Here is a 71,841-nt window from a genome sequence, read left to right as displayed (position 1 = left end):
TATATCTTACATATAACCCAGAATATGAACAAGAGTCATAGATAAGCCGGCTATCAATTATATCTTTGAAATATAACCATAACATCATACTTGTGATCCTTTGATTTATGCTGTCGGTTTATGTGACCCGAACAGTAAGGGTGACAACCCAATCTTGTAGAAGCTGGTACTTCCACTCATATGATTATTGTTATATACTGGCGACTTATTGACTAAGGCCAAGCCGGGCTAAATAGAAGCCACTCATTAGATGCTTCCAATAGGATCAAAAAGAAGTCTCAAGTCAAAAACTTGAAAAGAAATTGTTTGCATAAACATCAAAATAAACAAAATTTTGAGGCTTTTGATTCAAATACGATCAGTGAACCATTCCAAAGGGGTTAAGCTAGGGTTCGTATACGACCATGTAGCCCCCAGTGGCTTTGGCGTTGCCGATCAAGAGGGTACCGACAGCTATGTTCTCTTTGGTTCGAATACGACCTATGTTTGAACGGGAGGCCCCCAAATGACCTTGAGAGTTGTTTAATGACGCTGATTCGAATACGATCCACGTCAGACCCAAAGGGGTTGAGCTATGATTCGGATACGATCAAGAAGCCCCCTAGTAGGTTTGGCAGCGTGCCAATCAAAAGGGTATCGACAGTTATGTTCTCTTTGGTTCGAATATGACCTATGTTTGAACAGGAAGCCCCCTAGTGATCATGATATTTTAACGGCTAGATTCCAATACAATCATGAGCCGGACCAAAAGGAAAGCCAGATTCAAATATGATCAGTTCCCTGTCGGTTGTTTTAAAGATATAATAATGAGGACATATAAACTTTTGAGGATGAAAAGGATAGAGGTCCTGCTTTATTACTTTTCATAATATATACATCGTCAAAATATGTACATCATGAGAGCCGGCGGCTCAAGTGTAGTAAGGCCGAAGATGAGCAATATTCCATGGTCGACGGGTCTCTTCCTCCGACTTACGTGAGTCTTTGTGCTCTCGAACATCGATGAGGTAATATGACCCGTTGTGTAAATTCTTACTGACCACAAAGGGCCCTTCCCAAGGCGGGGATAACTTGTGCGCATCAGACTGATCCTGGATGAGCCGGAGCACTAGGTCACCTTCTTGAAAGGTTCTGGACTTAACCCGGCGGCTGTGATAACGACGCAGGTCCTGTTGGTAAATCGCCGAGCGGGATGCTGCTAAGTCACGCTTCTCGTCCAACAAGTCAAGTGCATCCTGACGGGCTTGTTCGTTATTAGCTTCAATGTAAGCCTCCACACGGGGTGAGTCATGACAAATGTCGCTTGGTAGAACTGCCTCTGCTCCATAAACCATGAAGAAAGGCGTACAACCCGTAGACCTGTTAGGTGTAGTATTGATGCTCCATAGCACAGAAGGCAACTCCTCCACCCAACAACCCGGCGCCTGCTGTAAAGGGACCATGAGCCGGGGCTTAATGCCTTTCAAGATCTCCTGATTAGCTCTTTCAGCTTGACCATTGGATTGAGGATGAGCTACTGATGAAACATCGAGCCGGATATGCTCACGTTGACAGAACTCTTCCATGGCACCTTTGGACAGATTAGTACCATTGTCAGTTATGATGCTGTGTGGAAAGCCAAAACGAAAAATCACCTTTTTCATGAATTGAACCGCCGTGGCTACATCACACTTACTGACCGGCTCTGCCTCAACCCACTTCGTGAATTTATCAACCGCCACCAGCAGGTGTGTCTTTTTATCCTTGGACCTTTTGTAAGGCCCAACCATGTCAACCCCCAGACTGCAAACGGCCAAGTAATTGGAATCATCCTCAATTCTTGAGCCGGCACATGAGATCGTCGTGAGAATTTCTGGCAACCATCACATTTACTGACCAGATCCTCCGCATCAGCATGAGCCGTCAGCCAATAAAAACCATGAAGGAAAGCCTTGGCCACAAGAGATTTAGAACCGGCATGATGACCACAATCGCCTTCATGGATCTCACGAAGGATTTCTTGACCCTCCACAAGTGAAACACAACGTTGAAACACCCCAGTAACACTACGATGATGCAACTCACCATTAACAATTGTCATCGACTTAGACCGCCGGGCGATTTGTCTAGCCAAGGTCTCGTCCTCAGGCAACTCGCCCCGGGTCATGTAAGCCAAATATGGCACTGTCCAATCTAGGATGACGTGAAGAGCCGCCACCAATTGCGCTTCTGGGTCTGGGACAGCTAAGTCTTCCTCTGTGGGTAACTTAACAGAAGGGTTATGCAGAATATCTAAGAAAGTGTTAGGTGGCACCAGCTTACACTGAGATCCCAGCCGGCTTAAAGCATCAGCCGCCTCATTCTTTCTTCGATCAATATGCTCCACTTGATAACCTTTGAAGTGTCCAGCGATAGCATCAACTTCACGGCGATAAGCCGCCATGAGAGGATCCTTAGAATCCCACTTGCCTGACACCTGTTGAGCCACCAAATCTAAGTCGCCGAAGCACCTTACCCGGCTTAAGTTCATCTCCTTAGTCATCCGAAGACCATGGAGCAAGGCCTCATACTTAGCTGCATTGTTAGTACAAGGAAACATCAACCGGAGCACATAACAAAATTTGTCACCTTGAGGGGAAGCTAAAACAACTCCAGCCCCCGAGCCCTCCAATTGCCTGGATCCATCAAAGTGAATAGTCCAATATGTGTTGTCCGGCTTTTCCTCAGGCGTCTGCAGCTCTGTCCAATCGTTGATGAAGTCCACTAGTGCTTGAGACTTAATTGCAGTGTGTGGCACATACTTTAAGCCATGAGGCCCAAGTTCAATGGCCCACTTAGCGACTCGTCATGTGGCCTCTCTATTTTGAATGATGTCTCCCAAAGGAGCAGAACTTACCACAGTGATGGGATGACCCTGGAAGTATTGCTTAAGCTTCCGGCTCGCCATGAACACCCCATAAATGAGCTTCTGCCAATGTGGATATCTTTGCTTAGACTCAATAAGCACCTCACTGATGTAGTAAACCGGCCGTTGAACCGGATGCTCCTTGCCAGCCTCTTTGCGCTCCACCACAATTGCAACACTGACAGCACGTGAGTTAGCAGCCACATACAACAATAAGGGTTCCTTATCAATGGGAGCCGCAAGGACCGGCAGCTCAGATAATTGTCTCTTTAAATCTTCAAAGGCAGCGTTAGCGGCATCACTCCAGACAAAGTTGTCTGTTTTCTTCATCATCTGATACAGCGTTATGGCCTTCTCACCTAACCGTCTTATGAAACGGCTTAAAGCAGTTAAAAGACCCGCCAGTCGCTGAACATCATTGACGCACGCCGGCTTAGCCAAAGAGGTGATTGCCTTGATCTTCTCCGGGTTAGCCTCAATGCCCCTATTAGAAACCAGAAAACCCAAAAGCTTGCCTGCTGGCACGCCAAACACACATTTGGCCGGGTTAAGCATCATTTTGTAGACCCAGAGATTATCAAAGGTTTCCTTCAGATCATCTATCTGTTGGAAATATGCCCTAGAGGCAATAATAAATGGTTATTATTATATTTCTTTGTTCATGATAATTGTCTATTGTTCATGCTATAATTGTATTGTCCGGAAATCGTAATACATGTGTGAATACATAGACCACAACGTGTCCCTAGTAAGCCTCTAGTTGACTAGCTCGTTGATCAACAGATAGTCATGGTTTCCTGACTATGGACATTGGATGTCATTGATAATGGGATCACATCATTAGGAGAATGATGTGATGGACAAGACCCAATCCTAAGCATAGCATAAAAGATCGTGTAGTTTCGTTTGCTAGAGCTTTTCCAATGTCAAGTATCTTTTCCTTAGACCATGAGATCGTACAACTCCCGGATACCGTAGGAGTGCTTTGGGTGTGCCAAACGTCACAACGTAACTGGGTGACTATAAAGGTGCACTACGGGTATCTCCGAAAGTATCTGTTGGGTTGGCACGGATCGAGACTGGGATTTGTCACTCCGTATGACGGAGAGGTATCTCTGGGCCCACTCGGTAATGCATCATCATAATGAGCTCAATGTGACTAAGGCGTTAGTCACGGGATCATGCATTGCGGTACGAGTAAAGAGACTTGCCGGTAACGAGATTGAACAAGGTATTGGGATACCGACGATCGAATCTTGGGCAAGTAACATACCGATTGACAAAGGGCATTGCATACGGGATTGATTGAATCCTCGACACCGTGGTTCATCCGATGAGATCATCGTGGAACATGTGGGAGCCAACATGGGTATCCAGATCCCGCTGTTGGTTATTGACCGGAGAGGCGTCTCGGTCATGTCTGCATGTCTCCCGAACCCGTAGGGTCTACACACTTAAGGTTCGGTGACGCTAGGGTTGTAGAGATATGTGTATGCGGAAACCCGAAAGTTGTTCGGAGTCCTGGATGAGATCCCGGACGTCACGAGAGGTTCCGGAATGGTCCGGAGGTGAAGAATTATATATAGGAAGTCAAGTTTCGGCCACCGGGAAAGTTTCGGGGGTTACCGGTATTGTACCGGGACCACCGGAAGGGTCCCGGGGGTCCATCGGGTGGGGCCACCTATCCCGGAGGGCCCCATGGGCTGAAGTGGAAAGGGAACCAGCCCCTAGTGGGCTGGGCGCCCCCCCATGGGCCTTTCCCCATGCGCCTAGGGTTGGGAACCCTAGGGTGGGGGGGGGGGCTTCCCACTTGCCTTGGGGGGCAAGGCACCCCCTTTCCCCCTTTGGCCGTCGCCCCCCCTTGAGATCCCATCTCCAGGGCCGGCGCCCCCCCAGGGGGCCTATATAAAGGGGGGGAGGGAGGGCAGCAACCTACAGCCTTGGGCACCTCCCTCTCCCCCTGCAACACCTCTCTCTCTCGTATATGCTCGGCGAAGCCCTGCCGGCATCCCGCTACATCCACCACCACGCCGTCGTGCTGCTGGATCTCCGTCAACCTCTCCTTCCCCCTTGCTGGATCAAGAAGGAGGAGACGTCGCTGCACCGTACGTGTGTTGAACGCGGAGGTGCCGTCCGTTCGGCACTCGGTCATCGGTGATTTGGATCACGGCGAGTACGACTCCGTCATCCACGTTCATTGGAACGCTTCCGCTCGCGATCTACAAGGGTATGTAGATGCACTCCTTTCCCCTCGTTGCTAGTATACTCCATAGATGCATCTTGGTGAGCGTAGGAAAATTTTAAAATTATGCTACGATTCCCACACTATCAAGGTCTCCTTCTCTCTGGACTTCACCACAATATCATCCACATAAGCATGAACATTACGCCCAATCTGATTATGGAGACAGTTCTGCACACATCGTTGATAAGTCGCCTGGGCACTTTTAAGCCCAAAAGGCATAGAGACATAACAGAAGGCTCCAAACGGAGTGATGAAAGCCGTCTTCTCCTGGTCCTTAACTGCCATCTTGATCTGATGATAACCAGAATAAGCATCCAAGAAACTCAAACGCTCACAACCCGCCGTAGCATCAATGATCTGATCTATACGGGGGAGAGCGAAAGGATCAGCCGGACAAGCCTTGTTTAAGTCCGTGTAATCCACACACATACGCCAGGTGCCGTTCTTTTAAAGTACAAGCACCGGGTTAGCCAACCACTCCGGGTGAAAAACTTCAACAATAAACCCGGCCGCCAAGAGCCGGGCCACCTCCTCACCGATAGCTTTGCGCCTCTCCTCGTTAAACCGCCGAAGAAACTGCCTGACCGGCTTAAACTTTGGATCAATATTGAGAGTGTGCTCAGCGAGTTCTCTCGATACACCCGGCATGTCAGAAGGTTTCCATGCAAAGATGTCCCGGTTCTCACGGATGAACTCGATGAGCGCGCTTTCCTATTTGGGATCCAGATTGGCACTAATACTGAATTGCTTAGATGAGTCGCCTGGAACAAAATCAACAAGCTTGGTGTCATCGGCCGACTTAAATTTCATCACCGGCTCGTGTTCCGTGGTTGGCTTCTTCAGAGACGTCATGTCTGCCGGGTCAACATTATCCTTATAAAACTTCAACTCCTCTGCCGCACAAACAGATTCAGCATAAGCAGCATCACCTTCCTCACATTCTAGGGCTATCTTCCGACTCCCATGTACCGTGATGGTGCCCTTGTGACCCGGCATCTTGAGCTGCAAGTAAACATAACACGGCCGCGCCATGAACTTGGCATAAGCCGGCAGTCCAAATAGAGCGTGATATGGGCTCTTGATCTTGACCACTTCAAAGGTTAACTTCTCAGCCCTAGAGTCATGCTCATCTCCGAAGGCTACCTCCAGTTCAATCTTACCCACTGGGTATGCCGACTTACCAGGCACCACTCCATGAAAAACAGTGTTGGATGTCTTAAGATTTTTATCAGTCAGCCCCATACGACGGAAGGTTTCATAATAGAGGATGTTGATGTTGTTGCCTCCATCCATGAGTACTTTAGTGAATTTATATCCACCAACTTGAGGTGCCACCACCAAAGCCAACTGCCCCGGATTGTCAACCCGGGGAGGGTGATCTTCCCTGCTCCATACAATGGGCTGCTCTGACCACCTCAAATAACGAGGGACTGCCGGCTCAACAACGTTCACAGCCCTTTTGTGAAGCTTCTGGTCTCGTTTGCACAGACTAGTGGTGAACACATGATACTGTCCACTATTCAGCTGCTTTGGATTGCTCTGATAACCCGATTGCTGCTGTTGCTAACCTCCTTGGCCAGACTATTGATTATAACCACCTTGATTTCCTTGAAAGTCGGAACTTGAGCCGCCTCCCGAGCCATGAAAACCGCCTCCACCTGAGCCACCGCCAGGCCCATGGTTGCCGTCGAACATGTTAGAATTTTTGAAAGCCTTCATGATCGCGCAATCTTTCCATAGGTGAGTGGCTGGCCTTTCCCGGGTGCCGTGTTTTGGACAGGGCTCATTGAGCAATTTCTCAAGAGTAGGACCTGACCCGCCAGACCGAGGGGGCGGCCTCCCCTTGCGTCATTGATTGTTACCCTGTGAATTGGTGTTAGCCACAAACTCCGGGTTACCGTCGGCCTTACGTTTATTGCCTCCCTGATTCGCCGGGTTATGCTGCTGACCCTTTCCATTGTCGTTCTTCTTTCCCTTCCCTGTCTTCTCTTCATCAGACGCGGGTTCCTTGGTACTATCAGAATTGGCGTATTTGACTAGAGCCGCCATCGGCTAGCCCATGTCATTACAATCATGCTTAAGCCGCCCCAGCTTATGTTTCAGAGGTTCGAATCGGCAATTTTTCTCCAACATTAAGACCGCAGAGTCGGCATCCATCTTATCAGATGAATGTACTATCTCCTTGACCCGGCGCACCCAATGGGTCGTGGACTCACCTTCCTCTTGCTTGCAATTAGTTAAATCTACAATTGACATGGGTTGCTTGCATGTGTCCTTGAAGTTCTGAATAAACCGGGCTTTTAACTCTGCCCATGAACCAATGGAGTTAGGCGGAAGCCCCTTCAGCCAAGTGCGGGCCGTTCCATCCAACATCATGGTGAAGTACTTGGCCATTGCCACATCACTGACCTCCAACAATTCCATGGCCATCTCATAGCTTTCAATCCACGCCCCAGGCTGTAAATCGGCTGTGTAATTCGGCACCTTTCGGGGTCCCTTGAAATCCTTGGGCAAACGCTCATTACGCAGAGCCGGTATCAAACAAGGAACACCGCCGGTTCTCGTGGCCACACCTGCCTCAATAGAAGTCATTGGATAATCCGGGAAGGTTTGATGAGCCGCCTGCTCAGGCGCCTGCTGAGCCGCCCGCTCAGCCTCTTGACGTATCCTGCACCGGATTATGCCCACCTGGCTGGTTACGGCGTTGGGCGCTGCTTGATACGGCCGCCGAATCCATATGTCTGCTGTAACTCGGGCTCCGGCTTGGGCGAGGAGTCGAATGAATCCTGTCTCGACTATAAGAATAAGCCTCCTGCTGCACCAGAGCCGTCTGAAGAAGTTCTCTGACCCTTCGCGTCTCAACGGCTGTTGGAGAGTCGCCATCCACCGCGAGAGCCGCCAAACGCGCCGACGCAGCGATCAGGTTCTCCAAAGGGTTGGAAAAATGACCCGGTGGTGTTGGTACGTAGCGAGGTGGGGCAGTATTCATGTGAGGAGGTTCCATCACTCGGGGCTGAACCGGCGCCCCCGCTCCGGGTGTTATAAACCGGTTTGCCTCCAGCGGGTTACTAGGGCTGGCTCCGGGTGTGCTGAAGAGATTCAGAGGATCATAAACCGGAGGCAGACAGGATTGAGCCTTCTGGTGCCTCCTCCTCATCACCTCATTAGACGCGTTCAGACTCATCGTAAGCTGGAAAGCCTCTGACTGGATCTGCTGAGCTCGAGCATCCAAAGCCGCCCGTTCTGCGGCCAATCTGGTGTCCTCAGCTACTAGGGCTTCTTTGGCTCAGGCTACCTCCTCACGTACCCATGCTACCTCTGCATCATGCTCAGCTTGATCCGCCGGAATAACTATGGCGGTTAACAGGGCCGTCAATCTGTCCATGAGATCAATCAGCACCTGAGCTAGCGGGCGCACAGGGCCTCCTGCCCCGGCCGCTCCTGACCCGGAAGTTATTGCTGCTGTAGCCGTAGAGTTTTGACCGGGCTGAGTGCCAGCCATGAAGATCCCTACTCTGCTCGGCGGCTCAAAGGGGTCCGGAATACTGCTGCCATCGGAACAGCCCCCAAGCCCACCGTCTTGTAATTGGTACAACGAATCCGTCTCACCAGTGGATGACTCACCATCAGAGTAGACGGCCGTCTCACCACCATCCACGGATCCTTCAGAAAATTCCCCTCCGTGGATGCAACCCACGAAGGCACGCTTCATGTCGGGCTGAGCCCGGGCGGGTCTCGCACGCTGAGCCGTCTCGATGATGTCGGTGCAGGTGTCCGGCTCAGGGCCCGGCTCGCCAATCCTGCGGATGAAGACGTGGATTCCGCCGAAGGGGACCCGGTACCCATACTCAATTGAGCCGGCGTCGGGGCCCCAGCCGGCGTCGTCGATGTAGAGCTTGCCGCGACGACTCTTGGTCATCCGGCCCACAGCGTATCCCTTGAGCCCTTCGAAGCTGCCCTTCAAGAACTCAAATCCATCGTGCGCTGGCCCCACGGTGGGCGCCAACTGTCGTGGAATTGTCACGGCAGATGTCCTCGTGAAAGGACTTAGTCGTGGAGCCATCGCAACTAGGAAGCTTAAAGGGGTTAAAGCGGGACAAAGGATACAAGGGTTATACTGGTCCGGCCCCTTGCGGTGAAGGTAAAAGCCTAATCCAGTTGAGGTGGAATTGCTAGGGTTTCGATGACCAGGGAGCGAATCCGCTATGCCTGGCTCTCGATTTGTGTTACTCGCCTTAAGCCGCCGGCGGGTCATCCCCTTATATACACGGGTTGACGCCCCGCGGCCTACAGAGTCCCAGCCGGCTCATAAACAGGGTCCGGCTCGGTGACTAGTTAATCTTGCCTTACAATGTAAGTCATGCTATTATAGCGGTTTATCACTACGGGCCTTAAGTCGCCTTTGGGCTTGGGGCCCTTAACTGAAACGCCATCTTCAAGCTTGATATTGGGCTTCATATGATGAATCGGTATATCCTGGGCGGGTTACACTAGTAGTTATATCCCCAACAGGTTGGCCAAGCCACAGGTGGCGCCCCGGACCCCTTCTAAGAGAGAATCTGGCTACACTATGTACTTCATAATTAACAGCACGACGCTTAAAAGAAAAAATACATTGAAAAAGAGTAGCTCGAAGATTTTTCTCGGACACAATGGCACCATATTGCCCTCTGCTGCCAGATTTGATATCCGAGACAACTTGCTTGCAATCCGAGGCAACTATGAAGTTGTTGATGAGAAGATCCTCTACCAGACACATTGCCTCCCTGCATGCCATCGCTTCCAGAGAAGCTGGATCATCCATGCCTTCCACCACTAGAGCTGAGCTCCCAAGATAATTTCCGCTTGAGTCACGACATACCGCAGCTGCTGAACCACCTCTCCCTGGCCAGACTGCAGCATCAACATGTATTTTCGCAAAACCCGCCGGAGGTGCCTTAGGTCGCTGCAGGACTGCTTTGATAGCAGATGCGACCGTCCGCACCACATTAGGTCGGATCATGTTAAGCTCATCACAGTATCTTCTTATGAAATTTTGAACTGCCTGGGGACTCTGAAATATTCTCTCGTGGATCGCCTTGCGCCTCGCGTACCATATTGACCACAGAGTTAACTGATCCTGAGTGAGGGACTCAATTAGTGAAAACAGCCATTGCTTTGCTTTCAATTCTGTAGATGCCATCATTTTATGTGTGAGATCCTCGTCCACCAACACCCATACACATCTGTACATTGTGCACTGCAACATCGAGTGTTTCCACGAATCCGGCATTCCGCATAGGCCGCAACTGCTAGAAGTCGTCATATGGCGGCGAGCCCGCACATCTTTAGTGGGTAGGGAGTGTTTTGAAAGTCTCCACAGAAACATCCGAACTTTTCTTGGTACATCGGTTTTCCAAAGTTTCTTCCACATCCCTTCCTCTGAATGTACCGTTGACGTTCCTGTTACCCCATCAAGCCATGCCTCGCGACGTTGCTTGGTTTCGGATAGCATTTTGTATGCGGACTTTACTGAGAAAGTACCTTTGCTCTCAAAATTCCAGCACCAAAAGTCATTTGTATTGCGTGTGCAGAGAGGAATGCCCAATATTCTTTTTTAAATGAAAGGTAGGTGGGGTTCTACCTTATATATTTCAAAACAGGCGCAAGCCTGAGGACCAAAAGGTCAAGTACATGAGGCTCATATTCAGCACCATGGTGCCCTGGCTATAAGCGGCCAGATTTGAATGAGAAAGTAAGTAGAGAGAAAAAAAAGAAAGAGGAAGGCATCAGGGAGGCAAAGGTAGCAGGCTAGCATAAGCATGGGACAACCATTGTATCCAAGCCGCTAGAGCATTTGATCAGCTGTTTTCTGTGCTCTATTCTTCCACAAAGTTAGCAACTGCACATCATATAGTTTGATGTAGGTAGGAGACCATTGCTTGTTGTTGAAAACACGATCATTCCTTGAGTGCCAGAGGGTGACAGCAGCCGCAGCAAACATCAACGAAAATCTGCTAGAGGGAGGACAGGCATGCAGCGCCTCCTGCATGAAGCCGATGAGCAGATCTGTGGAACAGTTGGCAAGATTTGTCATGTGCAGCGAGTCCCATAGTATCGAAGCTGGAGAACAGCGGAGGACAATATGATCAATAGATTCACAAGCAGGGCAAATATCACAATCCTGGTGCGCGGTAATGGATGTCCAGTGCTTCTTGACCATGTTGTCACGTGAGTTTAGTCGCCCTTGAAAAGCCAGCCACAAGAAGATGCGGTGCTTCAAAGGGATGACGGGGTCCTAGATCCAAGGACTAATAATAGAAGAAATCCCTTTGAAGGTGAGTAGCATGTATATGTATGATGTAGTGACTGCCTTATTTTGAAGAGCAGACGAGCGTACATCGACATGGCTAGAGGATGGCATGAGAGCGGCCAACAGATCGCATAGGAAGCGCAGCTCTTGGACAGCCGTAGCAGATAGGTTTGGGTGTAGCAGGATGCGCCATCTACCCTGATGGAACTGAGAGGTGACAGTGCAGCAGCCATGAGCAAAGCTGAAGAGGGTGGGCAAAACAAAGCAAAGCCGGCCTACAGGCAGCCAACAATCATGCCAGAAGGATATCGTCGTGCCAGATCCCAAGGAGCACCGAGAGGAGGCTAAGATTAGCGGAATAAACTGCTTGAAGCCTTTCCAAATGGCAGAGTCCTGATTCCAGCTCTTCAAGGGCATGTTGTTCTGACAGTATTGACGAGCTAACCATTGGTAGCAAGGGACATCAGAGAACTGCAGAACTCTTGCAACAAACTTAGACGGCATCGCTTGATTGTGTGCGGCCAAATCCCAGACTCCCAGACCAGACGTCCTTGGCAAAGTAACAGACTGCCATGCTACGAGGCACTGACCTCCTTTAGCCGAGATCTTACCCAGCCAGAAGAACCCCCTGATCAAGCTTTCAAGTTTGGCAATGGATTCCATTGGCCAAGGGAAGCAAGCCATGTAATAACTGGGGATGCTGGCAAGCCCAGAGTTAATTAAAGTGAGTCGTCCCCCCGAAGACAAAAAGGTAGCTAGCCAACTCGATAACCTCTTGTCCACCCTGTGAATTACTGGCAGAAGCAGACCATGCTTGATCTTGTGCAGAGACAGAGGGAGGCCAAGGTAAGTGCATGGAAAACTGGAGATCGGGCAACCAAACAGCTCTGCAATCTGAGAGGTAGTACTGCCATCCACACAGATCGAAATCAATGTGCTCTTGTGGTAATTTATGTGCAAGCCCGAGAACGCCGAAAAGGATGACAGAATATGCTTAATTATGGCGGCTTGTTGAATGCTACCCTGAAAGAGCATAAGGGTGTCGTCGGCGTACTGTAGCACAGGGAATAACCTATCAGAACCAAGTGCGTGGATCAAGTTCCCAGCCTCGAACTGTTGACAACAGAGTCTTTGCAAAACATCAGCCACCAAAATGAACAGATACGGTGACATTGAATCACCTTGCCTGAATCCTATTTTGGCTTGGAACGGTTCGCCCAATTCACCATTGATCATGACCCTGGAGCTGGCCGTGGACACAATAGCATCAACCCAACTGATCAATTTCCGAGGAAAGCCACGAGCCTCCAAAATGCTGGAAAGGCAAGCCCAACTAACCGTGTCGAATGCCTTCTGGAAGTCTAGTTTAAGAACTATCATGGGAATCTTCCGTTTATGTGCCGTTTGCACCATGTCTGCAGCCATAACAAAATTCTCAATAATGGATCAGCCCTTGGCAAAGCTGGACTGAAGAGGGTGGACCAACGCAGGAAGCTGAATTTGGAGCCTCCTAGCAAGCACTTTGCTTGCAAGCTTTGGCAGGCTGTGTACAACCGAGATGGGCCGGTAGTCTCTAAGCTCCAAGGGGGTGTCTTTCTTTGGTATGAGGGAAATGTATGCCTGATTAACTCCAGACAAGTCCACTAGGTGATGATACAACTGCTGGAAAAAGAACTGTAGATCATTCTTAATGACACCAAGGAAGGTTTTGTAAAAGTCATTGGTGAAACCATCAGGGCCCGGGCTGCGATTGTTAGGTGAATGCATGACAGCAGTGGCAATCTCACCCCAAGAGAACTCATCCACAAGGCAGGACAGATCCATTTGCTCATAGAGATTACTTAGCTGCATCGTAGGTACTGATAAAGATGGTTGTCCCAGCAGATCAGAGAAGTAGGATGTGGCCATCGTCAAAGTATTCCACTCCATCTTGACAAAGAACTCTGATTTTGTTGCGTCTAGCATGACCGTTGGCAGCAGCGTGAAAGAACCTACTGTTCTCGTCCCCGGAGACGCACCAACGAAGTTTAGCCCGCCGGCGCCACATAGCAGCTTGCAACAAAATTAACTGCTCTGCCTTAGAGCTAGCAAAGACTCTGAAAACAAATTCCAAATGGGACAGCGGGCGGTGCTCTTCGACAGAATTAAGGTAATCCACTGCGAGCTTATTATTGGAAATAAGCAGCTCCAGGCTGGCCCTGTTTCGCTTCCATCTTCTTAAGGCAGCACGGACACGTCTCATCTTGAAATTGAATAGAGAGGCAGCAGAAAGTAGGGGTCTTGTGCCCTTATTCCAGCAACTGGCGATGCCCTTATTCCAGCATCAGAATGCCCAATATAATCTTTGCATCCATTGGCATGAACACCTCGTTCACCCTTTGCTTATTCCAGCTAGCTGAGGCTGAGTCTATCAATTCTGACACAAGTTGCGGTGGGTTTGCAGAAATGCACCCATAGGGTCGAAGCATCTCTTTCCTTGGAAGCCAATTATCCGTCCATATATTGGTGGTTGCACCGTTTCCAACACGCCGGATCAGACCCTGCTTCAGAACGTCACGGCCTTCAATTATGGATCTCCAAATCTGGCTCGGGTGTCCTCCTAGTGTGGCTTGCAGAATATCACTTGTTGGATAATATATGCTCTTTAGTAACCGGGCACTGAGAGAGTTGACCTCCTGCAGTAGGCGCCACGCTTGCTTTGCCAACATAGCCAAGTTAAAAAGTTCAAAATCTTTGAAACCAAGACCACCCATGCCCTTGGACTGTGTCATAGTCTCCCAAGAGACCCAGTGAGGTTTGCGTTTACCTTCCTTTGAGCCCCACCAAAACTTCCGGATCAACATGTTGAGGTGCTCACATAATCCTCTTGGTAACTTAAAACACGACATGGAAAAAGCAGGGACAGATTGTGCAACTGCTTTAACTAGGACATTTGGTCCCAGATACCTGTACAGGACCGGATTTTCCTGCCAGATGGGTGTATGGTTTCTTCATGTTCATGGCCATGACTCACAAAAAAAGCCCAGCGGAGCCCACGGTTACTTTACTTGGGCTATGGTCGTCCCTGTTGTGGGCTTTGCTGGTGCGGTGGAGGGAGGAGGCTAAAAAAACACATGAAGCGAAACAAAATAGTATTAATTTTTCCTGGTATTTTGACGGACATTGAATTTTGAAGCAGTCTGGCCACTTGAAGAAATACCAACAATTCGCCATTGGTGAGAACTTACTAGCTACTCATACACTTCTTTGATGGATCTTCTGGTGTACTCCCACAAACTCCTGTACATAAATTTTAGTCATAAAAGAAATGCAGAATATGTAGGTTATTAATTCGAGATGAGAATTTCAGCAAAGGAAAAACAAAAATGTTGCGCTTGTGTCGTATTGTTTGTCAGGGCTTGGCAGCTGCACCTAACTTTGGAGGCTACCACGATTCCCCTTAGGTACCTTCCACGATTGGTGAATCAATTACAAGTCTTGACTTTTGGTTCACGGGGGAGATCAAGAAACTGAATCCCCAAGGTGCAACAATGGCGGCAAGCAAGAACAGCCAAGGCCAGCAAATATGCATACGAATGGCTGCGTAATGGAGATATCATAAGCACTAGCATGGAGTATAGTTTGATCAGTATACAACGATGAGTAACTGGTCACCTGCCTGCTGAATAAGGTGTGTAAAAATGGATTGCTCCTCGGCAAGTTGACCCTTTCGAAACAAACTCAAACTGTATGATCTGAGAAGAGTCGGAGAAGATATATAGTGAAAAAGTACTCTCAGTTCGGAAACAAAATAATCATTAAATTACTTCCAAGCATGCCCAATTGGAGTAAAAAAACATGGCTCGACTAATCCAGGAAAAAGGCAATATGTGTCTTCAAATGAATGCTTGCAGTTTTCTGAGTGCCTCAAAATGTAATACAAACATGTACTAGCAATTGTTGAACACATGCATGATCATTGTTGCCTTCCTGACTTTGGAAAGGCAGAGAACAAAGCACAAGCTTAAACACAGACAACTAGCTATAACAACACAAAGCGGCAATGGATCAGCAAATGCATAAAGGCAAGATGATCATCATGCTGAGCAGGTCATAATGCAGCAGCAGCAGCATCCAGGTCTATAACTGACGAATTAGAGTAGCAAAGCGCACCAGAGCAGTAGGCCACAGCAATTGTGCCAACACAAAAGAACAGTTCGGCTCTTACATATTCAGCTTGTGATTACATCGTCTTGCTTAGATGGTCAATTCCTAATGACAACACACCAAGGCGCCAGTACTATATCTAGCTACCATAATCGCAGCGCCATCTTGTCCATCCTCCAGTTCTCCTCGAAGGCATCAGATGCATGGCCCAAACGGAAGACCCCAAAAGGAAAGGAAGTTCATCCCTGCAGATATATTTAGTAAAAACAACCTACATTAGATCAGCATATGCAATAGAAATGTTTGTTTTCGTAGTTTCCTGGTAAGGCCATATATGCCAAACTGGAAATATAGTACAGTCTATTATATACTAAAAACACAATACGGATGAAAATGGAGAGATATTTGCTAGAAAACCCAACAATAATCGAAAGTGTCTCTCTGTCAATCTGGCAGTCCCACTTTTAATAAGCGAACCATGACCAACAGATCTGTGTAATAGCAGTTTGTCCGTTGATATGTGCAAGGACCTTCCATATCCATGGATCCTGATCTGGTGGACGTCAGGCACGCCAGAAAAAAATAAATCTAACAGTCTAGTATCTTTCCATGCACTTATGGACTTGTGCACGTACAGAACGGAAATACGATGTTCTAATCTCCCCGATCTAATCGTCCCTGTCCACCTCTCTCGATCGATCGTCCTGTTCCACCTTTTTCTCTAGGTCGTGACCTCCCCCCTCCTGAGTGTAGTCGAACAATCTGGAGCGACTACTACTATCGTCCAGTCAAGCATCAACTGGTGGAGGCTTCCTGGATCTGCACCAAAACTGAAGACTGCGCTGTGCCTTTTTCCACCATGGATGGCTTCAGAGACGGTGCAGAGGAATTAAAAGGGATCCAGACGAAACGGCATGACATCCGCATGGAGCTGCATCCGGTCCGGGTAGTCTGCTGCAGGGTATTTCTGTGGATAACCGTGGAGGAGATTTTGTCACCAAACTACGGTACCCAGAGAAACCGGTTGGCCGTTTTTCCTTTTCATGCTCTCTTCTCTCTCCCCTGTCCTTTTGGTTTTCAGATCTGATAATTCAAGCTTGGTCTGATGCGTCTTTAGGACAATCCAGGTTACATTGATGCCGCCATGCATCTTTAGGATATTCATCTTTACAGTGCTTCCTCCCGCCGCCGCTTGTCTAAGGGAGTGCTGTCATGTGGAAGGCTGGACTCCTACATGTTAACTTTGCTGATTAGACCTTCGGTTTAAGTTAGTCATGGGTAATTCCTTCCCGATCATTCATTTTTTAATTTGCCTGTATATCACAATGCCAATGTGTGCATGTGCGTGCTGAATAATGCATTTTCTAGGAGCAAACAGTTCAATATTTTACATGCTCTGCTGCATGCAACATTGCACAAGTTTCTTGAATGATTGCTAGCGTTTGGAACATTAGCAGTCTCATGATGTTTTCTGTGTTTTGCCAAGGTGAATAGATGATATGAGAAAGAAGGATGTTCTTAACAAGAGTGTTTCTCTCTAGAGGCTCGTTTGCTTACCTCTCAGGTTTCGCATTTTTCATATTTTAGTTTTCTCTCTTTCTGTACAGCTGTTTTGCATAGTACCTTTGCTTTTATTATTATAACGATAAAAATAGCAGTGGAAATTTCCACCACTGTACAGACTCAAAAATTGAGATTTAAGGGTATGGATCCTTTGTGTGTAGCTAAATTCTCCTTCAAAGATATCTAAGCTTTTCTAATGCTTTCGATTTGTATTCTGTAGGCAAGTATAAGTAATTAAGTATCACGGCCTACCATCACATACGATTTTATACTGAGCTGGATGATGGGGCAAATAATTCCTTACGGACATTTACGATCAACTTTGGATTTTTGAACTGCATATGGCTGTTCTTTAGTAGTGTCACAAAGATGAAATTACATACCGCACAATAAACCTTTGCAGTTGCAACTATGACTTGGAATGTCGCTGCTTCCATTAATTGCTTTATGTTGGAATTGTGTAACAGTACATCAAAACTTTCTCGCGCCTAAGTTCAAGATTATTTACTTGCATATCTTTGGCTATTAAAATTATAGTGTACAACCATTGGCCCAGATATCTATGTTGACCCAGCTCTAAAAAGTGAAAGAGCATAGTTACAGCACGTTTTAGAGCCATAGAGTTAGTACATTTCTTCTTTTACACGATTTTTTAGAGGATATTAGGGCTCATCCACAACACTATTCTTAGGTCTAGCTCATGGCTAGGAATACTGTTTTATATCATGTAAATACAGTATGGTCAATAGATGTTGATTCGGTAAACTATGGTTCCATTAGTTCAGTTTGGCACATAATATAGTTGCTGACAATCCAGTTATCAGTTTACTTGCGGTCCGAGCAAGATATCAAAAGTTTACATGACTTCAGAGAGATTCCAAAGCCCACAAGAAAAACATTAATTAAATGCTGTGGCATTTATTGCACTAAACATGAATAGACAAAATAGTGATTGAGGTTGAACATGCCAAATAAAGGTAAAAAGAAATCTAAATTGCATAAACGTACATGTATGCTTTGTTTGAACATGATTTATCCTTTACGGAAGGTGTTTGCTTTCTTTCCAAGATATGACATCTTCCCGACTCTTATATTGTGTCATTTCGTTTTTGGAATGTTAGGAATTAAGAAAATTCCTCTACTAGGCATTTTCAATTTTGCACTTTCATGTGTTCACTTTAGGGTTTTTAGCACTTTTGTCCGCTGACATGTCGAGCTACAGGCTCATCTTTGAATTTAATTGTTTGGCTTTCCAATATGCCATTGATGGGAAGCTATTAGCATGATTTATTTTGTGTTTGGATTCAGTTTTTCCCATATCACTAAATATGGCTTAGCTGTTTTCCCACGAATGTTGATGTAAACATGTATCTAGAATCTAGATGCTCTAAATGACCTTATTCTGCCATGTAGTTTATTTTCATGCAACTGTGTAGTGACTAATTTTAATTTTATATTTTTCTCCGATAATTATTTAGTGTGGATACATACCTTCTTATACATGTTCTTAGGTTCTGTTTTTGGTAAAACTATAAACCGATAAATATTTGTTGTGGACAATAGTAATGTGATAGCTCACATAAAAAAGTACATCATGTTATTCATGTTTATTACTCATTAATATTTGCTTTCTCTCACCATGTATGTATGCTAAAGTGAATGTATTGATTAGGAGTAATAATGCATAACTAATTGAGGGGGCTTTTCACACATAAATTTGGTTCCAATTGGATATATCTCTAGATAGAGCAATAAACACTTGAATATATCGTGTGGGCTTGAACATCTGTTACTCTGGAACCATAGTTGATTTTTGTTGTCATATATCTCTAAGAGGTATACAATCTTAAATAGCAAAAATGGGCGTGGTAAGCGGATAGGATACATGTTGAAGTTTCCTTATTTATTTTCTTCTTTCATAGGTTCGGACGAATATTCAATATGCAACTCCAATGTTTTATTGAGATCACTTACCATGATGCTTTTCTACCAGCACGAATTGTTTTTAGTAGTGAATTCTCGTCTCAAATCAAATGTACATTCTTTTATTTCATCATCGTATTTGAGAAGGGCAGTAGTACTAACTTTTCTTTTTATGCGACGAATAAAATAACCATGGTGCAAGCGTCGCAGTCAGAAGCACCTTTGACTCTGCAGCATCCTTGGGCACACCACGCTGACAGAGATGAGTCCTTGACAAAAATATACTCCCTCTGTAAATTAATATAAGAGCGTTTAGATCACTAAAATAGTGACCTAAACGCTCTTATATTAGTTTACGGAGGGAGTAGGTAGTATTTGATACGAATTTAAGAATTATCCTGAGAAATTTGACGTTACATGTTGTTTTAACAAAAGTAGAAACATGTCCATCTGAACAAAATCCTTACATTACTCGCCGTAAATATAAATATGTTAATAGCCAAATAAATAATATAAAGATGTTGCCTGCTCATTTGTGTGGGCCACTATGTTAGTTGATCATCTAACCGGTAAAGTTACTCAGCTCCCAGGAAATTGAGCTACCTGGTGCGTTGAGGGGTGTAGCAGCCGCGTGGGACCAGCATGTCAGCCGGCAGGAAGAAGTTGACTGTTGGTTCGGTCCACCTTGCAGTTAACCCGTGTTGTATGTATGGGCGTTCCTGCATTAGGTGTCCTGTTGTCTCAAACCATCGAGCAATCAACCGACCATGCCAGCGCCCTATCTTCCCCATTCTCATTGCCTCGATATAATCTCCTCCGATTCAATCCCTTCCATCCAAGCAAGAAAAAAAAAGGCTCACGATGCTGCTCTCCCAAGACGACATGAGAGCACATCACGATTTGGCTGGAGAAGGAGGGACGTACGGAGGGGAAGGTGGAGGGAGAATAGCTCAGGTGGATGAGTGGGAGAGGGAGGCGCAGCAGGTGGCGTGAACCAGGAAGGAGTGTGGTGAGTGCTTGAACCGACATGTGGGCTTGTGGAGTAGTCGGCGCTGGTGCCTACTCTACCACTGGCAGTGGCGTGACGAGCAGCTGAATGGTGGCTACTGGCTAGTGACTCACCGGGTTGACCCTGGTGAGGAAGGAGTTCATCACACGGAGTGGGGGTGACCTCGAGCCCACTCGACGGCCCTAGATGGCCAGCTCCACCCGCAGTTCCCTTAGTTCCGCCTCTAGCGACGGCCGGGTGCGACCAAGAATCGCATGGTCTGTCTCCCATAGAACAATTCCATGGCTATTACGTCTTCAAGTGTTCGGTAGTTTTTACCCCTAAAAAAAGTGTTTGGTAGTTTTTCATGCCAAACTAGCGTCTCTGCGATATCCAATCGGCGCTCATTTTCTGTTCAACTGTATTCATTTAATTAACTGGTCTCAGTTTTTTGCCATGAAAACTCTCCTAAGCATCAAGCCACTACCGGAATAACCCCCTATGCCGACGGCCTATTGAGACATGAAGTGGAGTTGACCATGGTTATTTGGGTTATGTCACCTGAATCTTGGATGATGTAGCTGGGAGGTTCAGTCCCCATGGCATAACGCTGGATATCAACAAAAGTTTTTCGAGATGGAACCAGCTGTGTTTTGTGCAGAGCTTCAGAAACAATTTTTTTAGAAAGAGGGTCATCAACTGTTGGTTGTAATCTGTAAGGGCTTCAGAAACATCAACTGATTGAAGTAAAATGAACTGGAAATAACAAAGTAAAGCTTGTTTTGATACCAATAGATGGGTTTGTAATGGTAGAGTTTAGCTTTTGTCTCTAATGTTTGGTGGAGTCTGTTTTTGCAGTAGCAGTACAGTCGCTCTTTTCTCTATTGATCTGGGAGAAGTGGAGTGTGATGAAAGACACTGAAGGATGAACAAACGATTCTTGAGGATAGGCCTTTGGAGCTTCAGCTAAGACAACAGTAGCTAGAGTCCAGCTAAATCTAAACGGTATAATGCCAATCACACAGGATATATACATGATCTATGTTCGAGGCAAAGCTTCAGCTTGCAATGCGGTAAGTAAACTTGTACTCTCTATCCAAAATTGTGTAATGCACTTATGAGATATTCATACTGGGTGTGGTTGTTACTTGTTAGCGTTCCAAATTAAACATGCCTCTGGGAATCATCACGGTGAAAAACGGCGCAGCGAAGCGCATTACACCTTCTAGTAACATGTACGAGCGACACATATGTTCATTAATGAGTAATTTTAGAATACTATATAATCATTTGCCCAAAAATTGATAATAGTTAAAGATGTTACATGCACCTATGATATTTTATTTAGAACAATATTTTTCGGTGGGTATAGGTATAGGGTGGTATTATCTCGTATCAAATAACATCAATATCTATCAAATCATAGATGAAATCTCACACTCCTATTTGTTAAGTATTTTCCATACACTTTCAACTAAGGGGATGATGCCCTCGCATTTGAGAGGGCCACTGTGCTAGTTTAAGATTAAATGTGCATAAGCTGCTCAGTCATGCTTCGAAAGGATTCCATAGCCATCTCATATTTTGTTTCAGTTAGAAAATAGCATACATATAAGGTAGCAGAGATAAGATGTGAATGGTAAATTAAATTGAAGCCTTTCCTAAGATGTGAATGCCCTCAAACATTAACTGGTGTGCAGGTTATGCAAATTTGGAGGGATGTAGATGTTTTCCCTGATATGAAATGACATTGTGTCTTTTTCAATTGCCCCATTTCATTGAAATTGTTTGACAGGATAAAGAAACAAATTAAACCAAATTTCCAGGTTCACAAAGCTCCCATGATAGCATAAAACGGTAACTTCCAGTGTGAGCAATTAGGGCAGCAAAGCACAACAAACATAAACAAGATAGACTTACCACTTCATATACTTGGTTTTGACAATGATGGAGGGAAGCCGAAGTACCAGTAAACATTTTCACGAGTAAAGAAACACCTCTTCCTCCTACAAACCTTCATAAGTTCAGAAGTCTTGACATCCAGCGAAAAATAGTCTACATCCCAGTAAGTAGTCAACAACTCCACTCCTGAGCCTCTACTAATGTCCAGCTGATCTTCTGTAGTGGCTCCAAGGAATAAGAATCCCTCATCTGCGCCCACGGTGAAATAGTTATATCCGCCAGGCAACGGTACAATATTCTCCAGCTGGCATTCCTTGGAAGATTCACCATTATTTTGTTGGGTACTATGATAGAGATAAAACAAGCCATTTGGGCTGTTATCATCAAGGAGAGAAAACACCTCAATGGCTCCTTCTTTACCCACTACAATGCGAGGCAGTCTGGCCTGGCCAGGCCGAGGTCTGCATTGCCTGTTGTTTCTGGCGAGATCGTTTTCCACCCGCCTAGGCAGCCATCTGAGCTTTACGTGGTGGCCAGTGTGATTGTTGACAGTAGAAAACAGTGTGTCCAGCTCCAGCACGAGCAACTTGTCCCCGCAAGGCGATGCCAAATAGAAGCAGCCACCTACGAAACAGGACAGGCCGCGGCATCCAAACGGGTGACTGTCCAACCAAGGGGGGCGACCACCCAAAGAGCTCCAACTGGTTGATGAGCTCCAACTGGTTGATGCAGCTACTGACCATTTTTCGGTGATGGAAGAGAAGACAAACACAGCCAGTTCGGTACCATAGTCAGCAAAGCGGATCACCTTGAACAAGGTCTCATCCTCATCTTCGCTAACGGGCACGAGCAAGGGCTTGCTTTGACGGGGGCGTTTATTCTCGGATGTCAGGTCCCCAGGTGTGGGCGGAAGCAGCACGTAGCGCCGTGACAAGGGATCGCACACCGCGATGCCGTTGCTACTAAGGCTGATCTCCACGAGAAGGACGCGGCCGTCGCGGACGTCGCACGCATACCACAACCCCTCGCTGGGCTTGGGGACGAAAGAGCATGTGAAATCGGCAGCGTCGGCGAGGGCACGGGCGAGCGGGGCGGAGGGGTAGGGCGCCTGGGCGGGGTGGAAGCCGCCTGCGTCATCCACGAACCCCAGGAGCGGCGGCGGGTGGCGTTTGCGGTAGCGGCGGAGGAAGGAGCGCTCGGTGATGATGCGGCGGAAACGGGGGCAGGCGGTCGAGACGCGGGCGAGCGCGGCGGGGGTGGGCAAACGGAGGAAGATCTCCTCAATGATCTCGTCGACGAGGTGCGGCGCCGGCGGGGACATGGCGCGCGGCCGCCGCCTGGGCCGGAGGAAGGGGATTGGCGGCTAGGGTTTTCGGCGGAGTTTAGCTGCAGTCGGGGGACGGGGGGAGAGTGACTAGCGAGTGTGGTGCTGCTTGAAAACTCGTGTTACTGAAACGAAATTTGTTGTTCCTAAGACTTAAAAAAAAATCCTAAAACAGAGCAGCAAACAAGCCAGTGGTGAATTTGTTGAATGATCCAACAATTGTTATTTTTTAAAAAGAATCGGTTCTATTATAAAAGTTCACAAGAAGTACCAAGCACATCTAAAACATAATAAAAATTACATCGAGATTTCTATACCACCGAACGATCACTAATGCCGCCAGAACGATCTGCCGACGCGCCGTTGTTGCCGCTCCTCTATCGGATCCAGCTTGGCCTTGTCGATAACGGCTACGAGGTTTTTGTGCACGTGTCTCTAAGGATCAACGTGTTGGATCTAAGAAATTCATTGGTAGTCCACAAAGTTTACAACAATTGACAGATCGATATCAAGCTCCAAAAATAGAATGTTTCAAGGCTAAATGTTTTCGTGTGTCTAGTGCTCCCTTCGTATTAGTTTTAAAAAAAAGTACTAATTACAGAAATGTAGAAAGCATGGCATCTTAGAAGCAGTTACTTGCTTATACTCTAATAGAAACAAAAACAACGCAATTAGAAAACTAACATCCTCGCTTGTCTCTCCCCCCCCCCCCCCCTCGCCAAAGAAAGTCAGTCGGTTTCCACGTAAGTGTCGCCGCTGCCTTCGAGTGCCTTCTGATGCCAGCGAGATGAGGGAACCCGGTTTGGGAGGTTGGCTGGCCGTCTTTTTACTATTTTTAATGTTGTAATATCCAACCATATCATTTGTGGACAGCAATACACACAACCCACATAATAACGTGGTCTATTCTCAGCGGAAAAGGTCTACTATTCGTCGCTGAACTTTACTGAAAGTTCACTCTTCGTCCTAATTTTAGTTTGATTCGAAATAAACACACTAGTTTCTAAATCAATCTCTCACACGATTTCGTGCTCACATGGACATTCCTTTACCAAAACCTAAAGACTTTTGAAACCAAAACAAGGCCTAACCCAGTCAAACACATCTAAGGGCATCCATCTAAAAACCCCAACCCCAACCTCTTGCACCTACATAGGCAGATACAGTGAATAAAAATTTGTAGATGTGGCAGATGGCATGGAGATATTTTATTGAAAAAAATGTGCCCTCTACATCCAATGAATAAAAACCATATATCATTCCAGTACAAGTACAAAGAAATCTAGAAGAAGAACAAGGTGTGATGCCAAGATAACCTACTTACTTTTTTGCCCATGCACCCGGATGAAAATATCAATTCACTCTATCTTACGCCGTGCTTTTTTTGTTTGTAGGTGGTGAGTTGCTCATTCTTGAATGGCGGGTGCGGTGTAGTGCTATTGGGGCACTGCGGATGTGCGATGCTCGAGGGGAAATCAACAACGGGTGGCCGAAGCAATGAGATGAAGATTTTTCTGGACCTTTGAGAGATCGTGGTTCGATTACATTGGATTCGGCCATTTGAACTCTAAACTAGTTTGGATGGGGCAATCCACAATTCTATATAACACGGTGTCCACATGAACGAAAAATTAAGAAAAACATGTTAGCATTTGGTTTAGAAAGTTGAGGGTATATTTGGCCTAAACAAAAGATTCAAGAAGAAAGGTGAACTTTCGGAAATATTCAAAGATGAAAAGTGGGCTTCCTTCATTTTTAATCACAACTAGTTGTGAGTGTAAATCTCAAATCTCATCTGAACAATAAAAAAAACTATCACTATGTATTTAATATGGACTTTCTGTGTCTAGCATTTCCTCCCTTATCCCTTGGCGGCTGGAGCAAACTCTCCCCTCCAGGCTTCACACGCAAGCCCGTGGATTTGTCTCTCCTCTGCCTGCTGCTCCACCGGTCGGTGGAGGGGAGGGCAATCCAGGTCCATCCACCCCGGTTAGAAGTTAGATTATAGTTTTTTAGTCCTCGCAGGTGTGCCGATTGGGCGAATGGCAATGCTTCTTCTTTGAGTTTGTCTTCTGGTCTCTGATCCACCTCGAGTTTTTCTGTCTGGACATAGGCGCCGGAGTCACAACGTAGATTCTTGCCGTTTTCCTTAGGGCGATGAGATTAGGGTTTCTCGTCGAGACTTGGTGTCAGATACTTCAGGTATATTCCAGGGTTAAACAACCACAATTACGCCTCCAGGGCGCTGGTCCTTAGGGGCACATGCACGAAGACTTCGTGGTTGTCATCGACAAGGTCAAGCCGGCTCAGGAATGGAAGCGGTGTCAACGACGCGTCGATGGCTTGTTCTGGTGGTGGAAGTGGCCGTTCGATGGTCTCAAAATCTAGATGTAAATTTTATTATGTTTGAGGTGCTTTGTACTTTCAGTGAACTTTTATAATAGATTGAATCCTTTCTGTAAAAAATAAAAATAAATCTACGGAAGTAAAAATACACTCTCTCTTTCTCTCTACTATCTATGTCGTCTACGTCCTCCATTTCCTTACGTGGTGTATATTGCAGCCGGTTGTTGTATATTACTACCTCTATATGTGTTTATTAGTACCTATCCTATTTTGGATTAAAGTTTGACCACATATTTCCCCGTAAAAAATGTGTTTGACCACATATTTAACTAGTAAAATGTTTATGCATGTCATAGAAAACAAATATTATTGGATTCATAGTTGAAGATATTTTTTAATGATATTAATTTTGCTACGTATAACTTATGTTTTATTAGTTGAAATCATTATCAAAATATGACCCAAAATACGAGCGGGCTAGTAAGGGACCTCCTATTTGGCGTGCAAGGTGTTGGCGAACGAGCCAGCGCGCACCCCCCTTCCCCCGCGTGCTTTTTTTGGCCGGCTCATGTGTGGGGCACCCTGTTTTTTTGCTTTCCTATTTTTTCTTCTTTAAATAATTACGGATTTCAAAAAGTTATAAACTGAATTTTTTATTTTTTTAAATGCAACAAATCATAAAATGTCCGTGTACTCATGTTTTTGCATATTCAAAAAAAGATCACGATTTTGACAAAAATGTTTGGGAAATTAAAAAATGTTCATGATTTTGGAAAAATGTTTGTGTATTAAGAAAAGGCTAGTGAATTTTAAAATATGTTTGTGAATTCGGCAATGTTCATGATTTCTGAAATAACATTTGAAAATCCAGAGAATGTTTATGAATTACAGAAAAAGTTTATCAATACAGAAAATAATCATGCAATTAAAAACAATTCGTCAAAGGAAAACAATGTTCATGAATTTCCGAAATCGTTTCCCAATTTTAATAATGTTTGCCTATTCACAAAATTGTTCACAGTTTTCAAAAAAATCTTCATAAATTTGTAAAAAATGCTCACAAATTGGAAAAAGTTGATGATTTCATAATAATGGTCAGGAATCTGAAAAATATTCATGATTTCTAAACAATTAATAAAAAGTAAAAATGAAAGTAAAATTAAGAACAAAAAGGAAAAAAGGAAGTAGAAACGAAAACTTGAAAAAATAAAGTAAAGGGCGAAAAAATTACCATAAGAAAGAACACACAAAGAACCGGTACAGAAACCAAAAAAGTTAATGACCGGCCCAAAATGTACATAGCCCTTGCGGGTTTATGGGCTCGGTCGCTAACTAGGGACCTATATGCGTCTAACGAAGTCTTTGGAGTATTTCTTCGAGCAAAGATTGATACCGCGAATAAGGTGTTTACAAGAGATTTCATTGTAATTCTTAGTCATAGGAGTTATTTTGTATTATTTTTTTGATATTAGATTCATATCAGTGTACCTGTAATTGTTATGACTATTAATAAAGTTACAAGTGTTTCTTAAAAAAAAATGCGTTCGAATAGGACTATTAATAAAGTTACAAGACGGAGGTAGTAGTACTGAAACTATGTGCCACAGCCCACGGGCCCATTCACACCTCCCAAGCCGTTCCATAGTACTGAAACTATGTCCCTAAACGTGACGCCACCACCCCCCAGTTCCCCACTCTTCCACACCTACGGCCGTTTAGCCAACGCGAGGCGCCGCCGGAGACGGCGATGCAGGCGGCGGCCTCTTACCGGGGCGCGGCAGCCCACCGCCGCGCTGGCCACCCATCCCCGCGCCCTCCAGGCCCCTCTCTTCTTCTACCCGTCCGCGTCGCCGGCGTCGGCGGTCTCTGCGGTGAGCCCCTCGTACTCTTAACGCTCCCGATTCTACCATATGTATGCCACTTTGATAGCCTCGCGTCGATTTGCTCATGCCGGCGTCTCCATGTGGGAGCAGACGCGGCGGTTCCGCTCCGAGTCGGCTCCCTGCCCCTTCCGCGGGCTCGCGGCGGCGGCGATTTCGCGCACCTGGATGCCAAGCATGGTGAGGCGTGGCAGCTGACGCGCGCGCTCGGGCTAATCCTTCCTGATCACCAGGTACGAACGATTCTTTGGGGTTTGGGTTCCTGCTGACTCGCGAGACAACCAAATGGATTCTGTCTTGGTGTAAACTGTAGACTGTAGAGTTGGTGAACTGATGCCCAAACACCCAAATAGAGCATTGCGTTTCTTGGTAAGAGGCTGTGAACATGGCTGTGGACTGTGGTTTGTAGAAAACTACGATTAGCATAGAGGGATGTCTTCTAAAGTAGACAAAGTTTGGGGGAGACCTACTGTCCTGCGCCATGTTCTTGCCTGGGAGCACAGCAAACACATCCGTCACATTTTGAAGCAATTTTTAGAGGTAGCATTTCAAGAGTGACTCACAAATCTTGTTCAGAATGTACAACATTATTTACTTATGAGTTGTTACTCTGTTTTTTTCCGTAACATTGTGATGCAGCTCTGCTATTGACTGTGCTTTACTATCTGCCTGTGTAATCTATGCCTGCAGAAAATGGCGCATGCTAACCTGCTGAAAACTGCTGTTCTTTCAACAATGTCGATGCTCATAATGCCTCTTGAGGCATCAGCGGAGACATGTCAACCAACTAGTTCTTTTGCCAATATGCCGATTTTCATTGCCGTCGCTCTAATAGGAGCTGCCGTGGGTGGTAAGACGCTCAAACCAATGCCCACAGGCATAACTGATAGTATCTACTATCATGTATAGTTGATGAAGAGAGACATTTCACGCTGTGCTAATTTTGTTTTCCCTCTCCGATGTTACATTCTAGGATTATTAGCACGGCAAAGAAAGGACGAGCTGAAGCGATTGAACAATCAACTCCGTCAGATTAATACCGCTCTTAGAAGGCAGGCACAGATTGAATCGTTTGCCCCCGGCCTTACTTATGCGCCTGTAGGGAGAGCAGGAGAAATTGAGGTTATTGTTGATCCCAGGAAGCAGCAGTTGGTGGTAAACTTGAAAAATGGGAAGAATTATATGAGGAATCAGGAACTTGATAAGGCAGTAATGGAGTTCAAGACAGCTCTGGAGCTCGCAGAAAGCATAGGGGATCGCTTTGAGGAGAAGAAAGCTGCGCGAGGACTAGGTTCATTTCTTCCTGTTCCTGATAATGGCAATCATGCATCACATTGTTTTTGCTCACTGATAAACAAAAGTGCATTTAGTTAATATTGACCCTGCACCATTGTAAGTATAATTCTCTGGTTAGGCCGCTACAAGGTTGGTGACTAACTTGTAGAATAGCAGAATGTCGGAATATCCCAAGAAATAAGTGTAATGTTTGATTTCGTTTCATCTTAGGTTGCAATTTTTTTACCCATCCTTACATTTAAGTTCTTCCTGCAAGCAATTGTATTACTGCTCCCTACTTGAATAGATTCTGTAGTGTGCGAAATCAGAATGAGCAATTGTCAAGTAATTAAGTCGGAAGTAAAACACCATCCTATCCATTCCAATAGACGGGGATTCTGCACTAAAAACGTATGTTTGCTTTCATAATTTGGGGCATTCACTTTTGCATATACCAGAAATTACTTTTAAGGAAGTAGTGATTTGATATATAGTAGCAAGATTTATATCCACCTGGAATTGATGTATTCTCCAGTTTTATACAACAAAAAATTGATGTCCTTGGAAAACATTACCATTTGTCTGTCCCCTTTGAACATCTGTATGTACCTACCTTTTCCATGTGTGTGTGTTTGTTCAGATTTCTGCCATGTGCTTCATTTAGAGACAACTGCTTGAACTAACCTTAATTGTTGGTAAACAAATCACCATGTGATGCCTAATTTCGCTTGAAATTTGTTGTCTTAGGCGCATCACTGCAAAGGTTGGGACAGCACAGAGAAGCAATGAGCTGGTATTACAAGGTCCTGGCGCTATCAAAGGAGACGGGCGAGGATTCTGGCTGCACCGAGGCCTACGGCGCGATAGCCGATTGCTGCGCTGATCTCGGCGATTTGGAGGGAGCAGCGAAGTTGTACGACGAGTACATATCAAGGTTGCAGCCCCGCGATTGAGCGCTCGGACCGTTGTTGGAGATCAAACACTCAGCTTCTTGCTACTGACCGATCATGCCAGAGCCCGTCCGTTGCCCTGCTTCTGATGTCAAGGTTGCTTGCTTGCTATCTGGCAGAAAACGAGCTGATTTTGCTTGTCTTTTAACTTGGTTGGAGCACTTGAATTGTCCATTAGGAGGCCCTGTATACTCTGTGTACATAAATTGCGATGGTGCTATGGCATGTGCGGGTTCAGAGTTCTTCTCCATGCAGGATTGGCGATCCATCTAGTTGAAAATTTCCTTGACTGTGCGGCTTCAGGACTGTACCGCAGAGTATCATATCCTGACACGTGATACAGCAACAGTCCTCGTGCGTTTGCTCTGCTGACAGTGAGCAGTAGTGACTAGCGAGTGATGGTCGACTAACAGTTGGTAGCTGGTGCTGTTGAATGGTTGTTTTATTCAGCGCCATCGAGACATTTATAAGTGCAAATACAGTATAAAGTTGGCTATCCGAACACGAGCATCACTCTCTTACACATGTTATATATACTCCCTGTCAAAAAGCGTCTTACATTATGGGACGGATGGAGTATAGGTCTTTTTAGAAGTTCCAATACAAACTACATACGTCATATTTTAAAGTGTAGATTTACTCATTTTGCTCCGTATGTAATCTTTTATTGAATTCTCTAGGAACGGAGAGAGTAGTTCAATTCTTCAGTCCTCAGTTGCACACAGGTTAACCTTACATAATTCTAATCTTCCTATCATGACACAATTGTTACTGAGCCAAACCAGCAAAACAGAAGAACCGAGCCGAACTTTTTACTGGTTAATTAATGTATTTTTTTCAGAGTTCGAGCTGGTTCGTTTTGCAGCTTGGTGAGCTGGGTAGGTCCTCTGAATGACACCGCAGCAGCCCTAGTTATGCTTGTATGTGCAGATAGGACAAGGGATGATGGGCTCGAACATGGGAATCAGAAGCAGCCAGGCGGGGCAACCCAATTCAAACTTCGATTCAGAGATGCCAAAGAGAAGTGGTCTCTCTCCGACACTCCGATGTGTGCTCGTAGTCGTAGGACCAGTGCCGCTGTGTGCTCCATGTGATTGCGTACGTACATGGGGGTACAGTACGCCATTTGTTGCCATTGATTTTTCCTTTTTCTCGAGTGAATTCCATTTTCTACCTTGTAGTTGTACATTTGGGACACTAATTACCCGATCGAGTGAAAATTCATCTATAATACCCCTTTTGGAAGCTTTGAACCGTTGTTTTCTGATGTGTGTCCATCAGGCAAGGTGTAAGGTGTCATCCGGGGTCCAATAATATGTGAATGACGACGAGGAATGGAATAGACGGACAAAAGAAGTCTAGACATGATCGTCAATGATGCCTTTTGATCTTTACATATTTTTTACAAATCATTGACGCAACAAGCCGATCCTATCTAGAAAAATGCAAGATCAAGGTAAAACCATGTTAAAAGTCTCCAAAGTTTGATATTTCGATAGAAGTTCCACTAAATAAGGTAATATGTGTCACAAATGTACAACTACAGGATAAAAGGTGGAATTCACTCTCATTATTATTTTTTGAAATGGAACACATTTATTCCATTTAACTTGGGAAAGCACGTAACAAAATCATCGGACACAATGCGAGCTACATCGTTAATTGGTACTCATTGAAATCGGCAAGTAGCACCTAATGACCGCGTAAGAACTTCTCCAACCGGACCCCTAAATTGTTTCATATGGTCAGGCGAACAGTCCAGATAGCGCTCGAATGAAGAAAAGCCGGTGTAGTTGTACACAATCCATTTGTCCGGGCTATCCGAAAGCCCCTAAAACCCCAGTCCCTCACCCTGACCCGCCTTTTTCCTCTTATATTCTTTCTGTGTCTGCTTGCGCCCTTCCCATTCTGCCACCACCCTAGGCTCCGCTATCGTCCCTTGCCCGGCCCTCACCCAGAGCTTCATTGTTGTCCCCTACCCGGAGCCCCCCCCCCCTCCCACCCCCCAACACACACACACACACACACACACACACACACACACACACACACACACACACACGACCCCGGTATGCCCTAGTCTGCCCGTCATGCAATTCGCTCACCATTTGTTCGATTAAGGGCCTGTTCGGTGTCACTCCACTCCGGGAGCGGACGGAGCAGTAGTTCAAAATCTTGGAGCGAGCAAATAGCCACTCCGCAGATTCTCAGAACTGGTGGATTGCCGAACGGGTCCTAAATCTCGGAACCGTTTATTAGACTTTTTCTCACAGACCTGATGGATTCGTCCGATGAGGAGTTTGTTGACCCAGAGGTTGATGAGTTTATTTAAAAAATTGTAAGTAAGTATAATATCCGCATGGGGAACAAAGTAAGGGATACGTGTGTTGGTGTGTGCACAACGATGCGCATATGAATCTGCACGAACCGTCGAAGGACTTCGCATTGCCTGGTCGCTGCATGCACGTGAATCTGATCGCTGCATGCATGCACGTTCGCCCACTCCTCATCTCTTCCGGCTCCCATGCTCACCTGTGCCCTCGCTTTGAGCTATAAATAAGGCCTCACCCTGCTCATCCCTCTCCACAAACCAAGCAACGCATCCTCCAGTCTTCACTTTCACTGCACCGTCTAGCTAGCTCTTGTTAGATCGATCGGCAATGGCGTCCACCAAGGCTCTCTTCGTGCTCGCCGTTCTCCTCGCGTCCGCTGTCCTCCTCGCCGCCGCCGCCACTGAGCAAACTCGTGAGCTCCATTGCCTTCCCCGCTCTTCACCTCTGTATTAATTGCTCAGCATTCGCTTACTTACGTGTTCATAACTTCATATATGATATGTGTGTGACGGCGTGCGTGCAGATGACAAGGAGGGGAAGGTGGACACCAACGGTGCCGGCGTCCAGGACGGCTGGGGTGGCGGCGGCCGCGGCGGAGGGTACCCGGGCCGCGGGGGCGGCGGCTACGGGCCCTGCGGCCGGTGGGGCTGCTGCCGCCGTGGGTACCACGGCGACTGCATCCGGTGCTGCAGGGCCGCCAACGACGTCCCGGAGGCCATGGACCGCACCGACGTGCACAACTAGCTAGCTGGCTATGGCTTGGCTAGCAAGCAGGAGCCATGATCTGGAAGCTAGCTTCTTCCAGGCCGGGTACTTCTTCAATAAAATAAATCTCCGGTTTAGTTCATGTGATCTATGTGACTATGTATGTGCGGGAATGAACGTATGTATCTACGTACGTACGTAGTTCTCTTTGTTTGGTTCGAATAATAAGAAATGTGATGCGTGTTGAGTTTGCAAGAGGGCATGCATGCATGTAATGTGTCGTTGTGATCTCCTTCATGTTCCCCGCAAAAAGAACAAAATTACGCGGGGATTGCCGAAATTACTAGTTAAGGGCATCTCCAACAGCAACCCGCAAAAAACCTCCCGCATCCGTTCGCGGGTAGGGGAACTAGTCGCAGACACGGATGCGGGAGACAGTCATCCAATGCTAGCCGCACACATTTTCACAACAACTCAAACCAACCAAATGAAATTCGTTCAAACATGGCCAGATTTCATGCAAAGATGACGGATTTCATATAAAAAAGCCGGATTTTCATGTAAACATGACGGATTTCAATACATCTACATCAACAGTGCTAGTCCGGCTTTGAAGGTATAATTAATACTCTAAATCGCCGTCTGCGGATCCCTTTGCCTTCCTCATGTTCGGCAGCCCGGTCACCGGACTGCCGGGAGCCCGGAGGTATATGCTTCAGCGTAAAGGACGGCTCACTTCCCCACCACTCGTCGGAGTGGAACCCCCGGATGATGCTTCAGGGGAGGGGAAGGCGGCGCCTCCGCTTCCGTGAAGCCCATGTGGGATCAACGGAGGTCCTCGAAAGAGAAGAACCGCCTTCGTGGGACCCAAACGATAGCGGACTCCCATGTTCTACTTCCCGTTCGTGATGGCGGCGGACGCGGAGGCGCCGGCCACCGACTTGTCGCCCTCCGCGCACCCGGCTTCTACCTCTGCCTGCACGGCGCGATTGCAGGCATGAGAGGCATGGCTGCATACGCGGAAGGCGCGGTCGTCGACGGTAGGTAACTTGCTCCGTCAGGTGAGGCGCGGGAGGTGGAGCAGCGAGCTGCCTCGCTCATATCCCTCGGGCTCGGCGGGCCACCCAGCCAGCTTATATGCGGGAGAACTGCTCTTGGAAGCCATCGGAAGAGTGGTGGAGGAGGAGATTGGGGTGTGATTCTTGCCCAACATCTGCCCTCGTTTAAATAGAGGGCGGACGGTAGGAGCTCAGCCGACGTTGCATTTAATGCCGGCCCACTCATGAACAAACATGTGGCCGAAATAGGTTTCTCGGCTTCCATGCGGGGTTAATGGGGGCGTATGAATGCGGCGAGGAGGCGTGTTCAGCCGGGCGTGCAGCGGGCGGCGCCCTCGACTGGCGCGCCGCTTCAATGGCGGAGGCAGTGAGAGGTCGTGTCCACCCTGAGCGGTCTTTAATGCGGAGCGGCGCGTTCTACAGCGGCATGAATGCGGGCAGCTGGCGTGGGTGGTCAGAAGGGAGAGGAGTTTTTTGGTCGGCCAGGGTGGTCAGAAGCGGGCTTGGGAGCAGTAGTCCAGACTCCCGCAAACCTCCCCCACTTTTGTTTCCGGTTTGCAGGAGAAATTACATCGGATCGCTCCGCGGACCGATACAGGTCGGCGTTGGATGGTTTTCACGGTCCGAACGGTTGTGAGAGGTTTATGGGTCTGCCTTGGAGATGCCCTAAGGTGTACTTTTGCAATGGGAGGTTGGCTGCTTGTTGTTTTTCTCATAAATTTATTTTTTTCAAAATGAAGTATCCCATGAACCAGACATGCAAAGTTACAGACTGTTTACACTGTCATGTTGGTCGCGTCGAAATCTTCAAAACCGATAACTGGTTAAGGTGTACCGATGAACTTTTTCCGGACAAATTTGAGCTCCCAAAGTAAACTAACATGTACTCCCAAATTGCATTCCCAAATGAACTAACACGTGCCCCACATGGGAGTGAAGCACAGTTGTACCAACCTGTGCTCCCAAGTGTACTGACATGTTTTTCCAAACTGTACTAATATGTGCTCCAAAGTGTAACAGTGTGCGCTTTAAAACTGTATTTTTTTTAGAAAAGGAGGATGACCCCCGGCCTCTGCATTTGGGAGATGCATACGGCCACTTTATTAATTATACTCGAGGACCTTACAAAGTATTACAAACAATATACCTGAAACTACCATCTTGGCAACATATGCCGCTCCTCTTATCCATATGATGTAGGGATGCTAGCTGGGCCACTACCCAAACCACTCACCTAAACCTAACATCAAAAGCCGGAAGCCCCAGCCGAGCCACATACCGGGTCTGGGGCACAATCCGGTCAGACGCACTCTTGCGTCGTCGCCGCCATCTTCCACAGGTCCGTCTTCAGATTATATTGAATCTTCTACCTTGTGAAGGCCACTACTGCCATCGACGTCACCATGACGCCAGACATCTACCTCCTCCTGCGTGAGTCCATCTCCGCGCATCGGACACCGAGCCTCCACGGCGCCATGCCGCCGATCTCCGCCGCCATCAATGAGTGAGATGAAGTACCGCTCCACCACGGCAAGTACAAGGTGAGGAAGGGCGAGGTCGCCATCGGAGACACGGCCAGAAAAGATGGGCCGCCACCAGGAACCAGACAAGCTCGCCATGCACACCCAACATCCCCATGCCCAAGTCGGCGCCTTCAAGAAGGTAACGACGCTGTGGCGCCGCCGCCGCTTAGCCACCGGGGCTAGGGTTTTCACCCGAGCGCAGGGGGAGGGGGGAGGCAGGGGAGGTTTAGCCTCGGCGCCGCCACCAAGGAGGGAATGGCGTCCGGGACGCCATCGACGCCGTGACCGCCACCGGCGGCCAAGGGTTTCCCCCGGCCAAGCACCCTGCCGCCACCTCCGAACTAGCCACAACATCAGCAGGCGCGTGCACGCCGGAGATCCAGGCCGGCCGGAGGTCATGCATCACGAGCGGACCAGATCGCCTCCGATCCGACGAGGGGAGCCCGGGACCTCCCCGCGCCATGACCAGCGCCCACCGGGACCTCGTTGCCCACGCAGCCGAGGGGATCCGGCCTACCTCACCGACGAGCACTCCCTGCCGCCAGAGGAGCGCCGTCTGCACCAGCGAGGCCGCCGCCTCAGATCCGACGCGCCGGTCGCCGCGCTCCGCCGCCGCGCCCGAGGAAGCCCCCCGCGGCCCCATCCAGGCGAAGGACCAGGCCCGAGGTGGATCCTTGGCCCCCGCGATGCGCCGCCACGACCAGCCCCGCCGGCTGCCGGACAGAGCTGACCCTGGACGCCGCCGGCACCAAGCCGTCCCCAACCACGCCGTTGGAGGCCGCCGGCCGGCGCCCGGTCCAACACCCCCGCAACAAACAGATCTGGACAGGGGAACTCCAGATCCGCCGCCACCGGAAGCCACGGCCGGCCACCCACGTTGCCCACGCAGCCGTGGTTGCACAGCCCCGCCAAGAACCCCTGGGGCCGCCGCCCCAGCATCCGAACTCCGCCGCCCCGCATGGCGCCCAGGGGCACCGCTGCACGCCAGCCAGAGGCCCCCTTGAGGAGAAAAGGAGGCGAGCCCGCCACCGCCGTCCGCCGGACGAGCTTCGCTCGCCGGCTTCCTCCGGCGGCGGCGGGGGAAGCAGGTGGATGGGGGGTCGGGGGCGGCGGCGGCTAGGGTTCGCCCGAGCCGCCCCCCTGGAGGCGGCTAGGGTTCCTAACTAGGATATGACCAAATAACTAACATGTGCTCTCACGCACTTGTGTTATTGTTGGGAAATGTAGCATGCAATTTTTAAAAAAATTCTACGCTCATGCAAGATCTATCTAGGAGATGCATAGCAACCGCGCGGGGGGGGGGGGGGGGGGGGGGGGTCTCCACGCACCCACGTAGACTGAAAGCGGAAGCGTTTGACAACGCGGTTGATGTAGTCGAACTTCTTCTAGCTCCGACCGATTAAGTACCGAACGTACGACACCTCTAAATAACAAGTCACTCAAGCGAGCAATCATATCAGAATTGTAACTCAATTGTTTCATAACATTTCCATCGAAATGACCTTGCTTTCTAATATAACTAGATGACTCGTTGCGCCAATGGCGCAAAGGGCGAGAGCAAGCCAAGTACTGAAAGAGTACACAAAAAAAATATTTAGAGACAGATTGAAACATATGGAAATATTAAATTTCCGCTGGCAATGTCATGATTTTCTCTAACCAGTGTAAACATATATAAATAGTCTTCTGAAAATATTAGTAGAAGGGCAGTTGATTACATATATAGAACAATTGATCACAAACTTCTTTTGACCACAGAGACAGTAATGAGGTCTAAAGTGTACATGCAGTATCATACATGAATGGAAATCTAAAGGCTATACATATCTTGCTCAGAGCAATGCCAAAAGGGCAAAGATACTGGATCGATTGATAAAACAAAAGGTGGATGCTGTTGGTTAGGACATATAGACTGAAGGTTATCAGAAACTATCTTGTGTAGTATTTAGGCGCTGCTCTGACTTCGTTCCAGTATAGCGTAACCTCTGGGTCAATTCTTCAATGCTTGGATTAGCTACTACTTTAGTTCTTTTGATAAAACGGTTTCTACACCAGTAGCAACACCCCTAAGATTAGCAAGTTTCCAGCAAAAGGATCACATGAGAATCACATATCTGTATCCTATATGAAGAGAAACAGAAATTCCTTCAACAATGATGATCGATGGAGGATCATAATGGTAATGCTTGCCAATATTTTTTCTCAGCCTGCAAGATTGCCAAGAACATGGACATCATGTCATTTCAGAACTCAGACCTTAGTTGCAATTTTTGATCATCATTCCAAAGTACGAATTTAGATGTGCAAGTGACAAACTGCACATAAAAAGACACATACCTTCCTAGAGGTTAGTCCTCTGCGGATTGTGCACGGATCTGCGACTATGAGAGCGGGGACTCCTCGCTGTTCCAGTCATCCTACACCAGGGCTGCAAACTGCAGGTTCCAGAGCACGTCCTCGTCTAACGGCTTCAGCGTTGGTTCCTTGGTCAGGCCCCGCAGGCAGATCTCCATGACGGTCATCATCGACTCGCCAGAGCATCATTTGCTCACGGCTGGGTCGACGAAGTTCCTCCTCTTGCTCAGTCCTTCTTCTGTCAGTGCCGATTGCAAATGGTGGTCAATGAACAGTAAAAGTTGGGTTTAGACTTTATTCAGAAATGAGCCATTGTCAAGTGTATAGGGTTAACAAGGAAAGGAAGCATACCTGTTCTTTCATTATCTCTACCTGAACTGATGGGCCTTATCTCTACCTGTTCTTTCACAAGTAGAAGCATCAGGTTTTTAAATGTTAACAAAGGCCACAAAATTTTGAAATCTCATTTAAGCTTGGCTTCTCCATGACTCCCCCATAGACTGGTAATGTCAAGGTCACTGTTTTAATTTGTGAAAATGCAGTACAGATAAAAAATCTGAAATTTGCCTACACCTTATTTTGGCCTGACCCAAATTAACGAAAAGTAGACAACATGCAAATTATTTACCTCAAGGCGAAACACATTTAGAGATCCATTCTTGACAAACTTTTTTCTTATCCTATGGAACAACATACTGGACCAGACACACGCGCACTATGGACTCCCACTGGTAACAACATTGAATTGCCCACATATATGAGGAATGACGGGGGAAGAAAGCTGCAGAAGCTGCTGTAGCTGCCAAACATGCCATGGCTAAATACATGGATTCTTCCAATGTTTCTCGCATAGGCACCCGAGTACACAAAAATAGATAGAATAATGCATCAACTAAAAAGAGTCAAAACAAGCAGAGCAGATCGCGAACAAAAACAAATCAGGAAAGGGCTCATACAGAGAAGGGAAAGAGGCGATGAAGGGTAAGAATACCAGCAGGCTCCACAACAACTATAGATACCATGACACCATGTCGAGCATATGTAGTTCTTGATAGAAAAACCTTTACCAAAATAAGATAAACCTCAATGTACCGACAACACTAACAATTTTGAATATTAGCTGCCAAGCCGATTATGTGATATTTGCCCAGATTAGAAATTATGTAAGATATAACAAAAAGGGAGGCACACATGAATCGTTTCTTCTGCTGGAGGCAAAGAATCTAAGGCCTAAGACCTGTATCCCCAATTCTTCCTCTCTTTATCAGAAAAATCAAGGAATCAAAATCAGATTATGATGAGGACGTGCAACCTGGATGGTGGACAGGGGACGACGACCAGTGAGCAACGACCCATCAGTCATGGCCCGCGACACCTCTCCACTCCACCTAAGCGCGAGCGACGCCTGGAGCTCCGGCCTCGCGGTCCTGCTTCCACCTCTCTTCTTCTCACCACCCACCAATAAACCAAGCACCGAAACACTGCCCAACAAAAACAACAGACGAGAATCACAGACCAATCCTTGGACGGGGTAGGAAGAAGAGAGAAAAAAAGAGACCTTCATTGCAGAGGGGCTAGAGGAGGTGGGGTTGGTGTGGGGGTTGGGGCCGCTGTCGCGTGGGGAGTGGAGAGGAGGAGTTGCGCCTGCCCCCTCCCGCGGAGACAAGGTTGGAGCCCCCTGCGGCTGCTGCTACCCTACTCCAGATCGAGGTCGTGCTCGACGGCTCGAGCTCCACCTGACGAGGAGAAGAAGAAGGCTGGGAGGTCCCCGACAGCCGGCGCCTCTGTCCTCGCCGCTCCTCCCTCCACCGTCGGCCTCCGCTACTGTCCGTCCTTCTCCATGGCAGCGGCTGGTTCGAGGCGGGGGAGTGGCGGACGCGGCGTCTCGAGGCCCGCTCCTCTGCTCGAGCCGCCGCCTAGGTCTCATGTGCCGCACCCCCTCTTCTCCCCTTCACGTCCCTCCTCCTTCTTGGTTCCCCACTCGGCGGATCCTTGGGAGCTGGCGAGGGTGGGGTCGAAGGCGTAGGGGAAGGAGAGAGGGCGGCGAGAGGCGTCGGATTGGGGAGGAGGAGAGGAGGCGGGGATTGGGGGAGGATGCGAATCGGGAGGAGAGGAGGCGGCGCAGAGGGATGAAGTGGAAGGAGAGAGAGCAGCAGATATTTTCACACGGAAGGTGATGGAGGAGGAAGCGTGCGCCGTGCACCGGTTTTTTCTCAATGCACGATTCGTAGGCACTATTCATAGCTGACATGGATAGCGTGGTTGTGCCTAGCAACCCGCTCATCCTTTATAAGTTAAATTTTCAAACTCATAAAGGCTAGGTTGCAGATTGTGAGGATTATCATTATCATTGAATTTAATTAGAGAATTTACCTCTACCACCTTAGGCAGTGGTGGTGTATCAAGCCCATGTATTTCTTCAATAGTAGGTAAATTTTTGACATCCTCAGCTTTAATACCTTTTTCCTTTATAGATTTCTTTGCCTCTTGCTTATCTTCAGAATTGAGATATAAAATACCCCTCTTCTTCGGAGTGGGTTTAGTAGGTGGTTCAGGAAGAGTCCAATCATCATAATTTCTCAATATGTTATTCAATCTTCAGCCTGTCCAATAGTTCGTTCCCTGAAAACAGAACCAACACAACTATCTAGGAAATCCCTAAAAGAATCGGTTAGTCCATTATAGAAGATATCAAGTATTTCATTTATCTTAAGAGGATGATCAGGCAAAGCATTAAGCAATTGGAGAAGCCTCCCCCAAGCTTGTGGGAGACTCTCTTCTTCAATTTGTGTAAAGTTAAATAATTCCTGTAGGGCAGCTTGTTTTTTATGAGCATGATTTTTTTTCTGAGAAGTAATAGATCATATCCTGGGGACTACGCACACAACCAGGAGCAAGAGTATTGTACCAAGCTTTAGTATCATCCTTTAATGAGAACGGAAATAATTTGAGGATATAGTAATAGCGAGTTTTCTCATCATGAGCAAAAAGGATGGCTATGTCATTCAACTTAGTAAGATGTGCCACAACAATTTCAGTTTCATAATCATGGAAAAGATCAGATTCAACCAAAGTAATTAACTCTGGGTCGACAGAGAATTCATAATCCTTATTATCAATAAAGATAGGTGAAGTAGCAAACGTAGGATCACATTTCATTCTAGCGTTCAAAGATTTTTCTTTATACTTGTATAATAATTTCTCTAAATCATCTCTATCCTTACAAGCAAGAATATCTCTAGTTTCCTCCTCACCCATAATATAACCTTCCGGCACCTTTGGCAATTCATATCTAGGAGGGCTAGTTCTAGTACGTGTTTCAAGCTCATCATCAGTTTCAACAATATCATGTTGTCTTACTCTAGCAATTTGTTCATGAAGAAATTCACCCAGTGGCACATTATCATCAAGCAAGGTACTAGCATCATCATAAGCATAATTCATAGCAGAAGTAGCATCATCAATAACTTGCGACATATCAGGATTGATAGCATGTGGTGGTGTTGCAAGTTTACTTTTAACAGAATCTGAATCTAAAGCAGAGCTAGATGGCAATTCCTTACCTCCCATCGTCTTAGAGGGAAAAATCTTAGTCTTAGCATCCTTCAGATTCTTCATAGTGACAATTTGATAATAATCCCAAGTGACTCAACAAATATAGCTATGCTCCCCGGCAACGGCGCCAGAAAAAGGTCTTGATAACCCACAAGTATAGGGGATCACAACAGTTTTCGAGGATAGAGTATTCAACCCAAATTTATAGATTCGACACAAGGGAAGCCAAATAATATTTGTAAGTATTACCAGCTGAGTTGTCAATTCAACCACACCTGGACAACAATGAACCTACGAGCTATGGAGAAGCGATGGTGGACCCGGATTCCGACGAATGGCTCGAGGCCATGAAATCCGAGAGAGGGTCCATGTATAAAACCAAAGTATAGACTTCGGAAGAACTACTTGATGGTCGTAAGGCTGTTGGGTGCAGATGGTTTTTAAAAGGAAGACGGACAATGATGGTAAGGGTCACCATTAAAAAGGCTCAACTTGTCGTTAAGATGTTTTCCGACAAGTTCAAGGAGTTGACTACGATGAGACTTTCTCACTCGTAGCGATGCTAAGAGTCTGTTGGAATTATATTAGCAGTTACTGCATTATTTATGAAATCTTGCAGATAGGATGTCAAAACATTGTTTCCTCGACGATTTTCTTGAGGAAAGGTTGTATGTGATACAACCAGAAGGTTTTGTCAATCCTGAAAGATGCTAACAAGTATGCAAAGCTCCAGCAATCCTTCTAGGGACTGGAGTAAGCATCTCGGAGTTGGAATGTATGCTTTGATGAGATGATCAAAGACTTTGGGTTTATACAAAGTTTATGAGAAACTTGTATTTCCAAAGAAGTGAGTGGGAGCACTATAGAATTTTTGATGAGTATATGTTGTTAACATATTGTTGATCAGAAATGATGTAGAATTTCTGGAAAGCATACAGGGTTATTTGAAAAGTGTTTTTCAATGGAAAACCTGGATTAAGCTACTTGAACATTGAGCATCAAGATCTATAAGGATATATCAAAAACGCTTAATAGTACTTTCAAATGAATACATACCGTGACAAGATTTTGAAGGAGTTCAAAATAGATCAACAAAGAAAGAGTTCTTGGCTGTGTTACAAGGTGTGAGTATTAACCCGAAACTTAGTGCATGTGTGAATACATAGACAAACAGAGTGTCCCTAGTATGCCTCTACTTGACTAGCTCGTTAATCAAAGATGGTTAAGTTTCCTAACCATAGACATGTGTTGTCATTTGATGAACGGGATCACATCATTAGAGAATGATGTGATGGACAAGACCCATCCGTTAGCTTAGCATAATGATCTTTTAGTTTTATTGTTATTGCTTCCTTCATGATTTATACATATTCCTCTGACTATGAGATTATGCAACTCTCGAATACCGGAGGAACACTTTGTGTGCTATCAAACGTCACAATGTAACTAGGTGATCATAAAGATGCTCTATAGGTATCTCCGAAGTTGTTTGTTGGGTTGGCATAGATCGAGATTAGGACTTGTCACTCTGAGTAACGGAGAGGTATCTCTGGGCCCTCTCGGTAATGCACATCATCAGAAGCCTTGCAAGCAAAGTAACTAATGAGTTAGTTGCAGGATGATGTATTACAGAACGAGTAAAGAGACTTGTCGGTAACGAGATTGAACTAGGTATGATGATACCGACGATCGAATCTCGGGCAAGTAACATATCGATGACAAAGGGAATGATGTATGTTGTTATGCGGTTTGACCGATAAAGATCTTCATAGAATATGTAGGAGCCAATATGAGAATCCAGGTTCCGCTATTGGTTATTGACCGGAGATGTGTCTCGGTCATGTCTACATAGTTCTCAAACCCGTAGGGTTCGCACGCTTAAAGTTCGATGACGATTTGTATTATGAGTTATGTGATTTGATTGTTGGAAATATGCCCTAGAGGCAATAATAAAATGGTTATTATTGTATTTCCTTGTTCATGATAATTGTCTATTGTTCATGCTATAATTGTATTAACTGGAAACCGTAATACATGTGTGAATACATAGACCACAACATGTCCCTAGTGAGCCTCTAGTTGACTAGCTCGTTGATCAATAGATGGTTATGGTTTCTTGACCATGGACATTGGATGTCATTGATAACGGGATCACATCATTAGGAGAATGATGTGATGGACAAGACCCAATGCTAAGCATAGCACAAGATCGTGTAGTTCGTTTGCTAGAGCTTTTCTAATGTCAAGTATCGTTTCCTTAGACCATGAGATTGTGCAACTCCCGGATACCGTAGGAATGCTTTGGGTGTACCAAACGTCACAACGTAACTGGGTGGCTATAAAGGTGCACTACAGGTATCTCCGAAAGTGTCTGTTGGGTTGGTACGAATCGAGACTGGGATTTGTCACTCCGTATGACGGAGAGGTATCTCTGGGCCCACTCGGTAATGCATCATCATAATGAGCTCAATGTGACTAATGAGTTAGCCACGGAATCATGCGTTGGGGGGCCTTATGGGCCAAGGGGAGGGGGCACACCAGCCCACTAAGGGGCTGTGCACCCCTCCCAACCCCTCTCACGTAACGTGGAGAGGTGGGGGCGCCTCCCCTAGGGCAGCCACCCCTCCCGGCTTGGGGGGCAAGTTTCCCAAGGGGTGGGGGCGCCCAAACCCACCTAGGGTTTCCCCTGTGGCCGCCGCCCCTCCCCTAGGGAACCCTAGGGCGCCTCCTCCACCCCCTTTCCCTATATATAGTGAGGGAGAGTGAGGGCAGCCCTCTCCTCCTCCAACTCCTCCTCCTCCTCCGTAGTGCTTAGCGAAGCTCTGCCGGAGAAGCACGAGCTCCATCGCCACCACGCCGTCGTGCTGCTAGAGTTCTCCCTCAACTTCTCCTCTCCCCTTGCTGGATCAAGAAGGAGGAGACGTCCCCGGGCTGTACGTGTGTTGAACGTGGAGGCGCCGTCCGTTCGGCGCTAGATCGGATCTTCCGCGATTTGAATCGCCGCGAGTACGACTCCATCAACCGCGTTCTTGTAACGCTTCCGCATCGCGATCTTCAAGGGTATGAAGATGCACTCCCCTCTCTCTCGTTGCTACTCTCTCCATAGATTGATCTTGGTGACACGTAGGAGATTTTTTGAATTATTACTACGTTCCCCAACAGTGGCATCACACTAGTAAAAAAAGACACATCCGTGACATTTTGGGCCGAACGAATTTTTTTCTGTCATACATATGACACTTCTATGACGATAATTGTGACAAAACCCGGTATCATCATAGATGTGGTGGGCTCCTACTTCTATGACAAAAAATCATGACAGAAAATGGGCTTTTCGTCCTGGGCGGGCCGGAGACGCAGCTGCATGACATTCTTTGGGCCGTCCATGACGGAAAAAACCGTGGTAGAAGCGAGGGCGAGGAAAATTTCAGGGAGTTCCCGGTTACGGTGGGAGGTCGGGGGCCGAGCGATGCGCGTTTCTCTCGTACACGTACGCGCGTGTGTGCGAGGCGTTGGCTCTAACTGAACCCGAGCGAGGCGTTGGGCTCTAACTGAACCCGAGCGATTGCACTGCAGGCTAAGCGTTACTGAACCCGAGCGATCGATCGATGGCTGTTAACTGAACCCGATCGAGCGATTCCTTCGCTACTGCTGCTGACTGAAGCCGATCGATTGGATGAACAATGAGCGTTGCGGGGGGGGGGGGGGGGTTGGATGAACAGTGAGCGGTGGCGTTGCTTCTGGATGAACAGGACCCCGTGGTGTGGAGGGCTGGATGAACAGTAGACGGTGGAGGGGTGCCCGTGGAGGGGTGGTTGAACAGGACCCCGTGGTGTGGAGGGCTGGATGAACAGTAGACGATGGAGGGGTGCCCGTGGAGGGGTGGTTGGACAGGACCCCGTGGTGTGGAGGGCTGGATGAACAGTAGACGGTGGAGGGGTGCCCGTGGAGGGGTGGTTGAACAGTAGCCGGTGGAGTAGGGCGCGGTGGAGGCTGGATGAATAGGAGCCCGTGGAGGCTGGAGGAGGTCGACGGTAGCCCGTGGAGGCTGGAGGAGGTCGACGGTGGAGATGAACAGTATCCCGTGGAGTCCCGTTTTGCCGTACGCCACACCCCTCCCGATGAACAGGACCCCCGTTTCGACCGTAGGAGGTCCGTTTCGTCCGTTTTGCGGTACGCCACACCCCTCCCGATGAACAGGACCCCCCGTTTCGACCGTAGGAGGTCCATTTCCTCCGTTTTGCGGTATGCCAGACCCCTCCCGATCAACAGGACCCCCGTTTCGACCGTAGGAGGTCCGTTTCCTCCGTTTTGCGGTACGCCACACCCCTCCCGATCAACAGGACCCCGTTCCGAATGTAGGAGGTCCGTTTCCTCCGTTGTGCGGAACGCCAGGCCTCGTTTCCATCGCCTGTTCCGTCCAAGCCCTCCCGATGAACACGACCACGCATTCCGTTCCGATCCCGCCGGTTGGCTCCCACGCGTTCCGTTGCCTCCCGATGAACACGACGCATTCCGTTGCCTCCCCATGAACACGACGCATTCCGTTGCCTCCCCATGAACACGACGACGACGCTGTTTCTCCGTTCCGACCCAGCCATGTACACGAGCCCTGGCCGTACGTATGCGCGAGTAGGCGTTCGAGACCCCGCCCATTTGTACACATACGTGGCCGTATTTTCTTTCTTGCACCCTAGCCGCTGTACGTACGTGTACATGCTATGTGCGCGCCTCTACTACGACACGTACGCGCCTCTACTACGACACGTGCGCGCCTCTACATCCACCAGTATATATGTACGTACACGTTCGTGACCAGAATGACAACGCTACGTACGCTTCGACCAGGTGGGTCCCGACTGTCAGGCACTTCCTTGCCTGCGAAGATGTAGCTGGTGGGTCCCAGCAGTCATGGGGGCGAATCGTTTTTTTTGCTCGGACGCACTTCCTTGCGTGCGAAGATGTAGCTGGTGGGTCCCAGCAGTCAGGGGCAAACATTTTTTTTCACGAAATACGATGGCCCGTCCGGTGGGTCCCCGCTGTCAGGTGGAGGAATAATTATTTTGCACGTAATAAGGAGGCACTTCCTTGCTGCGGCCGTGGACCCAGCTGTCAGCCTCTCCACGTACAGTCCACGTCCGATGGAAGCCGTTCCTTGACCACGTTGACCACGCCGCGCCGAGAGCACCAGGGCGGTGGACGACGGAGAGGCCTACGAAGGGGACGATGCGGAGCCGGGGAAGACGCGGCAGTGGATGCCCACGCGTAGAGGAGTACGAGGGTTCACTGGTTCGCTGCGGTGTGAGGCTGCCGTCGCCGCAGAATAACAGGGGGTGTGGGTGAGTAGAGGGATGGCCTGGCCAGCGGTGGGAGTAGTAGGGGGCGGTGAGGCCTCCGCCGCATCGCAGCCGGCCACGGGAGGCAGGAGCACGAGGCACGACCGACGCTGGTTTGGGCGGCTGGAGCAAGAAGACCAGAGGTTGAAGAAGCACTACGGCCGTTGGATGGACATCGTATGGTCACTGGAGCTAGAATCGTGCATATTAACTAAGTTGACAAAGCCCTCCGTCCCCGTCAACTTCGTAGGCCCACAAGTCAGCCTGCCACTATACTGGGTCCTAGCTAACAGGGGGAGTATTCATTTTTTTGTGCGTAATAAGGAGGCACTTCCTTGCGTGCGAAGATATAGCTGGTGGGTCCGAGCTATCAGCAGCGGTAACGTTTTTTTCGCGAAATACAGAGGCCCTTTCGGTGGGTCCTTGATGTCAAGTGGAGGAATCATTATTTTGCGCGTAATAAGGAGGCATTTCCTTGCGTGCGGCCGTGGACCCAGCTGTCGGCCTCTCCACGTACAGTCCACTTCAGATGCATGTCGATCGTTGACCACGTTGACTAGGCCGCGCCGAGAGCACCAGGGTGGTGGACGACGGCGAGGCCTAGGAAGGGAACGACACGGAGGCAGGGAAGACTCTGCAGTTGTTTCCCACGCGGAGGGGAGTACGACTGTACGAGGGTTTACTGTTTCGTTTGCCGTCGCCGAAGAATAACAGTAGGTGTGGGTGAGTAGAGGGATGGCTAGGCCAGCGATGGGAGTACGGTGGGGCGGTGAGGCCTGCGCGACAGCAGAGCCGGCCGCGGGGAGGAGGGAGCAGGCAGTCCCGCCGGCGCTTGTTTGAGCGGCTGGAGCAGGAAGAGCAGAGATTGAAGAAGCACGACGGCCGTTGGATGGACATCCAACAGTCAGTGCTTGTGCATCAACCTTTTTTTAGGAAAGCCTTAAATCTGTGGAAAATAGCATACAACCCATCTGCCATTATTTCTAATAATTTACAGCCCATTTGCTAATTATTAAGGTTTTTTTGGAGTCCATATTCTTTTTGTTAGCATTACAGCCCATATTGTGGCCACGGTTAAAAAATTATATGAAATTTTGCATATTTCGGTGCGGTCCGAACTGTTTTTAATCCCGAAATTTCGACTCACATTCAAACTAATTTTAAAAATAAATGTATATCAATATAAAATCCAACAAATTCTCCACGCATAAAAATTAATGTAATTTAAAATCTCGAAATGAAAAAAGATATTTGAAACTAATTGCCGGTTTGATGTGTTTTAAAAATGTACAGCCCATTTCTCATTACTGATGGGCCATTTTCTCGGCCAGCCGAATGAAAGCTCTCCTCGTCTTGAAAGATTTGCAGCCCAACAGGCCTGACAAAGCGACTTAATTGGCAAATCACAAAAAAACTGGGCTGTGGCCGTGGACCCAGCTGTCAGCCTCTCCACGTATAGTACTCTTCCGATGGAATGTCGTTGACCACGCCGCGCCGAGAGCACCAAGGCGGTGGACGACGGCGAGGCCTAGGAAGGGGACGACGTGGAGCCGGGGAAGACGCGGCAGTGGATGCCCACGCGGAGAGGAGTACGAGGGTTCACTGGTTCGGCTGCGGTGTGAGGCTGCCATCGCCGCAGGGCCTGGCTAGCGGTGGGAGTAGTAGGGGGTGATGAGGCCTCAACGGCAGCACAGCCGGCCACTGGAGGCAGGAGCAGGCGGTCTCCCCGGCGCTGGTTTGGGCAGCTGGTGCAAGAAGAGCAGCGATTGAAGAAGCAGCAGGACCGTTCGATTCAAATCCAACGGTTACTGCTGCTAGAATCGTTTGTTGACTAAGTTGACAAGCCCTGCGTACGCGTCAACTTAGTAGGACCACAGGTCAGCCTCCCAACCGGTGCGCCCCAGATGTCAGTGGGAGGAATCATTTTTTTCGCGTAATAAGGAGGCAGTTGATTGCGTGCGGCCAGGCCAGCGGAGGGAGTAGTGTGGGCCGGGGAAGCCTGCGCGGCATCACAGCGGGCCACAAGAGGAGGGAGCAGGCAGTCCCGCCGGCGCTAGTTTAGGCGGCTGGAGCAGGAAGATGAGAGATTGAAGAAGCACGTTGGCCGTTGGATGGACATCCAACATTCACTGCTGCTAGAATCGTGTGTTCACTGACAAAGCCTTGCGTAAACAAGTCAGCCTCGAAATCTGTGGCGTGTACAGCCCATTTGCTATTATTTTTATAATTTTTACTCATTTTCTAATTCATATGGAATTTATTGCAGCCTGTTTTCCATTTTTAGAATTACTGGCCATTTTCTGGTCAGTACCAGGGTCAAAAAATTAACTACATATGTGGGAAATTTTGAAAATTCGCAAATTTTTGCTGGGGAACGAAATATTCTTAATCCAAAAATTAATAGCCATACTAAAACAAATTTAAAAATAAATTAGTACTATGTCATGTTAAATCCAATGAAATACGTATAAGATATCAGTGAAGAACAAAAACAAAAAAGAAACTTATATCCCATTTGCTATAATTTTTTTGGAATTTTCAACCCCTTTTGATATTACTTTTAACAGACATTGACCATACTCTTAAGCCAGGCCGGAATGCATCCCTCCTCGTCTTGAAAGATTTGCAGCCCAGTAATTCGGAGAAAACAAATAGGCCTAGCTTGGGTATTCTTCAAAAAGAAATACTGGGCTACCTATTTTCCCAAAGAACTGGTGCATGAGCATTTAGCTTTATTTATTTACTTATTTATGTTTAGGGGACCATGAGCATGTACCTGGGCCGGATTCATGTGAGAGCCTCCCTTCCAGTTAATTATGGGCTTCTCTATTGGGCCTTCATCAGTGGGCTGCATGTTATCAACAAGTGGAAAATGTGTTCCGTACGAAAAATAGTATGCGCTACGTACGGTACGGGGCACTAAAGGATCGAACCGTGCAACGACTTCCAAAACATTGTGTTTGTCGTTCTAACAACACATTTATTCAACCAACAGACGAAATATACTACTGATTGTATATTGTAAACAGCAGCAGCAGCAACCAGGGCTGGGGGTGCAACAGAAGCAGTAAGCAGGCCAGAAGAGTGAAGACGCAGCTCTCTCTTCCAAACCAAACATCAGCCATCATTACAAAAGGGCTACCAAAAAAGAACAAGTGTATGCATCAAACTAAATAAAGATCCTACTACACCAAGTGTACGCATCTAACTAACTGGCTCAGTGAGACGTTACTATTTATTAAGTTGTGGAGATTGGCTGACGGCTTGAACCAGATGGGTGCCTGACGGGGGAAACTCTAGCCAGCAGGTCGAAGTCTGATACTTGGGTTTCATAAAAAAAGTCTGATACTTGCGACCCTCTCTCCTACTTTGGGCCGCAGAGCGTGGTGGCACATATCAGGGTATGGTGCATGCAGATACGCATGGTATGCTGTGTACACACGGTTTTGCCTGATGAACGAAACCGCGCAGCCATCATGATCCTTGCCGTCGGTTATCTCCTGGTTAATCGGATAATTCAGTCCGACAAACAGAGAGCGTGTACCAAGGCTACTTACCAGCCTCCAGTCAAAAATTCCTGAAGGCCTAGAGAAGCTGGGATCCTGCTCAAAGACCTTGCAGTGACTGTGATTGTATTCCGCGAAACAACACGTCCAGTACGTGCGAACGATCATCAATCTTTCGCCGTTGTCTGATCGAGCCAGGAACCACCTGCAACTGCCATGCCGCTTTTCTTTGAAAGGTTCTGGGATTAGGAAGGGTAGGGACACCAGGCGGCCTACAACATCATATCAAGTTGGAGTCAAATAAAAAAAGGCTCTTGATTTAGTCAATCTTAAGCAGCATGTTATGAGCATGAATATTTTTTCAGCAAATGTTGACAGTAATATAAGCAAGCCATCATGATATCATAGGAAAGTAACATACTGCTGTAACAGCCGTTTGTAGCGATGACTGGAGTAGGCCAGCAATACGTCCAGCCATAGAAGGAGTCGACAGCGTAAATGAAGCCCTTGTGTTCAATGGCATCAGAGAACCATGGAGGATGTATGATCCTGCGATGGACGTGCAGATTTATCCACTTACCGCAGTGATCTGTCAGATAGGCGAGACCGCGGTTGAAGAACGCAATTAGCCTGAAGTCTTTATAATTCGCAGATCTTGTGGGCACTTGGCAGATTACAACCTTGAGCAAATCAAACTTGGTATCATGTTGGCTACTGTAAGATTCCGAGTATTCTGGGCCGCGGTGCCAAAGCAGTGCAGTGTTAATCGAAGGAAGGGGGATCAATCGCCGGGTGTAGACCTCCACGAGCATCCAGCTGCCGCGACCGTCGACGAGCACCATCCAAGACGTGTTCATGCCGACCCAGTACATACCGTTAATGTAGTTGAGGCTGACGGGGATCGGATCGCAGTCAAGGGGGTTGATGCTCACCACCCTACGATCGTTATGCTGAGTGACACGCCGTTTCTGAAGATCAGGCGGCATCAGCAAGCAAGGAGCTGGCTTAAAAAGCTCCGGCCTGAGGGCTTTGAGTAAACGGTACAGCCCCGACGAGCACGCGGCGAGCGGCATGGTACTGAGATTGTCCACACGCGAAACAATGAGCTTGATTACCTCTGTGGGGAGCAAATTCCAGCCACTCTTTCGGCGGACGCTGCTCGGTTCTTCCATTGTTAGTGCTTGGGTTTCGGACGAGGGGGGAGGCGCCTTAGCAGGGATGGAAGATTGGACGAGATTATGTGCGAACAAAGATGGAGAAGCGAATATGTGCTGCGGGAAGTGGACAGGTGATGATGACTGCAGCACGCCGCTTGACTTATGAGACACATACCAGCAGCGTAGGGTCATGTCGATGCCAGACAACTTGCTTGAGTGATCACAGTACTGGTACTCCCTATAGTGCTATGCCCTAACTTGCTTGAGTAGAGTAGTAGAGTAGGACTCTGCTCTACTACTAGCACCGGAGGAGTAGTATATTCTAATCTAAAATAGTTACAAACTTCAATGCCCGAGCGTGGAACGACTATGAACCATGCTCAAAGACCGTGTCTACGTGGTGTTTGGACATGGGCGACAACCTCAACGCCAACGGTGCTGCTCCCGTTGCACCGTATGTGTTTCTGTCCTTCCTGTTCGAAATCATGGTAGAATTCATGTTTCTACTCTGTATCCTATTACTATACTAGTCCACATGATTAGTTTCATCTCTGTTATAGCCGTCATGATTTATTTTGTGCTTATTCGGATTAAATCTCGTAGTAACTTGCTCATATATTCAACTGGCGCAACGTCCCCTACAGCCACTCCCGTTTCATGGACGGCCTGGTCGATGCCTCCAAGGAGCCCTTCGTCCACTGCTATGAGCGGACATGGTGCATCGCCGGCGGACATGGTGCATCACCTCACGGATGCGTGCAGCGGTCACTGCTGGCCCTTGGCGGAGAACATCAAGTACGAGACGTGCTACCCGTTCACCATGCCGAAGTCGCTGGAGGATCACCGCCGCCTGCTAGTCTCGGAGGAGGACGGCAGCGTCTTCCTCTTGATCGTGGGCAGGAGTAATCCCATGTGTAAAAACTAATGATATCTTGCGAATTTTATCGGAAAATAGTATGTCGAACATTTCATCGAAAAAATGATATGTCGAGAAAGATGATAGAGGTGAGGAGGAGTGGGGCGTGGTGGTGACTGGTGTTCGGACTGGGCGGAGGCATGGGGATGGACGGCGCCGGCAGTGGCCACCATGCCAGATTGTTCCAGAGACTTCCTTTTGTAATTGCTCAGCAATGAGGTTGTGGGAGATAAGGATGAACGAGGCAAGGCCTTATCTGTAAATGTGGAGAGAGGAGCGGGTATCTTTTGTAAATTTGTCATAGTTTGCTTTCTATCCATCAGATACAGATTGGACAATCTATATTATAAGATGGCAGGCGCACCATCATCACCAATTCGGTTTTTTCTCTACTCCTACTCCTATAAAAGACTCAGTTGGTGATGATGGTGTGTCTGCCATCCGCCATTTCTGACCATTAGATCTGCATCTAACGGCTGTGATGTAAGTTGTGGACTTTTGCAACAATTCCCACTTCTCTGCTCCAGTTTACACAAAACCCCTTAGTATCTTGAAACCAACCACATTCCTCCCTTACTTCATCAAAACAGCCCAAAGAATATATTTGGAGTGAAACATAAGATTTTCTTAGTGATATGTATATCAAAAGTAAACTTTTTCTTTCAAATTTGTGAATATGTATTATTCTACTTTGGATCTGTTGCAACGGACGGGCTCATAGTTATAAAGGTTTATCTCTTGCATTCTCCGCAACCAACACCTAGTGTACTGGTCCGGGCCGGATGCTCGCAGCCCGATGACCTGAGTTCGAATTCTATCCTAAACTTTAGCCTTTTATATATTTTTAATATATACTACTTCTTTTGCTACTGTACTGGCAGTGGAACCCACAGAGTACTTAGAATACAGGAATAAGGATGGATTTGTTTCTTTTTAACTTTCTGTATGAATCTGTAGCCAGCCTGCAAGTCATGTACACTGTACTGACAGTGGAACCCACAGAGTACTTAGAATACAAGATTAAGGATGCAATTAACTTTTTATAGAGGGAGAATCATACACACAATTAACTCAAATGGATTGGACGTGACTCTATTATTCTCCAACTGCAACCGACAAATTTCCTCCCGCGGGCCAGAGTAGGTTTCTCGGTTTGCATGCGGGTTTAACGGAGGGGTTTGATGGAGGCGAGGAGGCGTGTTCAGCCGGGCGTGCAGTGGACGGCGCAGTACTATTCGATTTGGCAACTACAACTAGTATATTATAAAAAACAAAGAAGAGTAGTAGAGATAGAGATAAGAATAGAGACTAGGGAGGAGCACCATCTACTGCTTCGTGGGCTACTCCTGCGCTCCATTCGGCGGCCGCAACGTCCCCTACAACCACTCCCTCCTGCGCTCCATTCGGCGGGCGCTGTTGAAATTTGGGGAGCGCACTCTCGCGACTGCTAGCAGCGATGACTTCACCGACGACGACTTCTTTCCCGACCTCGGCAACCTCTTCCTCAACGACATGGGCGACAACCTCAACGCCAATGGTGCTGCTCCCGTTGCACCGTATGTGTTTCTGTCCTTCCTGTTCGAAATCATGGTAGAATTCATGTTTTTGGTATGTGTCCTAGATTTGATCTGTTCATCTACTATGCTAGTCCGCATGATTAGTTTAATCTCTGTTATAGCCGTCATGATTTATTTTGTGCTTATTCGGATTAAATCTCGTAGTAACTTGCTCATATATTCAACTGGCGCAACGTCCCCTACAGCCACTCCCGTTTCATGGACGGCCTGGTCGATGCCTCCAAGGAGCCCTTCATCCACTGCTATGAGTGCCCGATGCCGTTTTGTGGCTCACCGGCGGACATGGTGCATCACCTGACGGATGCGTGCAGCGGTCACTGCTGGCCCTTGGCGAAGAACATCAAGTACGAGACGTGCTACCCGTTCAGCGTGCCGGAGTCGCTGGAGGATCACTGCCGCCTGCTAGTCTCAGAGGAGGACGACAGCGTCTTCCTCTTGATCGTGGGCACCGGCGAGGCCCACAGGCCGCCGCCCCGTCTCTGTAGTGTGCGTCAGGGGCGCTGACACTGACACTGACACGAGGCCGATGTACGGGTGCGTGCTCACTATTACTACCCCTCGGAGGTACGTGGGCGGCGACACTGGCTACGTCAAGCTGACTTGGACTCTGCCGAGATGGGACCTTCCCGCCGATGTGGACATGGAAGACGCATGGTATTATTTGACCCCCAACAATGTGCACGGGGACTCCAAGGAGGTTCACCTGGACATCTACATTATCAAGTTAAATGTTGATCATTAGTCTTCGCTCAATGTAATCCGCTGTCTAAGCATGTGGAGACTTCCATGCATGATCTTGCTCTATTGGAGTATCGCGCATGAATAAAAGTGTATCCATTTATGGTTTAGTCTAGAATCTTCCATGTATGAATTTTTACTACAGTACTGGTGAAAGACTTATGATGAACCATTTCTTACATATCCTCTGCCCCCTTCCAAGTCATCCTGATTTAATCCCTCCGTCTAGGTGTATAAGGGCATGGTTAATACTTAAATAGTATAGCCAACTGTTGACTATAAGAAAGTGCCATGTCATCTGTAGCCAACATGTATAACAATGGATACTCAAAAACTAATTCTTGAAGATCATTTCTTGCAAAGCACAATAAGAGTTATTTCTTCACAAGTTTTGGATGCAGGTTGAACAGTTGAACGCTTTTGTTTGCAAAAGATAATTTTTTATCTATTTCACCCGGATGTTTGTGAGCTCTAGAGATGAAATAATATCCGAACAAACCTATCGATACCCGTTACACATGAGATGACCCTCACATCCTTTGTCAAAATAAACAACTCCCCGATCAATGCATTTCACTCTTCCGTGCAACGCACGGGCACCTTACTATAGATTAGTACGACCAAAAATTGAACTAACATTATATATAGTACGATAAATGATGATGCATGTCACCTAAAATTATATCATTGAAAACTATGTTCAAATACGAATCCAACGATATTGTTTTTGTTGACATGCACTAACATTTTGTCAGTTAAATCTTCAGTCAAATTCAATGGGGGATAAACCACGACCGATGTAGTACTAGTGTAGAGGGCGGTGCTGCACGGGAGTCTCGCCCCGCTCGTGGCGCGGCAGTAAAGCCGTCATATCACAAAACCCAACCACTCCCAGTAATAAGTGGCCTGGTAAAATAAACGGACAAGCAACCATCACATCCCTCCGTCTTTTTTGCATTTCATCTCTCTGCATTTACTTTCTCCGGTTCATCTCGCACACTCGATCCCTAGCTACTACTCCTAGTATCCCTAGCTACTACTCCTAGGGCCAGTTCTTTTGGCGGCTTCCCCAGCTTTTCCCATAAGACTAGTCACAGTGGAGAGTAACATTAAGGCGCCTCACTCATTTATTTGGGCTTCTAAACTACTACTAGTAGTACCTCCGTCCTGGTTTATTCCTTACCATTGTAATTTGTGCTAAATTTTGACCAAAGATTTAACTGATAAAATATTAGTGCATGTGACATGCACTAACATTTTATTAGTTAAATTTATGATCAAAATTTGACACAGATTACAATGGGGACCAATAAACCAGGACGGAGGTAGTAGTTATGGGATTACTAATCTAGAAGCCTAAAAGAACTGGCCCCTGGTACTCCTACTAGTAGTAGTACTCAAGTTGGAATTCCAATTGCACGGCACAACTTGTTAGGCAAAAAATTCGATACAGGGTGTAGGAAGCGGTTTGGGAATTTGCATGCCTTTCCAACCAGTGAGATACTCCGTACAAAGTACGACAGAGAAATAACCACAGAGAAGGAAGCTAAAAGTAAACAATCAAACGAGCATTTTTGCATTTGTTTTGCATTGAATCGTTTCACAAGCTTGACTAGTGCTGTTTTTCTACTTTTACAAAAACCGCATCGTAATGTTAAAACGTGCATTTGCACGTACATAAGTAATAGTAGTACTCCCTCCGTCTAGGTGTATAAGTCTTCCCTCCTTCTTGGTCACGGTGCACAACCAAAGATGACTTATTGACCTGGACGGAGGGAATAGCACAGTCTGCAAGCATATATCGAGAGAGACGTGTAGTGCGATAGTATATAGTAAAGTTTGTGCTATATGCACGTACTTGCAAAATGCGTACGAATACACAAGGTTTCCAAACTTTCCCTTTTACATACTTAATTAAGGACGCTAAAAATTCCTGAACGTTCGGGATTTATCATTTGCGTCCCAAAACAAATGAGATCGCCTTACGAAACAAAAATTATACCCCTCCTAAAAGCCACGGCGCTCGCAGGAGCGCTTGCGGCGCGCCAGGAGTGCCCTGGTGCGCGGCCGTTTCCCAGCGCGCCGACACAACGCCTCTTCCTCAGCCTCGCAACTCGCGAGGTGCTGATTGGCGGCTTGCCGGCGGGCGAGCGCAATCTCACCGGTGTGGTGATCCGGCTCCAACAGGTACTCCTCCTCGCTGGTAGCGTGCACCCGGTCCACATACCGCCAAGCGTAGATGAGGCGCTTGGGCCCGACTGCACTCAGGGCGTCGGCATGGGCGTCCTCCACCACCCTCACGGCCCTCGCACGAGCCTTCTGCCAAAGAGCCAATTGCCTGACTCTCTCGGACGCGACATAGGCCTCCCAGGCAGCTTGTTCCGCGGTGCGCTTCTCTTCCTCGGCCTTCTTCTCTGCCTCTATTTTGGCGCGCTCTGCTGGAGGCAAAGCCTCCCACAAGGCGACATCCATTTCTTTCCAAAGCTCCTCAAGGCTGGGGGGCTCGGTGGGCGGCGCGGCCTTCTCCTCGTAGTGGGGAGCCGACGCGTCCTCCGGCGCGCGTGCTGGTGAGATTGGGAATGCCGACGCGTCCACCTCGACGCGTCGCGGCGAGGAGCGGAACGCCAACGCGTCCTCCCCGACTAGTGGCAGCGAGGAACGGAACGGCGTCGCATCGCGTCGCGGCGAGGAGCGAAACGCCGACGCGTCCTCCTCGACTAGTGGCGGCGAGGAACGGAATGGTGACGTGTCGCGTAGCGGCGAGGAGCGGAACACCGACGCGTCCTCCTCGACTAGTGGCGGCGAGGAATGGAACAGCGACGCGTGATCGTCCGCGCGGTGCAGCGAGGGGCTCCTAGGGCTTGGGAGGGGCGATGCCATGGTGGTCGACGTGAGAGGGAGGGGGAGGAGATAGCGATGAACGTGAACGTGAGGGGGAGGAGATAGCGATGTCGTGGGAGGCGCAGTATTTATAGCGAGCAATGGCACACCTACGTAAGATATGGAATGAGCTGCACTGACTTAACTGCAGGTCCAGTTGCGTCACTGACATGTGGGCCAGACCCCTGTTGGGCCCATATGTCAGTGACCCAATGCACCTGCAGTTAAGTAATAGCTACGTGGGCATATTTGTTGGAGTAAATTACGGGGGAGCGAAGGGGTGGAAATATTGCTGGTCACAACGGATTGGACGAGCGTGGGGGGAGGAGAGTCATGCATGCAGATTTTTTCACACGGGGTGGAGTGGTGGGACCGCTGGAGGGAGAAGGAGAGTTTGGCAGGCATATTGTTTCCACACATGGAGAGGAAAATATTTGGAGACGAACGGGCTTCCTGCAGGTATGGGGAACGGTGCATAATAAGTCATCTTGCATGCCGGGCTAGGTATAGCGTGGAGGAAGCGGAGCTTAGGGCTTGCATTGCCGGTCTCTACATAGGTATTTCTCTTCATAATCCTGTAATTTTAGAGACTGATTGCGCTTTTGTGGTAGCGTCTCTTGCATCGGGGGACTATGACAGGTCTGCTATGCGTGACCTGAAGATGAAAGCGTTGAGCATCTCGAAGTTGATCAACAATCTTCAATTGTCAAAGATTAGCCGTTTGGCCAATAAGGTGGCACACTTAATCGCTAAGTATAGCTTTGACAATAGATTAGATGGTATTCTTGTAAATAACGTACCGCCCTGTGTGGTGAATATTGTATCGAATGAGTGTACTGGTGTGGCTGGTTAATTAATATAAGGTGGTGTTAAAAAAAGTATAAATTTGGTCAAACACTTTGCAAACGATTGACGGGAGTAAAAAGGACCAGAGGGAGTATCATGCATGTGGAGTAGGCAAAAAAAATTTGCTTGTCTAAAAAAAGGCAAAAAAAATTGCTCATTTATAGCAGGTCGAAGTCTCAAAGGGCGCGACCGCACGAGGGAGGCGAAGGTCGTGGGAGGCGCGACGTCTGACGGAATTAAGTGAAGTTACATCCACACGCCGGCATGGCGTGCGAACAGGCAGAAGCTATACCGTCAGGCCTACGATATGGGTCTAGTAGACATGACATCTAGTGGGTCCCGCATAGTTCTCCACGGAGCGAAGGAAGAAGACGGCAGAAGAGGTGGAAGAAGCCCTTCTAGCCATCCATGTTGCATCAAACGGCTCACATGAGTCAACCGACCCAAATTGCTCCTTCAGATTGCAGGATCCACGTGGCATTCAAGGTCTCAAAGGTAGATTCCGCGTCCGCACCCGGTTTGCGGGCTCGACGCCCGCGCGACCGGCTTCCGCCGCGACAGCCACCATGCGCGCCTCCTCCGCGCGGGCGGAGACGACAATGACACGCTAGTTCCTCCTCGCCGGCATGCTGGAGCACGCGCTCGTCCTCCTCTTCGTACGCTGCGTGCATAGACGCGGGTCCACCAGCTGCTCGCGTGCTTGGCAGCGCGGCGGCATCGCGAGGAGGGACTGCAGACGACGTGAGCGGGCGAGCCTTCGGCTTCATGGCACAGGGATGGCGGCGACACGGCGGTGATGGGCGAGAAATTGTTGGCCGGAGCAGGCGGGCACCGGCATGCGCAACGGCAGCGACGGCATATTGATGAGTGGCGTGTGGGAGCTTACTTTAGTTTTATATATAAGGTTGGTCAAACTTAAAAGAAATCCGTACTAGTACACGTAAACATTAGACTTAGGCAGCGCTTTTATTAGTTAGTACCACAGCCATGATACGGAATCCTGTGCAAGCGCGTGAACCGCGGCGCGCGGTCGATCGAACGGTGCGTCACCGTGTCGCGCTCGAAGGACACCCACCGAACCTTTTTGTGTGTGTGAAAACAATCCTCAAATATTACTCAACTTTTTTTCCTGTGAAAGTTCTTGATGCTGCAATATTTCCATATATTTGAATTTAGCTCCAGTTCGTGTTTATTTAGATTTGGACGTTTTAGGTGCGCCCTAGTTTTTTTAATACTGATTTTGTGTGTGTGACTGAGAGAGAACGTGTGTATGTGTCCATATGTGTGTTGTGGCGGAAGGGCAATGTGGAGACGGTGTGCGTGTGATACAGACATAGAGAGGTGTGAATGTGCAAATGATCATGCATGAGTGAGACATAGACAGATGCCGATACGTTGTGTATACATGAGAGAACGGTCTTCTAGTTTACTTGTGTGTGTGTGTGTGTGAGAGAGAGAGAGAGAGGGAGAGAGGGAGACAGAGAGAGGAGCATCCATAACACAACAACCATCTCTCTCGATTCGTCCGTCCCTCGCACGGTCGCATGCAACACATGCATCACCCGGCCCCTGCCCACCTCAAGGCCCGCACAATCTCTTCGTGAATACCCATTTCTCTCCTTAGGTTTGTTTTCTCTCAATATCTGACACACACACACACAGACACACGCAGCACAACACACACACACACACACACACACACACACTCCCCCGAGCACACAATTCATCCCCATCCAAGGTTATACGGCGACCACTCTCGCTTGAGCTTCTTTGCACCCCAACATGCACAACACCTCATTCTTCAAAGAGGGCATCGAGCAGATCGAAGACGGCGACCACACTGCGCTAGAGAATGCGGGGTCATTTGGAAGCAGGGTGATGTGACGACGGCTGACTGACTCCTCCCCCACCCTCTCTCTCTCTTGCACAAAATTACCAATCCCTCTCTCCCCCGCACAAAATTGTCAATCCCTCAACCCACGAGATCCTTCCCCTCTCGTCCATGTTTTTCCAGCTCTCTCATCAAACATGTTGTCTCTTCTCCTTCCACGTATACAGAATCCAGATGCACACACATCTCATGTATATTACATGTATCCATCTTTCTCACAGACCTAACTTCTTCCTCTCTCTTTGTCTCTCTATCTCTCTCTCTCTGTCTCATTAGGTTTGTCTCCTACTCTCTCGTCCACATACATATAATCTTTCCCGCCCTATCTGCTCCATCTTCAAAAGCTCTCTCTGCATGTTTCATTCACACATTGGGATATGTCAAAATGTTGCTTCTATAATGGCTGATGTAGAGTTATGGTTGTTTTTGTTGCATCCTACAAAGTAATAACTATGAAATGCATTTAGATTCTCATTTGACTGGGATTATGTGAGTTTGAGCATGTTGTGAAGTACTATAGACCTTGTATACATCTTGGGATTCGACAATGATTGTAACTATTGAATTGTATAGACCATTACATTCGAAGTCAATAGCCTAATATATCTATTTCACAATTTCAACAAATGATTAGTTCACTACAAACTAAGAAAACAAATGTGTACTCCCTCCGTTTTTATTTAAGTCCGCGTATTAGCATTGGTCAAAGTCAAGTTTTGTAAACTCCCAGAAAGCTTATAACAAAAAAATATTAACATATACAATAACAAATAAATACCATTAGATTCATTATTGAATGTACTTTCACATCATACATATTTGTTATGGTAAATTTTTATATTTTTCTATAAACTTGGTCAAACTTTAGGAAGTTTGACTTCAGTCAAACCTAATATGCAGAGTTTACTACTACTACTCGCTAGTTGCTTAGCCGAATCACTCAACACGCCACACGGGGAGTCCAGTGTCACAAAATTTTGAGGTCGGCGGGAAAATCTCCCGCGACCCTGATTCGAGCAGTGGGAAGTTACCATCATAGCCTTCGAAACAGGCCTACGAATGACGCTTGGTAGGGGGCTGTTTTCGTAACTTCAGGTTCACCCTACCCAACCAACCCCACCTCGGCACCCAGAGTAGTACACCTGAATACTCCCCATTTTCTATCCCCACCACAAAATAGACTTCTCCACGGCACCGTAGCCTTCGTGCTCCTCCCCTTTACATCGGCGCACTCGTCCACCGAACAGCGCATCTGCCTCATCGACGACCTCATACGCCGCGCTGGAGCCGGTCCACCGTCGTCGTCGTACACGGAGCCTCTTCCCCGGCATCGTCTTCCACGGTCTCGGATCTGCTTCCCGGAAGCCGACGCCAAGCGCAGAAGTACCACTGTCGTGGACAATGAACTGACTCCCGTTGCCGACCATGACTTACAGAGGCCGCCGCGACCATCGTTCTCCTCCTCGATTGGTAATGTGTGTATTGAATCACTTAGCAGTACATGTGCAGTTCCAATTTTGTTCATACCTACCCTTCAAATTTCCTGGGTGCTATTGTTCCCGTAAAAGTAATTGGTTATAGCCTCCATTGTCCAACAGAATATCAGCTTGTAATTGTGCGTCGCTCCTGTATCGCGCTGTGCTTGGGTAGGTTTTTCATCTGCAACCAGTAGTGTGGCAAATGATGGAAAGGTTTTTAGAACTAGCAAGATGCCCATGCGTTGCACGCATCAAGATGCATTTGTATGAGTAGTTTATCTTGTGGGAGAAACGGATGAACGAGGGAAGGCCTTATTGCAAATCTGGAGAGGGGTATGGGTATCTTTTTGCAAAATTCCCATTTGTTTCCTTCCTATCTGTCAGATATAAATCGGACGGCCTATATTGCAAGAAAAAAAAAGTATAGAGAAAAAAAGTAGACAGTAAAGGAAGTGGAGATAAATATTAAATATTAAATAAATATAACAGTAGAGAAGAGAGTAGAGATAGCAGAGACGTCGGGCAAGGATCGCGCGCGCGGGAAAAAGCGGCCGGGCGTGCGCTAGTTTTGGCGCGCGGCGTCCGGCGCGCTTTATAAAATCCAACGCCCTCCCACCGCTCTGTGCCTTGCCACCGCTCTCTCCCCGCTCTGTGCCTCGCCACCGCTCTCTCCCCGCTCTTTTTTGCCTCGCCGCCGCCGCTCCACCATGCCGCCGCGTCGCCGGGAAACTTGGGGATACCGCGGCGTCCGCGCGCGCCCCTCCGGCGGCTTCTCCGCCGAGATCCGGTTCCGCGGGATGCGCCTCGGCCTCGGCAATTTCGACACCGCCAACGAGGCCGCCCGCGCGTACGACGCGGCGGTGTGGCGCCTCCGGCGGCCTCATAGAACATTGAACTTCCCCAACGTGCCGACGCGGGAGCGGGCGCAGGAGCTCGCGCCTCTGCCGCGGCTTAGCACTGACGAGGATCGTCGCGACAACCGGAGGCGGGAGCACCGTCTCGGCATCACCGAGATGGATGAGGAAGCCATGGCGCTGTGGCGCCAACATTTGCCACAGGACATCATCAAAGAGCTCAAGTTCTACGCGCAAAGGAGGGCGGAGAGGGATAAGAGGAGGGCAGAGCGAGCCGCCTATCGCGAGGACAAGCGTAGGCGAAAAGCGGACGCTCAATTCAACATGAGGCTAGGAGCAGCATCGCCTTGGGAATCCGACGACGATCGGTATCTTCACGCCTACAGTCAGACGTCGGAGGAGGACATCACCGAGGAGGAGTCGGACGACGAGGTGTAGTTGAATTATCTTTTTTTATCTATCTATGCTGAGAACTATCCTCTACTCTCTAGTATCTACTTCTCGATCTCAGCACTGTAAACGCTTTTTTAAAGCGCCGCGCGTTGCGATTCTGTTGGAGATGCTCTAACATGGCAGACGAGTGCTTTAATGTTGCCCACAAGATGCGCGAGTATTACTAGTAGTATATTTTTCTTGCCATGTCGAGATTTTAAAACCACGAGTGCGAACATGCAGAGGAGCAATGAAGACCAAACACGGGATATTCGGGACATCTTCAAGGAGCGTGGCAAGTTAAAGAGGAGCTGCACCGAACCTGTAAAACGAGCTTTGGTAAGTAACACCCTTTCAATTACTTTCGTGTAGCCTCGTGTTCTTCGATGTGTATATGTTGTAGTTTCTATTTCTCTTAAGCGTGGTGTTCTTCGATGTGTAATAAGAAGAGTCTTAATTGTCCTAATGCTTTTGTTTTTAGCTTGATGTAGGAAGTGGGTGTTCCCACCTTGTAGTCTGTTTTTATTTTTTTCCTTTTGAATTCACTTCTCCGAGTTCTGTTTATCTGGCTTCTACTAAATGGATCTAGGTTGCTCTGAGTATTGATCTAAAAAAGAAGTAACTTCATGTCAGGGTGCAGTTCCTGTGAGGAGGGAAGTATGGTCAACCTCGAGATCATGTTTCCAAAATGAGGCTGGATTACACACAAGGTGCCAGTTCCCTAATGATGCTGGATTAGACACAAGGTGCAAATTCCCAGATGATGCTGGATTACACACAAGCCAGGTGGAGTCGTCAGCTGTTCGTGTCCTCGTGGCATTAGTAAAGGCTGAAAGAAAGCATGCAGCAGCCCTTGAGAATGTAGCTGAGTTCCTGAAGAAGCGAAAAGAGCAATCAGATGCTCTCTTCGCCCAAGCCAAAGAAGAGATGGAAGAAGCCAGAAATAAGCTAGCAGAGGCAGAGTAGGCTAGGCGTCTCCTGCTATCTAAAACTATTGTCAATACAAAATTTCCTTCATAATAGCTAGGTTCAAATGTTTATCCAGTCAGCATGCCTGTTGTGATGTCCGTGCATCTACTGATGTGGCACAAAATGTTTTTTTTCGGGTCATGTAATAACAGCAATTACTTTCCAAACAATAACAGACGAAGCATTGGACATGGTATAGTTCACGCGCAAGCCTGACATTCCAAGTTCAACTTCCACATCAAACTCATGTTCACAGATATCTGCACATTCATACATAATGTCCACAACCATGATTCACTTCAAAGACAAAAAAATGTGACGAGAGTTATAAATAAAGAAAATCCTCTACTAGTTCCTGCTACCAGTGCGAGCACAACAAGTCAAGACCATGCGTAAATTAATTATATTTTAGTCATTTTTTGTGTTCTAAAATGCCTGCCGGCTTGCGGAAGGACGTGTTGCCGGCACACGCGCGGATTCAATGAAGGCAGACGGGGCAGTCTTAAGCTGGTTGCACGCGGCGAGGAGGCGTGCTCAGCCGGGCCTGCAGCGAGTGCGGCCCTCTTGGCCGGCGCGCCGGTTCAATGCCTGCGCTATGAGAGGTCGCGTCCGTGTCAGAGCAATCACTCCCTCCAGTCCTTTTTTGTTTGGGTATAACAAAATCTCATTTTCCATTCACATTTTACAAGTAAAATTCGTGGACAAACTTTGACCCAAAGTACGATGGGGACTAGTAAACCAGAATGGAGGTAGTAGTTTTTTTAATCAAAGAAGGGTTTCCCCTTTCGATTTCCATTACTGAAAACCAGCATCTAAATCTAAACCATAGTATTTGCCCTAGAACTACCAGGTTCAACATCTCGCAACATAAACCCATACAACCTCCATCGCAAAAAAAACCATACAACCATACGCCAAGGAGGTACGTAGTACTATGAATTCCATTTTCGCTCCATACCAATCGTTCTAAAAACTACTTACTACTTATAACGCGCCATTGAAAATCGGAACTCTTAACCCCGCTAAAAAATGATATTTTAAACGTGGCTACTCGATCTATGGCAACTGGCGAGCCACCGCGCTCCAAGTCGTTCACCTGTGGTCCCGACCATCAACTCCTACGGATCAAATTATCACGCGAGCTGACTATTCCTACAAAGGTGCTCCACCACGTACCCGGTACCCGCGAATGCAGCAATCGTGCACCTAGGGTTTTAGGGTTTATTTGTTAACGTCGCCTTTACATAACACTCATGTGTGCGAGACAGTGAGAGGCCGACTGCGTGCGTGCGCCTGTTCTCTTCGTATATGTACTCCACCATTTGTCTGGTGTCCAAAAAATTATAATAACTACTAGCAATGTGCCAATGCGTTGCCACACGATCAAAGTAGATTAATACATATTCACCGATTTGATAGAAAAAAGTCTAGTTTTGAAATACGTATATCACTAAAAATATGCTATGTTTCACTCAAAATATATTCCTTTGGCGGTTTTGATGAGATAAGGGAGGAATGTTGTTGGTTTCAAGATTCGAGAAGTGGTATATGTCTAATTTCTACTCTTACTAGCAAGATGCCCGTGCGTTGCACGGAACATCAAGATCTTGTGGGAGAAAAGGATGAACGAGGGAAGGCCTTATCTGCAAATGTGGTGAAGAGTGCGGGTAAATTGCCATATTTTCCTTCCTACCCGTCAGATATAAATCGGACGACCTACATTGCAGGATGGCAGGCCCACCATCATCACCAACTCTATTTTTTTATCCCTACTCTTATAAAAAGCATTGTCGGTGATGATCGTGTGCCTGCCATCCTGCAATATAGGCCGTCCGATCTATATCTGACGGATAGGAAGGAAACTATGGCAATTTTGCAAAAAGATACCCACACCCCTCTCCACATTTGCAAATAAGGCCTTCCCTCGTTCATCCTTTTCCCCCACAAGATAAACTACTCATACAAATGCATCTTGATGTTCCGTGCAACGCATGGGCATCTTGCTAGTTGTTGCAAAAAGCCCATGTGTGTGTGAGAGAGAGGGAGAGTGGAGGAGGACGGAGTGCATGTGTGACAAAGACACAAGGAGTGTGTGTGCGATAGGTATCAGCTTAAAATGAGGCGATAGTGTGTGTGTGCACGATCGAGAGGGCGTGTCTCAAGAAGGGAAGAAAAATCTACATAGATACAAGGAGCGGGAGAGAGACATGTATGCGATAGTGGAAGCACGAGTGTGCGGGTGTATAAACCTATGTAGAGGCTAGTCGATAAATGTTTGTGAGAGAAATACGAGACGGGGGTGCGAAAGCGAGAGTTTTGTGTGTGTGAGAGAGAGACGGTAGTCGGGAAGGGGAGTGGAAGCAGGAGTTGTGTGTGTGTGTGTGAGAGAGAGGGGGGGGGTTGTCTGATCGGTAAAGAAATGAATAATGTCAGTCTGGGATGGAGACGAAAAGGAGACCGCAACAAATGTTGTGTCTACAGGAGAGAGAGAGAGAGTAATTTTAGTGGTATGAGTCATATGTAGAGACATATAGGGTGTGTGAGAGAATCCCATAGAGAGAAAGACAAAGTGAAAGACGAGTGGGGACTGTGTGTGTGGCGGTGAAAAAGAAAGCTTAGGTACCGAGTGATACCAGAGAACAGTAGAGACGTGAGAGATAATGAAAACCGTGTAATGTATAATGATAGGGAGAGTGTGACACTTCTCAAGGGAGACGTCGAGAGACCATGTTTGCGAGGATAGGAGAAACATGAAGTGAGCGTGCGGGTGAGCTGGAGAAAAGAGAGTGATAGCTACCTGAAGGAGCATGCATGCGAGAGAGATGGGCGTGAAAGGAGTGAACAAAAAAGGGATTCAAATATTTGAATTCGAGATGATGATACATGTAATCCATACTCGAACCAAAATTGATCTATCGAACATGCATACTCATATGAATTCATGCACATCTATGTTATTTAATATGTAGATATTACTGATCCATACATTTTAGTAGAACATAATTTGGTTTTCGAATTCAACCTTAAGATTTCGAGGTCGTTGTATTTGTAAATCATATTAGACATATAAAGGAGCAGAATTCTTTGTTGTGCTTTTGAAAGTATATATAAAAAAATGATGTATATAGAATGTAATTCCAAAATTGAAAATGGATCCCGCCCGAAAAAATAGAATACAAACGGGATTCGAATTGAGTTGGCACGGTAAACGTGCACTCTGCAAAATTTGAACGAAGCGGGGAAAGTCGCAGTAACCGCCCGAAACCAAAATCTGCGAGATGGAAATCACTACTGCCTATCCCTGCCACGCGAAGCCTATCTGCTGGATTTCTATAGGTTTTGATAGTGGTAGGTTTGTAATTTCACCCAAACGTGACGTAACCGCCTCTCACCCGGATTCATACACGGTAGGCGCCAAAACACAGTGTGTCCTCGGCCGAAATCGACTCCCTCCCCGATTTCATATTCATACACAGTGGGCGTCAAAAACAAACTCTCGTCGGCAAATATTCGGTGTATGCGAGATTACCGTCCTATCCCCAACCGACTAATGTTGTTGTGATGTAGTAGAAATTTGAAACAGGGGCTAAGTTTGTAAATTTCCTCGCATTTGAGACAAGCGCGCCCTGAATACATGGTTCCCCCTTCCTCTCTACCTCCCTTTTCCCCATTCGTACTCCGTGGGCGCCAAAACACCCTCTCCACCCCACCCTCCTCCGTCCGCCGCCATCCGCCACCCCATCCACCGCCGTCCTCCTCCACCATGCCGGAGCTGATACCTCGACGCCGCCGTCCATTACAAGAGATCGACCTCTCTCATCCACGGCTTCGGACCGGGATCCTTGCATCCCGTCCTCTCGCTTCATCCCCGCCGTCGTCCACCTTGCCGGCGCCGCTCCTACGACCGTCTCGTCCACTGCGCCCCGCCGCCACCGTCTACCCTCCTAGATCTGCTTCCACGCCACCGACAACCATCGCTACCGCAGCACCATCAAATTCTCAGCAGATGTGCGCCGCACCAGAGGCGGTACTCTTTCGTATTTGCTCAACTTATTTATCGCAGCAAGAAAATAGATCGCCACTGCTTTACTCTGATTTCTTGTCTTGGTTGCGAAGTTGCCTTTGTCCGGTTTGCACCTTCAGATCCGCCATGGCACGCTCAACACTATACTCCCAATGCTTATGGTTTTCCCCTTTTATATTCCACACTAGTTAAATCACAGTAGACTAAATTTCAAAATTGGGTCAGTCGATTTTTCAGAGCTCGCCGGAGTTCGCTGGTGCGATCGAAGGGGCTCGGGTGGTTGTGGGGCCTTGCCGAACGAAGAAAACTCGACGCGGGTGGGGGTTGGGGCGGGGGTGGGGGGTGCGGGTGGCGGAGGAACACAGGCGGTGGGGGCCGGTGGTCCGGCCGGCGGCCCGTGCGGTGTTCTGTATGGGAAGAATCAGAGACGAGAAAGAAGAAGGGTTAGGAGATGTAGGATCTTCATCCAACCGCCTGAAATGGTCGAGAGACAGCTGGGAGTTGCATTCTTAATGCGCTTTGGTTCATCATGTGTGGGCACTGCGCAACCAACATTTTATTATCCAAAATCTGCTTGCTCTTCTTTACCATGTTCCTCTTCCATTCTTCTTTATTATGTACTCTCTCCGTTCCTAAATACAAGTCTTTGTATAGATTCCACCATGGACTACATATGGAGCAAAATGAGTGAATCTACACTCTAAAATGTATCTGGATACATCTGTATGTGATCCATAGTGGAAATCTCTACCAAGACTTATATTTTGGAACGGAGGGAGTATGATAGTAGTACAGTATGTTCCTTGTACTGAAGATGAGCATGGACATTTGAAGTGTAGAGGTCTATATGGTCGGTTGTGATGGACACTTTGAGCCTCTTTGATTCGTAGGATCTTGTAAACATAGGAATAGGATTTGTAGTGGCCTGCCCACTTGAATCCTATTAGAATAGCAAGGAAATGCGGGGAGCTGTGTCGCCTTTGAGAGTTACACTGATATTAACAGTACCGCACCTTCACTTGAAGAGAGCTGGTATCCGAAGCCTTTCTAGCCGTACCGGCAATACTAGCACATATATTCCAGCAAGTTCCACTTTGCTGATTTTACCCTGATGCTTAAGGTTTTCCCGTTATATCTACACTATGATCTGTGTAGCTGCTTTGTGTCGCACTAGCAGCAGTCCACTCTTGAAGCTAAACACTGCAATGACTTACAAAATTGGCACCAAGGCATTGAGTGCCATTCTGGATGCAATGAAACTCATACGCTCCCCACCTGTTGATTCTTGTTCAGAATATGATCCTAATGACTATTCTAACCTCGAGGAGTCAAAGGCAGATGGCCTGTCCTGTTCACCCATCAAGGTGCCTGTTCTAATTTGGCAATGTTTTATTGATTGTGGGTATCTTGCATATGTTGTCTTGCATTTCTTCTACTTTGTTGCACCGCCATCTGCTTAGTTTACTCATCATATATGTCGAGATGCCATGCCCATCCATTATCAATACATATTCCATCTGTCATCATACCATGTTTTTCCACTCAAATGCTGTTCTTGTGCATCAGACATCAAAAAGGAAGAGGGTGATTGCCGAACCTAAAGGAGCACCAGCTAAGTCCTTGAAAAACGTGGTGGTGCCGAAGAAATCAGACAACACCCCACTTATATTGGCTGTACAACCAGTGACACAAAACGTAGGACCGACTCCAGCAGACTGTACCCATACTTCACTGGCCACACCACTAGCCCCACCACATAGGACCTGCACTCCAGCAAAAGGTATACCGATTTCATTTGCCATAGCACCAGCTGTACCACAGAAAAATCCCACTCCAGCAAAAAGTACAGCAAGTCCACCGGCCGAAGACCTATCCCAACTACAGAGACGGCCAATTCCTGCAGATTGGAACCCCATTCCATTTATTCCCAATTTAAAAGACAATGCTTTCAATGCTGTTAGGGACTACGTGCATATATTCCCATCATGGGAAGATTATTGTGAAGACAAACACCATTTTCACATCTTCCTGTCCAACTTACGTGTAAGTGCTATTATTCATGGTTATTATTTTCCTGTTTTCTGCTGATTGAACACATCAATGATTTACATTACATTGTTGTAACTAGGCGAGGGTCAATCTGGATAGTCATGACGAGCAAAGCTTGCTTGTGCTTTTCAAGGAAGCATTGCAGCAGTATCGGTGTTACCTGAGGAAATCACACTTTGATGGCAAGTCTATAAACAAATTTCCGGTGAAGTCTCCTGTGCTAAATTTAGAAGACATTGAATGGAAAAACCTTGTTATGCACTGGTCTCATTACCAGGATGAGGTACTGTCTATGAAATCACATGACAATTTGAACTTCTACTTTTCCGCATGTGCCTTACGGATCTTTTTTGCAGGAAATCTGCTCGAAGAAGAATTCCGGTTTGACAAGAATGACAGGATATCGCAAATATGCTGCCCGCTGCTTTGCTCTTGTTAGTACCTGTTGTCCTGTATCACTGTACTTGCATACATACCTGGTTCATTATGTGACAGCAGTATGCATCAATTGTTCGCTCCAAATTATCTGATCTGTATGAATGGTTACATTAGTGTAGAATATATCCAATGCCAATGTTTTTTAGCTCTGCATTGTTCTTGTAAGTACATGCTGTCCTTTATCAGTGTACTTATAATGACAGGTAGTTGTTCATGTACCACTCTGCAGCTTATTTTCCTTTGCCCTCCATTTTCTACACATCAGATCTATATTTACTCTTACCATAAGGTTGGTACTGAAGAAGTTTAGCTGTGCATTGCTCTTGGCTGTACCTTTTGCCTGTATCGCTGCACTTACATTTATAGCTACTTGGTTATGTAGCATCACTCTTCTTCTTATCTTAAATATTCTCCATTTTTTTCGTATATTATCACATCTATATTTACTCTTAACAAAATGTAGAATAAAGGCAATGCTTTTGAAGAAGATTCTGTGGTAAACTTCTTGAATTGCCCCCCCCATCAGCATGGACAAGGCCTTTATAGAGCCTGTCTTCACCAATAATGTAAGTTTGTCCATCTCAAGCCTTCAAAATTTGTTGGATATATTTGGTTAGGCATGACTGCAACAACTATTTATTTTTGGTGTTTGCATCAAATTGCTTGTTTAAAGTTTATTATGTAGTTCATAAACAAAAGTTTGTCCTTTCTCAATTTAAGTTTTCAGTTGTACAACCAAGTTCCTTCTTCATACCATGTAAATTAAACTATACAGAGCAAGTGATCTTCTTTTGCACTGCATGTATGCTTCTGTTCTTCATCCGTAATCCAGTGGTGTGGTGAACCTACCCACTACAGCACAATGTCATATTCTGCAATGTCTTAACTATGAACAATGTCATATCATTCTACTATTATTTAAACCATCTCTTTATTTGCCAATCTGAAATGGTATAAATTGACAGCACACTAACCATTGATACTTATGAGTTCTTGATCTGTAATCCAGTGGTGTCGTGAAGCTGCCAACTCCTTCACAATGTCATTTCCTGCCATGTCTTGACCTGCACAATACCATATTGTGTTAATGCAATTTTAAACTGTGTCACTTTATTCATCAGTAAGAAATGTGATGAATTGTCAGCACTGATACTTTTATGTGCAAAACATGTCATCTGTCTGCTTGTTTATCTTTCAGAGTGAGGAAGATATAAGTGTTGAACAAGCGCAGTCTCATCATCTTGCTCAGCTGCTTGCGCTGCAGCTCCCCAGCAGGGCTAACCTTTCTTGAACTCTATTGAAGTGCTGTCGGCTTTGTATATTATTTTGTCGGCATGTTTATTTGCACTGGTGGCGATCTTTGATACCCAGTGTATGTAATCTGCTGTCTGCTTGTGCTTTATTATCATAGTGGCTAACTTTGATGCCCAGTGGATGTAATATGCCGTAATTGCTTTATTGTATAGTCTAGGTTTTTTCTTATTCACAATGCTGCAGTTATTT

General features: G+C 47.3%; 3 protein-coding genes and 1 long non-coding RNA gene across 6 annotated transcripts; 2 read left to right on the top strand and 2 right to left on the bottom strand.

The window, feature by feature from the left end:
- Nucleotides 1-15,682: 15,682 nt before the first annotated feature.
- Nucleotides 15,683-23,358, bottom strand: LOC120966191 (uncharacterized). Its single transcript, XM_040391985.3, has 2 exons — nt 21,962-23,358; nt 15,683-15,812 (listed from the first exon to the last, which is right to left on the bottom strand). Exon 1 carries the CDS (start codon nt 23,262-23,264, stop codon nt 21,966-21,968), a length of 1,299 nt encoding a protein of 432 aa, XP_040247919.1. The 5' UTR covers nt 23,265-23,358; the 3' UTR covers nt 15,683-15,812; nt 21,962-21,965.
- Nucleotides 23,359-27,271: 3,913 nt separating this feature from the next.
- On the top strand, nt 27,272-29,960 carry LOC109733025 (protein FLUORESCENT IN BLUE LIGHT, chloroplastic). Its single transcript, XM_020292228.4, has 5 exons — nt 27,272-27,484; nt 27,587-27,726; nt 28,184-28,343; nt 28,467-28,784; nt 29,516-29,960. Exons 1-5 carry the CDS (start codon nt 27,361-27,363, stop codon nt 29,719-29,721), a joined length of 948 nt encoding a protein of 315 aa, XP_020147817.1. The 5' UTR covers nt 27,272-27,360; the 3' UTR covers nt 29,722-29,960.
- A 2,332-nt stretch (nt 29,961-32,292) lies between these two features.
- LOC109733007 (uncharacterized) lies at nt 32,293-33,011 on the top strand. Its single transcript, XM_020292212.4, has 2 exons — nt 32,293-32,463; nt 32,575-33,011. The coding sequence occupies exons 1-2, from the start codon at nt 32,379-32,381 to the stop codon at nt 32,793-32,795; spliced, it is 306 nt and encodes a 101-aa protein (XP_020147801.1). The 5' UTR covers nt 32,293-32,378; the 3' UTR covers nt 32,796-33,011.
- Nucleotides 33,012-36,986: 3,975 nt separating this feature from the next.
- On the bottom strand, nt 36,987-39,902 carry LOC109733024 (uncharacterized). 3 transcript variants are annotated; one of them, XR_002225517.3, is made up of 5 exons: nt 39,251-39,902; nt 38,321-39,173; nt 38,044-38,192; nt 37,675-37,930; nt 36,987-37,544 (listed from the first exon to the last, which is right to left on the bottom strand). It is a non-coding gene; the product is annotated as an uncharacterized lncRNA (long non-coding RNA). The 3 variants fall into 3 exon arrangements; XR_005759406.3 differs by having other exon boundaries at nt 38,044-38,753; nt 39,005-39,173; nt 39,251-39,899; XR_002225516.3 differs by having other exon boundaries at nt 38,044-39,173.
- Nucleotides 39,903-71,841: the final 31,939 nt, after the last annotated feature.

Source organism: Aegilops tauschii, chromosome 6, assembly GCF_002575655.3.
Source record: "Aegilops tauschii subsp. strangulata cultivar AL8/78 chromosome 6, Aet v6.0, whole genome shotgun sequence".
Lineage (NCBI taxonomy): Eukaryota > Viridiplantae > Streptophyta > Magnoliopsida > Poales > Poaceae > Aegilops > Aegilops tauschii.
Note: the sequence above shows the minus strand (reverse complement) of the source record. Positions and strands in the feature narration are given on the sequence as shown.

Bases quoted from the DNA above. Each gene is read 5' to 3' on its own strand.
- LOC120966191 (XM_040391985.3), bottom strand. From the start codon at position 23,264: ATGTCCCCGCCGGCGCCGCACCTCGTCGACGAGATCATTGAGGAGATC.
- LOC109733025 (XM_020292228.4), top strand. From the start codon at position 27,361: ATGCAGGCGGCGGCCTCTTACCGGGGCGCGGCAGCCCACCGCCGCGCT. The intron at 27,727-28,183 runs GTACGAACGATT...CTATGCCTGCAG, and splicing joins TAATCCTTCCTGATCACCAG to AAAATGGCGCATGCTAACCT. The intron at 28,344-28,466 runs GTAAGACGCTCA...GTTACATTCTAG, and splicing joins AATAGGAGCTGCCGTGGGTG to GATTATTAGCACGGCAAAGA.
- LOC109733007 (XM_020292212.4), top strand. From the start codon at position 32,379: ATGGCGTCCACCAAGGCTCTCTTCGTGCTCGCCGTTCTCCTCGCGTCC. The intron at 32,464-32,574 runs GTGAGCTCCATT...GCGTGCGTGCAG, and splicing joins CGCCGCCACTGAGCAAACTC to ATGACAAGGAGGGGAAGGTG.